Consider the following 65,642-nt stretch of genomic DNA (forward strand, 5'->3'; position numbering starts at 1 on the left):
TTAATTGATAAAGCTTGCATTATTAACATACTTTATTATTTACTATAGCCTAATATTATAGTCAATATCAAAGAACTGGTTCACATGACGCTCGTCTGTCACAAGCGTCATGGCGCAACTTGTTCCTGACTTTCGCTCTTTCTCCATTTACAGCCCGTACATCTACATAAACGTTCAGATTTCAAATATAAAGTACTGACCCCACAGCCATCGATGTAACAAGTTGAAACGGGTGGGTCTAAGTACCCGTATCTTCCGTATTGTTCAATAAAAATCATTTTAATTCGATCGGCGGTCATTTCTTCATATAGTTATTATGTATATGTGCAATACACCTCCCAACCGATAGGGTCGCGTAGTAGAAAGCATGTGAAGGACATTTTGAGAAAATGGCCACCAGTCGGATTAGAATGCTTTTTATTGAACAATACGGAATATAAGGGTATTTAGACCCAAGCGTTTCAACTTGTTACATCCATGGCCGTGGGGTTAGCACTTTATATTCGAGATGTAAACGTTTATGTAGATGTACGGGTTGTAAAATGGAGAAAGTGCAAAAACCAGGAACAAGTAGCGCCATGACAGTCATGTTCAGGGCTATTATATGTGGCTACTTTGATTTATCTAGTAGCATTTAACTATTTAATAGCCCTGTATGTTCAAATCTATTACTAGATTTAAACATCACCACTATACAGGGTTACTATTTCCTAATACAGCTATTACATTATGGCAGCATAATAAGCAAGGCATTCATGATAAACTGCTGCATTTATAATGAAGTTTTTTCAGCCAAATCAGGCTTGATCACTCGATGTTCGTGTCCGATCGAGAATGACGGCGGTCTGGAGATCTATTTAGAATAGATCTAACAGACCAGACACTTTAAAACATAACACAATAACGTATAATAGACAATAAACTTACTTGACTCCGATGTTGTTTCTCTTCAGCATGGGACGGTAACAGGGATGACCCTCCTTATAATACAGCCCAGCGAACACTGAGGAGGTCAGCATACACATGAACAACACGAGAACAACCCGCTCCATGTTGTTGTTGTTGAGTTTAAAAACAAATACTGATACAGATTAAACAGCGATGGTGTTTGTGATCATTACAGGTTCCTTTCCAACATGGATCTGCCTTCAGATAAAGCACCGGTCCGGTATATAAGAGAGAGAGACCGGTTTACTGTGTGTGGTGCATCACGTGCATTATGACGAATATCGACGAGACCTTTGGAATGGGGAGGGCGTTATTATGGCGTTATTACGGTAACCTTCTACCAGAGACCTGCTGGGCACTAGTCTGGGCCCACTTGACAGTGGGCCTAGGCCTACACAGTGGTTCTCAAAGCGGGCTCCTTGTTGAGGAGGGGTTTGAGGAGGGTCCCCTTCAAAAGGACGTACACACACACACACACACACACACACACACACACACACACACACACACACACACACACACACACACACACACATCCTTACAGTCTATGACGCGCGCGCGCGCACACACACACACACACACACACACACACACACACACACACACACACACACACACACACACACACACACACACACACACACACACACACACACACACACACACACAGTTAGACATGACACTCCTGGTCAGCCAAAGCCTAAAACAAAAGGCATGGGTTTCCGAGGCTAGCCAAAGCCTGACTGATCACATTCTCTTGTGCATGGATTAAAGCCAAATAAAAAAAAATAGGCAGCGGTTCCGGTAGGAGACACAAAAGGAGACTATTTGGGTGCGTTCGAAAATACAGCACTGAGCGCACTGGCCAATACAAACTAATAGGCGAATAGGCAAATTATTGGTTTAGGAATGCAACCATTTTTTTTTTTTGGGGGGGGGGGGGGAACTATCCCTTTAACCTTAGCTTTTATGAAATATCTGAAATCATTAGTATTTTCCAGAAGATTGAACAGAGAGCATTCTATTGCTACTGTAGTTTGACCACTTCAAATACTATTTAAATCTTAAAATAGCGAATAACCGAAAATAGAGACATTTAATCCGTTGACTCACCGGTTCTCGGTGTGTATCGTCCCCGTATGTTTGTTTTGCTATAAAACCTGTATATCCAGTCATTTTGCACATAATGATATATACACATGGAAGTTGAAGGGTACATTTAAGTCTGACAATGATGTACCGTGCTGAAACGTCACTAGTAAAGCTCGTATTTCTCCGAACATGTACAAATGCAAACTATAAGGTGCTTGCCAACTAGGTGTCCGAAGTATTTGTGCAATGTATTAGTCCATATCTTTCGATAAAGAAGTGTTTTAATCCCGTCTGTGGCCAAACGGCATTCCCCCCTCTTTTACTTCCTGTTTACATTGAGTGTAATTCCGGCTTTCACCGGATGCGCCCGTCAGTGACGGCCATTGGGAACTTCCGATAGACTCGGCCACAGACGGGATTAAAAACACTTCTTCATTGAAACATATGGACTAATACATTGCACAAACACGCCGGACACCTAGTTAACATTTGGGGCAAGCACGTAAGCACCTTATATTTTGTATTTGTACATGTTCGGAGAAATACAGGCTTTACTAGTAGAATTTCAGGGCAAACTGGGGTTGGTCGCTAAGACTCGTAGATACGAAAGTAAAAGTCAGACTCGATAAAAAAAAAAAAGACTTCATAAGGCTACGAGGCCCACTCTTCCTCAGTGCCCAGTGGCCACTCTCTCTCAAAACAGATTCAGAGATCCAAAGGGGGGGGGAAAGGCTTCATCTTTTGCCGATGGGTTCTAAGATTGTCTTTGGAGTAACACAAGTTAGTGTATACGATTATTCTCCACCAGGGGTGGAGAACATGTTTTAATGTTAAAAATATGTTTAACATTAATCAACATTTTATTGAGTAAAAGTGCAAAAGTATACCTCCAGTTGCAGTCAGGCTGGCTATTTTGGATGACAGGGAGACAGAGGCTTTTAACACCCTGCCATATAGGCATTAACATTCCCTAAAAAGGTTTTATCCCTTCATCTTATTGTAAAGGAAAATAGCTGTGTTGACGCCCTGGACTTAAGACTTTGTTCTACTGTATTCAGGAAGCTATGACAATTTGCAGTTTAAGACCCTTTTGTCGAGACACCCTGAGGGCTACAATTTAATGTCTTCAATGAAGTTCATCGAACCAAAGTCTACAATCACTAATGTATACAGGTTATTGGATTCATTAAAAAGCTAACGACATGTTGAGTAAAAGTTTTCACATACATTTAAATTAAGCACCATATGTTTGAGGACAATGGGTTGTGATTTTTTTTCATGTGGTAAATCTTCTTAAGGTTTGTGTAATGACAAACATCGTCACCTTTCAAGAGAGAGTACAAGGATTTTCATTCGAGCTTTGCTGAGCCCAGCACCCAGTGGCGTCCCCAGGAATTACATTTAGGGCAGGCGAGATTTTGCAAAGCCCCAAAACCATATAAATATTCATAATAGTCCAATTGTTGATTCTGTGAATACCAGACTGGTACATTTTGGACGCTTGATTACAAATCAAATTTATAGCCTCAATTATACAGTTTCCAAACTGTTAGCTGATACATAAAGATGTTCCCTTAATTGTGTCTTGTGTCTCTTTGTGATTACAGTTGGTTGATGACCCCTAATTATTGTATTAGTCATGTTTAATTCTTGGTCATTACTCATTAATCAATCGTTCTGTTTTTGTTGCTTAATCATTTTAAATAACGGTCACCTTATTTTAACTGAAATGTTTGTTGTTCCCTTCAGATTGTTGTGTTGACATCCGTCACATCTTAAATAAACAGCTTTTGAAAATATGTTTCGTGTATGTGTGTTTGGGGTGTGTTTGATTGTTTAACCCTCTTTTTGGACAAAAGACTAAAACCTGCTGTTTGGACGCCATCTAGTGTCCATCAGCAGACACTACATCTGTCTGAGGATATGGGTGTAAAATGTATTTCAGATTTTAAATCATTTTGACACTAGGTTAGGGGTCTTCAACAGGCCTTTTGTAGTCAAATGTATTTACATCAGTGTGTTTATGTAGTTTATCAATGTTTAATAATAATAATAACAGCTAATGTCTGAAAAGATCTTCAACGTTTACTTGGTCTGCTCTTTTTTCCCTCTACACACATACCTCTTTGCCAAAAATAGCCGATCTACAAGCTCACAACGCCTCGCAGCAGGGGAAACCAGCAAAATGAGGAATAATATAATAAAAGACTGTCTTGCTAATAAAGCGTCATGTCTCTCATTTTCTACAATGTATTTGATATTACCTTTATATGATTTAATAAATTATGCATTTCATCCTCTATATATTTTCCAGCAACCTTTATGATGAAGGCGAAAAAAGATAGTAGACCCGTAGGAGCCAGATTGCTCAGATGCCAAGAACCTGTACTGGGTTTCGATCCCATGACCTTGTAGTCTGAAGTCAAGAACTCTTCCAACAGAGCTACCCTTAGCAAAAAATAGTATACTTCAAGTTCATTTTATTAAGTATACTTGAGTATAAGTATAGGTATTGTAAGTATACTGATAACAATGTACTTGTAGTACACTAGAAAGTATACTTTTTTTGGCTAAATTGGAACATGTTTAATTTACAAAAGTATACTTTAAGGTCATATTTTAGTTTACAGAAGTATACTTTCAAGTATACTACAAGTACACTCATATATATACTCCTAGTGTACTAGTTATATACTTCTAGCCCAACTACTAAGATGAACATTTTAAAGTATGAATGAGGTTCCTAGGCGTAAGTATGTAGTTGTAAGCCTGCCTTTAAATGTCCATTGCCGCATTAACAATGCATGGGACGCTTAAAGTTAAATATCTCCAAAACTACAAATGATTTCAAAGAAAAAATCTCAAGCATGCATGTCCACAGTAAGGTGGAATTTTTGAACTGTGAATGGAGTTTCTAGGTGAAAGTGTTTTTTTTAGGTCCCAAAACCTTCCATAAATCTCTGAACTTTTAAAGGAGTAAAATTCTAAAACTATGCAACATTTCAAAGATTAATTTTCAGGCAAACATATCCACAGTAAGATGAACATTTTAAAGTATGAATGAGGTTACTAGGTGTAAGTATGTAGTTGTAAGCCTGCCTTTAAATGTCCATTGCCGCATTAACAATGCATGGGGCGCTTAAAGTTAAATATCTCCAAAACTACAAATGATTTCAAAGAAAAAATCTCAAGCATGCATGTCGGTCAGGGGATCTTAGAATAATCTCACATTCTATTCCAATTCACTTTTTAAACAATTATTTTACTGATTTTCCTTTCAGACCCCAAATTAGATATTGCTCAATTTTTCAAATATTCACTTCCAATTTGAAGCTCAGATTATACTAAGATCCCCCGGGCCTGTGAAGGTATCTTAGTATAATCTGAGATTCAATTCAAATTCACTTCTCAAGTCTATCTTACTGATTTTCGTTTCAGAACCTAAATAAAACATTGCTTGTTTCTGTCTGCTTCTGTGATGTATGTCCTGTAATGTACTTTGTGTAATGTATTGTGTATGTCCTGCCTGTATCTTGAACGGTGACGTCATGGACACAAAGCAAATTTCGGTGAAAGCTGATAATAAAGTTGTATCGTATCATATCGTATCGTATTGCTTCATTTTTTCAATTTTCTATCCCACCAAAAAATCAGGAAAATGCTCCATTGTTCTGATATTCTGCTTAGTATTTTGGCTTCTTTTGATTTGGGACTGACACTGAGAAAAGCTCAAAATAGGTTTTTTTTTCGTCACCAGCATTTTTCGTCATTTTTCGTCACCAGCATTTTTTCGTCACCAGCATTTTTTCGTCACCAGCATTTTTCGTCATTTTTCGTCACCAGCATTTTTCGTCATTTTTCGTCATCAGGATTTTTCGTCACCAGCATTTTTCGTCACCAGCATTTTTCGTCACCAGCATTTTTTCGTCACCAGCATTTTTCGTCACCAGCATTTTTTCGTCACCAGCATTTTTCGTCATTTTTCGTCACCAGCATTTTTCGTCATTTTTCGTCACCAGCATTTTTTCGTCACCAGCATTTTTTCGTCACCAGCATTTTTCGTCATTTTTCGTCACCAGCATTTTTCGTCATTTTTCGTCACCAGCATTTTTTCGTCACCAGCATTTTTCGTCATTTTTCGTCACCAGCATTTTTCGTCATTTTTCGTCACCAGCATTTTTCGTCATTTTTCGTCACCAGCATTTTTTCGTCACCAGCATTTTTTCGTCACCAGCATTTTTCGTCATTTTTCGTCACCAGCATTTTTTCGTCACCAGCATTTTTCGTCATTTTTCGTCACCAGCATTTTTCGTCATTTTTCGTCACCAGCATTTTTTCGTCACCAGCATTTTTCGTCATTTTTCGTCACCAGCATTTTTCGTCATTTTTCGTCACCAGCATTTTTCGTCATTTTTCGTCACCAGCATTTTTTCGTCACCAGCATTTTTCGTCATTTTTTCGTCACCAGCATTTTTCGTCATTTTTCGTCACCAGCATTTTTCGTCATTTTTCGTCACCAGCATTTTTCATCATTTTTCGTCACCAGCATTTTTTCGTCACCAGCATTTTTCGTCACCAGCATTTTTTCGTCACCAGCATTTTTCGTCATTTTTCGTCACCAGCATTTTTCGTCATTTTTCGTCACCAGCATTTTTTCGTCACCAGCATTTTTCGTCATTTTTCGTCACCAGCATTTTTCGTCACTTTTCGTCACCAGCATTTTTTCGTCACCAGCATTTTTCGTCATTTTTCGTCACCAGCATTTTTCGTCATTTTTCGTCACCAGCATTTTTCGTCATTTTTCGTCACCAGCATTTCTTCGTCACCAGCATTTTTCGTCATTTTTCGTCACCAGCATTTTTTCGTCACCAGCATTTTTTGTCATTTTTCGTCACCAGCATTTTTTCGTCATTTTTCGTCACCAGCATTTTTTCGTCACCAGCATTTTTTCGTCATTTTTCGTCACCAGCATTTTTCGTCACCAGCATTTCTTCGTCACCAGCATTTTTCGTCATTTTTCGTCACCAGCATTTTTTCGTCACCAGCATTTTTTCGTCATTTTTCGTCACCATCATTTTTCGTCACCAGCATTTCTTCGTCACCAGCATTTTTCGTCATTTTTCGTCACCAGCATTTTTTCGTCACCAGCATTTTTTGTCATTTTTCGTCACCAGCATTTTTTCGTCACCAGCATTTTTCGTCATTTTTCGTTTCGGTAAAATTTATTTTACCGAAACGAAAATTACCAATCAATTTTGTGTCCCCGAAAATTACCAATCAACTCTAAATTGCCTGAAACGTACTCCTAACAGGTTTTTGGGAGGACGATTTTGGCCTCCACACTTAGTGATTTTTTCGGATTTAACTTTCGTTTCGGTAGTGACAAACTTTCGTTTCGGCAGTGACACAATGGTGAAAAAATAAATGTATTTGTCTTGTTTGTTGTTCAAGTCAAAGCACCAGGAAGGCTGTATTTCTTGGCCAACAGTTAGCTCAATGGGTTGAGACGCAGTATTCATGATCCAGAGGCCATGAGTTCAAATCCCACTGGTGTCTTTACTGTGATGCTTCCCTTTGCAGACTAACTTCTAGAAAAACAAGTTAAAACCACCAGGAAACCTGTAACTCTCAGCCAACAGCTTAGCTCAACTGGTAGAGCGTCTGTCCAATAACATGACTTGACTTGAGTGGGTTCGATTCCCACTCGAGTCAAGTGTCCCCAGTAACTTAGGGCAACGGATAAATTGACTGATATCCTTAGTGATGCTTTCTTTGCAGACTAACTTCTAGAAAAACAAGTTAAGACCACCAGGAAACCTGTAACTCTCAGCCAACAGCATAGCTCAACTGGTAGAGTGTCTGTCCAATAACATGACTTGACTTGACTTGAGTGGGTTCGATTCCCACTCGAGTCAAGTGTCCCCAGTAACTTAGGGCAACGGATACATTTACTGATATCAGTCAATTTATCCGTTGCCCTAAGTTACCGGGGACACTTGACTCAAATGGGAATCGAACCCACTCAAGTCAAGTCAAGTCATGTTATTGGACAGACGCTCTACCAGTTGAGCTATGCTGTTGGCTGAGAGTTACAGGTTTCCTGGTGGTTTTAACTTGTTTTTCTAGAAGTTAGTCTGCAAAGAAAGCATCACTAAGGATATCAGTCAATTTATCCGTTGCCCTAAGTTACCGGGGACACTTGACTCGAGTGGGAATCGAACCCACTCAAGTCAAGTCAAGTCATGTTATTGGAGAGACGCTCTACCAGTTGAGCTATGCTGTTGGCTGAGAATTACAGGTTTCCTGGTGGTTTTAACTTGTTTTTCTAGAAGTTAGTCTGCAAAGAAAGAATCACTAAGGATATCAGTCAATTTATCCGCTGCCCCAAGTTACCGGGGACACTTGACTCGGGTGGGAATCGAACCCACTCAAGTCAAGTCATGTTATTGGACAGACGCTCTACCAGTTGAGCTATGCTGTTGGCTGAGAGTTACAGTTTTCCTTGTGGTTTTAACTTGTTTTTCTAGCAGTTAGTCTGCAAAGAAAGCATCACTAAGGATATCAGTCAATTTATCTTTTGCCCCAAGTTACCGGGGACACTTGACTCGAGTGGGAATCGAACCCACTCAAGTCAAGTCAAGTCATGTTATTGGACAGACGCTCTACCAGTTGAGCTATGCTGTTGGCTGAGAGTTACAGGTTTCTTTGTGGTTTTAACTTTTTTTTCTAGAAGTTAATCTGCAAAGGGAAGCATCACTAAGGATATCAGTCAATTTATCCGTTGCCCCAAGTTACCGGGGACACTTGACTCGAGTGGGAATCGAACCCACTCAATTTAAGTCATGTTATTTGACAGACGCTCTACCAGTTGAGCTAAGCTGTTGGCCGAGAGTTACAGGTTTCCTGGTGGTTTTAACTTGTTTTTCTAGAAGTTAGTCTGCAAAGGGAAGCATCACAGTAAAGACAACAGTGGGATTTGAACTCATGGCCTCTGGATCATGAATACTGCGTCTCAACCCATTGAGCTAACTGTTGGCCAAGAAATACAGCCTTCCTGGTGCTTTGACTTGAACAACAAACAAGACAAATACATTTATTTTTTCACCATTGTGTCACTACCGAAACGAAAGTTTGTCACTACCGAAACGAAAGTTAAAACCGAAAAAATCACTAAGTGTGGAGGCCAAAATCGTCCCCCCAAAAACCTGTTAGGAGTACGTTTCAGGCAATTTAGAGTTGATTGGTAATTTTCGGGGACACAAAATTGATTGGTAATTTTCGTTTCGGTAAAATAAATTTTACCGAAACGAAAATTACCAATCAACTCTAAATTGCCTGAAAAGTACTCCTAACAGGTTTTTGGGGGGACGATTTTGGATTTTTTCGGATTTAACTTTCGTTTCGGTAGTGACAAACTTTCGTTTCGGTAGTGACACAATGGTGAAAAAATAAATGTACTAAGTCCAGAGCTCGATGACTGTTAGGGACCAAAAAAGGTCACTACAAAGGGTCACCAGACATGTCAACCCAAGACAACTCGACCAGCCGCGAATTTGAGACAGCTGGACCCAAATCGACCGGGTCTGGTTGTCTGAAGTAGTAGCTCTGTGTAACCCCTAGAGGGTAGTAGAGTACAAGGTACAAGATGACGGTGAGGGAGGTCCTGAGTATATTTATAGTATATTTAAGAGTAAATATTGTAAGCATGCTCCCCCAGTTGCATACTTTTTTTTAAGAAGTGTTTTTGTAAACCTTCTTTTCTAAATGAAATAATAATGTATGCCTTATTGTGTCTGTTTTGTCCTCCTCTCCTCTAAAATCATTTGAAAGTAGCAGATCTACACTAGTTGCCATCATTAAACACAACACAAGAGGTGAAATGAATTAAAGTAACTGTTATTTTATTTGACAAAACAGGGCAGTGTAAAACAATTTCAATGATTGAAAAAAAGGTCAAAAATAGTAGTATATACAAAAAAATGTGAAATAAAATGTATATTACAAAAAGGCTGAGTCTTTGTGCACTATTTCAGTCATACTATCAAAACAATTTCAATGATTGAAAAAAAGGTCAAAAATAGTAGTATATTACAAAAAGGCTGAGTCTGATCGAATGTGCACTATTTCAGTCATACTATCAAACTGGCAATGGCATTGGTTTGAATTCTATTCAGACATTGTGTCTTGTGAAAAACATCCCACTGTTGTTTGGTGACATTATTCCTGCAGGGAACTGATGTGCCGTGGCTGACCTGTCACTCTTGGTTCAATAAAACCCTAAAGTCCAGTTTATAGACGACATACACAGAAATTACCGTTCACATGCGCAAGGCATCTTTATTGACAAACAAGGGAGATTCCCTTTATACTATGTGAATAAAAGAACAGCAAATTAATGATATTAAAACAATACGACCTGCGGTCCGGGTCGAATTTGGGTCGAGTTGTCGGGTCCTAGCGGGTCGAAAGCGGGTCGACCGGTCCGGGTCGAGTTGTCTTGGGTTGACACGTCTGGTGACCAGACAAGTACTACCAATCAACTAAATTGCCTGAAACGTACTGCTAACAGGTTTTTGGGGGGACGATTTTGGCCTCCACAGTTAGTGATTTTTTCGGATTTAACTTTCGTTTCGGTAAAATAAATTTTACCGAAACGAAAATTACCAATCAACTCTAAATTGCCTGAAACGTACTCCTAACAGGTTTTTGGGGGGACGATTTTGGCCTCCACAATTAGTGATTTTTTCGGATTTAACTTTCTTTTCGGTAGTGACAAACTTTAGTTTCGGCAGTGACACAATGGTGAAAAAATACATTTACTAAGTCCAGAGCTCGATGAATGTTAGGGACCAAAAAAAGTCACTACAAAGTACTACCAATCAACTCTAAATTGCCTGAAACGTACTCCTAACAGGTTTTTGGGGGGACGATTTTGGCCTCCACACTTAGTGATTTTTTCGGATTTAACTTTCGTTTTGGTAAAATAAATTTTACCGAAACGAAAATTACCAATCAACTCTAAATTGCCTGAAACGTACTCCTAACAGGTTTTTGGGGGGACGATTTTGGCCTCCACACTTAGTGATTTTTTCGCATTTAACTTTCGTTTCGGTAAAATAAATTTTACCGAAACGAAAATTACCGATCAACTCTAAATTGCCTGAAACGTACTCCTAACAGGTTTTTGGGAGGACGATTTTGGCCTCCACAATTAGTAATTGGTAATTTATTGGTAATTTAGAGTTGATTAACTTTCGTTTCGGTAGTGACAAACTTTCGTTTCGGTAGTGACACAATGGTGAAAAAATAAATTTACTAAGTCCAGAGCTCGATGAATGTTAGGGACCAAAAAAAGTCACTACAAACAAAGTACTACCAATCAACTCTAAATTGCCTGAAACGTACTCCTAACAGGTTTTTGAGGGGACGATTTTGGCCTCCACACTTAGTGATTTTTTCTGATTTAACTTTCGTTTTTGGTAAAATAAATTTTACCGAAACGAAAATTACCAATCAACTCTAAATTGCCTGAAACGTACTCCTAACAGGTTTTTGGGGGGACGATTTTGGCCTCCACACTTAGTGATTTTTTCGGATTTAACTTTCGTTTCGGTAGTGACAAACTTTCGTTTCGGTAGTGACACAATGGTGAAAAAATAAATTTACTAAGTCCAGAGCTCGATGAATGTTAGGGACCAAAAAAAGTCACTACAAAGTACTACCAATCAACTCTAAATTGCCTGAAACGTACTCCTAAGAGGTTTTTGGGGGGGCGATTTTGGCCTCCACACTTAGTGATTTTTTCGGATTTAACTTTTGTTTCGGTAAAATTAATTTTACCGAAACGAAAATTACCAATCAACTCTAAATTGCCTGGAACGTACTCCTAACAGGTTTTTGGGGGGACGATTCAGGCCTCCACACTTAGTGATTTTTTCGGATTTAACTTTCGTTTCGGTAAAATAAATTTACCAATCAACTCTAAATTGCCTGAAACGTACTCCTAACAGGTTTTTGGGGGGACGATTTTGGCCTCCACACTTAGTGATTTTTTCGGATTTAACTTTCGTTTCGGTAGTGACAAACTTTCGTTTCGGTAGTGACACAATGGTGAAAAAATAAATTTACTAAGTCCAGAGCTCGATGACTGTTAGGGACCAAAAAAAGTCACTACAAAGTACTACCAATCAACTCTAAATTGAAACGTACTCCTAACAGGTTTTTGGGGGGACGATTTTGGCCTCCACAATTAGTGATTTTTTCGGATTTAACTTTCGTTTCGGTAGTGACAAACTTTCGTTTCGGTAGTGACACAATGGTGAAAAAATACATTTACTAAGTCCAGAGCTCGATGAATGTTAGGGACCAAAAAAAGTCACTACAAAGTACTACCAATCAACTCTAAATTGCCTGAAACGTACTCCTAACAGGTTTTTGGGGGGACGATTTTGGCCTCCACACTTAGTGATTTTTTCGGATTTAACTTTCGTTTCGGTAAAATACATTTTACCGAAACGAAAATTACCAATCAACTCTAAATTGCCTGAAACGTACTCCTAACAGGTTTTTGGGGGGACGATTTTGGCCTCCACACTTAGTAAATTTATTTTACCGAAACGAAAGTTAAATCCGAAAAAATCACTAAGTCCAGAGATCGATGAATGTTAGGGACCAAAAAAAGTAGACATCAAATTTCTCTTTTGGGCCTTAAGTCCCAAGACTCAAGGCCCAAAAGAGAAATTTGATGTTCATACTTTCTGTGGTCTCTTGCACGCTCTTCAGTGAAAGATCAGATAAAGGTGCAAGAGTCGGGTAAAAGTTTGAAAAGTGCGCTGATTGGATTTGAACCAGGAACTTTCTGGTTGCAAGTCCAGTATCTAAACCACTGCACCACAGAGGTTTACCTGTTCCACCTTACCTGTTCTGTTGACTTGCGTGGAGTTTTCTCGAAGATTAGATAAAGGTAAAAGCCCCAAGTAAAAGTTAGAAAGATGTCCTTGCGGGATTTGAACTCAGGACCTTGAGAATGCAAGGCCTGAATCTTAACAACTGCTCCACCATGGTACATACTTTCCATGGTCTCTTGCACGCTCTTCAGTGAAAGATCAGATAAGGTGCAAGAGTCAGGTAATAGTTGGAAACCTGTCCTAGTTGGATTTGAACCGGTAACCTTCTGGTTGCAAGTCCTGAATCTAAACCACCACTTAAAAACAATATGTATTAAAAGATTTGCACACATTTTCACGATTTTTCAAAAATAGCAGATCTACAAGCTCATAGCGCGGCACTCGGTGCCGCGCTATGAGCTTGTAGATCTGCTATTTTTGAATAGCCAAAGTGTAAAATAATGCTTTTTAGCTCAAATCAAAAAGTGACCCAGATGCTTCTCCAGGTCTTAAAGGGTTAAGACCGGGAAAGCATCTGTGTCATTTTGAGGTCATTTTATTCTAGACCCCCATTTGAGAAGATATGCCTCAAGGATCCCCATAAGAGAAGATTTTTACGGCTCTAGCAGTGATTTTCAACCATTTAAATTTCAAGGACCGATGCATTAGGCTACGGACCCCCCATTTAATGGCATTTCTATCTCTGGGACCCCAATTTATATTGTAAAATCTATGTTCATTTAACTCTGAGAGTGTACAGTACAAACGGAACCTTCCTCTTCTTTGGCCTTCCTCCGCATTTGTACACTCAAGAGTTACAGAGCCATAAGGATCCATTTGGTTCCTAACTATCCATCATTTACCTGGGGTCCCCGGACCCCACTTTGAGAACCCATGCTGTATACGTTAGGCCTGGAAAACAGTTTTTCTAATTTCAAAATATTTCCAGAAAAAGTTTAAGACATTATCGGGAACAACATTTTTTATTTAATTTTATAATGCAAACCGCAACATATGAATTATATTATTTACCCAAAGGAGCAGAAAAAGGTCATATTTATACCCGTGGCAGTTAAATCACACAGTTTGTGTTATCTCTAAATCCAACACATTTTTATTCTAGACCTCAAAAAGGGGAAATCCACCCTAAAACAGAATTTACATTTCTAAATGTCATTGACAGTGCATTCTTAAAGTTTGCCAACATGAATAACTTTTCCCTCAAAGCCAGAAACGAGGGTTACAAAAAAAGCAACCCACAAACAAGAGCATTTAATAATGTCCACTACAGAGCAGTGACTCCCAAACCTTTTTTAGCTCAAGACCCAAAAGAGAAATAAGATGTTTGCTCGGGACTCAAACCAGTGAAAATGGTAGATCTACAAGCTCACAACGTGTCGCTTCGCGCCACGTTGTGAGCTAGTAGATCTACCATTTTCACCATTTCTTTCTTAAACCTTTGTTTGCCAATTTAGGGAATTTCTTCGGATTCTTTTTTTAATTTCATTTATGACATTTTTGAGAAATGTTTGAATTTGTTTTCAACTCATGACATTTTGTGGAAATTTTGAGAAAATCTTTTAGAATAATAATTAATAACAAGATTTAGGAAACACAAAAAAAAGGGGGATATTCACCCGCTGATCGGGAAACGGTGCACTAGAGAGCAACTCCGGTGACAATAAATGGGAGACCGGTTTAACTGTCCAAAGTTAAATCTACCCACATCATACAGTAGGTTCTAAAGGATTCTGGGGATAGCATTTCCAGTTAATATCTGTTATTAGCACTACAAACAAAAACTTATGAAAAGAGACTATAAACTATATTTCATGTCTCTCAGTTCCAACACCGAAGAGTCATTTGTGTGTTAACAAAATAATAAGATGTGACTGTTCAACAGCATAAAATGAATAATGTAATTTCTGTTTTACGGGAAGACTTGCTTCAAGAAAGCATTTCTATCAAAGAACTTCTAATCACAAATATAAGCTCATGTGAAAAACCGAACTTCAATTAATAAGTTCAGTTATTGCTCAAGATAAATAATATTATTAACTCTACAAGAGAAAAGATATAAGCTTCACATTGTTCAGATACATGTAAAAAACAGGAAGTTCCAAAACTGTTGTGTTGTTGTCGTCAAACTGACTTTTTTTTTTTCTTCTTTTTTTTTGGTTGAAAAATCCCTGCAATGTTGGTTTTCTGAAACATCTGCCATATTATTTTGTACAATCTGCATCAAGAAAAAAAGTGTTGGTTGGAAGGATTAGTTGATTGGCTGATTAAACCCTCAGCCACCATTAACAAAACAGTGACAGAAAAAATCTTGTAACTCTGGAAAAAAGTCTCGAGGAAAAAGTAAGTAGCACCGAAGTCACTAAGGGCAAGCAGGAAGGTTAAAGGAGAATTTTGGACAAAAGTTTTCTTACCTTTTCTATGATGATATGATATCTTAGGATGAATGGTACAGTAGAAAAATGTCATAACTCCACCCCTGGTCCGCCACAGCTTAAAAAGGTGCGCGGATAGGCCTTAGGTTAGATCACATATTTTAGCTTTTTTTTTTTGAGAGAGAGAGATCTGACGTTCATAGTGACAGAACACTGTCCAAAAAAAAAAACAAAGAAAAATAAAAAAACAGAAGTCTCGCTAGACGAGATTTCAATCTCGAGATTTCAATCTCGTCTAGCGAGACTTCTGTTTTTTTTGGTTGCATAGTGTTCTGTCACTATGAACATCAGATCTCACAAAAAAATAAATAAAAGAAAACTATTAAAATATGTGTCTAACCTAAGGCCTATCCGCTTCAACTGTAAGTGAGATTCCCCATTCTAGTGAATGAGGCAGCTTAGAGGGCTTTTAAGCTCTGGCGGACCAGGGGTGGAGTTATGAAATTTTTCTACTGTACCATTCATCCTAAGATATCATAACATCATAGAAAAGGTAATAAAACTTTAGTCCAAAATTCTCCTTTAAGGTGGGAGAGACCACAGGGTAACACAACTACTGAAGCTGTGTGGCCCACAACAACAACGAAGCTGCTGCTGATCCTTCAAAAAAAGTCCACGTTAGTTAGTTAGTTTTTTGGTCTTCATTCATTCTCCCTTGTCGTAGTCCGGCTGTGTGCAGCTTATGCAGATATAGTCGTCCTTCTCGGCCCGATCGGCTGACAGTCCTACACACACCTGGTGGAACCACTGATTGCAGTTGCCGTCGCACTGGACCCAGTCCACCTGAGGAACGGGTAAGACGAGAGAAAAAACACAATTACATTTAGAAGCATGGTCAACTGTGCAGGGACGTGCACAGATAGACTCTAGGTGGTGCTAGAGCACCTGCCCTTTGCCCTCTTGACCAGAAGTGCCCTTTTGAAAAAAAAGGGGGAAGTTTACAGCAGGGGTCTTCAACAGGGGGTACTGGGACCCCTAGGGGGTCCTCAGAGTTACTACAGGGGGTCCGCCAAATCTTTATATGATATGATTTTTCTTTTTACCATAACCACTCGAAACCTAGCATCCCTTTTCTGAGGAGAACTTTAGCCGAAAATAGCAGATCTACAAGCCCACACGCTGCGAGGCGTTGTGGGCTTGTAGATTGGCTATTTTTGGCAGAGAGGTATAGGTGTACAGGGAAAAAAGAGCAGACCAAGTCAACAAAAAAAAGTATAATTTACTTGAGCAACTGCCCCTCAAAATGTCTGTGCACGCCACTGAAGACCGAAAATGTTCGAAAACGAAATAAAAACTAAGGCTAAGCTATGATGACTAAAACTAAGACTAAATATATAGATTTTTATATTGATTTCATCAACAATCAAAAACTAGACTAAACTGTGAAGAGATCCAGTAGAACTAAGACAAGTCATCATGGGTGCGCGCGGGTGTCACAAACTGAAAATAGCCGATCTACAAGCTGACAACGCGTCGCAGCGAGACGCGTTGTGAGCTTGTAGATCTGCTATTTTCGGCATGCAGCGAAGTGAAAATCTGCCATTTCGATGGAATAAAAAAAAAAGAATCAAAAGACTGACTAAAACTAAATCAAAATTGCTGTCAAAATCAACACTGCTATATACCTAGCTCATCCATGCCTAGGCTCATAATGCGCCGCATGGCGAAAACTAGAAGTGCTCCTCGGAGCTACCACATGCCCATAGAGATAGTGTGTACCGATTTGCGTGATGTTTGGACAAAATCTGTAGGATTAATACAAATAAATGTATTTTTGAAAAATTGGCCTCATGGTCAACGGTGCCAGAGATTAGCTCTTCACAGACAGACGGACAGACACACACGGACAGACGGGCAAAACATGGTCTCCACAACCAGTATTGGTTTTGACAGCAAATTTTGATTTAGTTTTAGTGATATTTTAGTCACCTGAAATGTTTACTTTTATACATTTATTTTTTACAAGCTCACAAGCTTGTAGATCAAATATTTTCGGTCTGTGACACCCCGCGCGCACCCATGATGGACTTGTCTTAGTTCTACTGGATCTCTTCTCCACTCCCAAACATTTTAGTCTAGTTTTTATTTGTTGACAAAAATTGTCAGTATATTTAGTCACAGTTTTATCACAGCTTAGTTTTTATTTAGTTTTCGTCAAGTGAAAAAAAGGTATTCGTCATAGTTTTAGTCGACGAAATCAACACTGTCCACTGTCCGCCTTCGGCCTGGCGGAGACAATAACAGGATCCACAAACTCTGGAACGATGTGACACGTAAATAGATTGTCCATTTTCTAGAACAGGGGTCTTCAACGTTTTCAGGCCAAGGACCCCCTAGCTGAGAGAGAGATGAAGCAGGGACCCCCTACTCTATAGTGTATAAAATTGTGTTTCAGATTAAAGTTTTTTTTTTTACTTAGTCTGCTTTTTTTTCCCCTCTACACTTATACCTCTTTGCCAAAAATAGCCGATCTACAAGCTCTCCGAGGCGTTGAGAGCTTGTAGATCTGCTATTTTCGGCTAATGTTCCCCTCAGAAAAGGAATTCTAGGGTTCAAGTGGTTAATGTAAAAAAACGAAATCCTATCACACAAAGATTTGGCGGACCCCCTATAGTAGCTCTGAGGACCCCCTAGGGGTCCCGGACCCCCTGTTGAAGACCCCTGTTCTAGAATGTAAACACGGATAAAACTGAATGGAGTTGACCATTCGCACCTCGTCTCCTTCGGGCTCCCTGCACCACGGTGCGGCACACAGAGAATAATCCTCCTCCTCTGAGTCGGATGGGGCCGACGGAGCAGCAGGGTCCGACACCGTGTTGACCGGAGAGGGGGACCTCTTGGTGTTGTTGGTGGTGGTGGTGTCCTTGTCCTTGTCCTGGTGGTGATGGTGGTGGTGGTGGTGACTCTTCTCCTTGTGCGTCTTGGACCTTTTCTTGCGTGACTTCTTCTCCTTCTTGTCCCTGTGCTGAGAGGAGTCAGAGCTGTCCTTGCGCCGCTTGGTCCTTTTGCTCTGGCCGTTGGCCACGTCCTTTTTGTGACAGGAACCTCCGTTCTGTAACAACACACACGTCGTGTCAATTAAAAAAAAAAAAATATATCGTGACAGCCTTAAGTCCCTTTTACTATCTTAAAGGACAACTTTGTTTTTTTACAACCAAGGTTTAGATTTTAGAATGTAATTAAAGTAAATAAAAGATGAGTGTTATTTTTTTTTCATTTACTGCTTTCTATAGTTTTAGCAATTTTCGCGATATTTTTTACAGTGGGCGGGGGCATTCTGTCGGTGGCTAAATATGCCTTTTTTACACAATAAAAAAGGTCCTGTGGTCTTTGATGGTCAGATGTGAGTTATTGGGGGCTAGAAGAGCTACTGTAAATAATAATAAAGAAAACACTGGGTTATTGTGTAAAAAAAGACATTTAGCCACCGGACAGAATGCCCCCGCCCACTGTAAAGAAGATCGCGACAATTGCTAAAACTATAGAAAGCAGTAAATAATTATTTTTTAACACTCATCTTTTATTTACTTTAATTAAAATCTAAAACATAAACCTTGGTTGTAAAAAAACAAAGTTGTCCTTTAAACCATTCAATCCGGGAACGCATCTGTGTCGTTTAAGATTTTAGCTATGACCATTATTTTTATACTTTGGCTATTTTTCTTCTACCCCTGAGCCCCATCCCAAACTATTAAAGTGTGTTGGCATTAAGGTGGGTTACCTGGGTTGGGTGGGGGCTCCCTTTGTGAGAGTGGTGGTGGTGCTTGTGGTCCTGTTCCGAGGGGCTTTTGGGAGGGGGAAGCAGGCATTGGAGCACGGATCTGTACAACTGCTCCGTCTCCGGTAACGTCACCTGCAGCAGGAACCCCTCCACCATCAGCTCCTCCAGCTCTGGACCCAGAACTAGAACAACAAAACAGGGACGCAGCAACAGTTAACACATTAAACGCCAAGAACGTAGTCCTACGGTCCATTAAATCCAAATGTTAAGCGCCGAGACCGTAGTGCTCCTTTTTTTCGATTCTTCTTTTTTTTTTTTCAATTTTCGACACGGACCATTTTCAGTGTAACACCACCGGAACGGAACTATTTGCGATCCGGTTTTGCGTTTCCCGTCGGCCTCCATTCTAAAGCGCATTTCTCCCTTGTAGTTTTTTCTCCTCGGTCATCACTGTTTAACATAAACCGTTCTAACTACAACATGGATGCCCCGTTTGACACGTGGTCTGCACTGGGAGACACAGGGACATGTGCACGATGTTTACAAACAGTGCATCGCGCATTCTTAAGGATTTTAACGGGGTCTATGGCGACGTGAAAAAAACAAAAAACAACAATAAAACCTTGGCACTGGTGAGTACATTATGAGATTAACCTCTGGCGGTGGATGTGTTAATGAAAGTAAAATATATATCCTGTGTCTTCTTATATACATGGTAAGCGCAGTGGTTTGAAGTAACTAGGTACAATTACTCAAGTACTGTACTTGAGTACAGTTTTGAGGTATTTTTCCTTTACTGGAGTATTTCCAATTTTCAATACTTTTACTTCTACTCCACTACCTCTCTGAGGCAAATATTGTACTTTTACTCCACTGCAATTATTTGGAAAACTTTAGTTACTAGTTACTTTGTAGATTTTTATTATTATTACAAAAGATTTATGACAAAACATACATTAACCACATCAGCCCTATACCGTATACATTTCGGCCATTTGAAAATAATGGGAATCACTTGCATGCAGTGTTGATTTTGACAGCACATTTTGATTTAGTTTTAGTCATAGTCTTTTGAATAAAATTTCATATTTTAGTCATCTGAAATTTTTTAGTTTTAGTCTAGCTTTAGTGAACTAAATATCATAAGATCTTAGTCGACTAAATCTACAGTTGATTTAGTAGACTAAAATGTATTTTGGCGGTGCCTTGAAGGCGTCGTAATGCCAGATTTTACACTTTGTTGCATGCTGAAAAAAGCCGATCTACAAGCTCACAACGCGCCGCAGCGTGGCGCGTTGCAAACTTGTAGATCTGCTATTTTCAGAGCACAACACCCGAGTGCAAAACAAGCATAAAATGACGTGTCTTTTAGTTCTACTGGATCTCTTCTCCACTAGTCCCTCTCCTTAACATTTTAGTCTAGTTTTTATTTGTTGACAAAATTGTTAATATATTTAATCTTAGTTTTAGTCATCATAGCTTAGTTTTTATGTAGTTTTCGTCAGTGAAAAAAGGTAGTCGACGAACATTTTTCGTCATAGTTTTAGTCGACGAAATCAACACTGCTTATTGTGTGTGTGCTATAGACCACCGAAGTCCTGACGTCACTCGTTCATCCCCAGGTTCGTAAAGTAATTTCGCTATGGAGAATAACATTGGGTCACCATAGAATCGTCTCATATAAGAATTGTGGTCCAAAAATAAACAAACTGTCTCGGCAATATTGTCAGGGAGGAGGTTCTGTATCGTTTATGATAGTCAGTCACTTATATTTGATACAGTCTGTTTCTGGCGAAAATGTAACTAATTCGGCGTAACATTATCGTTTTCTCACCGTCAGTTGATGCTTCATATCCATAAGAGTCAAACCGCCGGGGTCACTTGTTTATTTTTGGAACACAGTTCTTATTTGATGCGATATTAAAGACGTCTATGGGATTCAGAATGGGGGTGGAAAACCGCGAAAATGGTAAATGGTAAACTGCGAACCAGGTAGACAAGCCAAGGATGTGTAAATTACGTCAGACTTCGGTGGTCTATAGTCTCAATGTATAGGAATAAATGGTCTATAAAAGGGAATGCAATACAACATAGATTAGATGCACACACACTGCTTAAAGCTCAAGCACTGACCCTGGAGAGGAATGGTGGACTGATGATCTGTGTAGAAATAACCATTTATTTCCTGAGTGGGATGTGAAGAGGTCTTCTGCCAATGTCTCGACTGCAAAAAAAAAAGATGTTGAAAATCAAAACGTGGCCAACAATAACCAGTAAATGTCAAACTAATCAACCATGTACAAACTAACAACAATAACCATTACATAAAACGTTAAGAAAAATATATTTTTAAAAACGGGTCTTGATTATTCGATTAATAAAAAAAAAAGTAATCAACAGAATCATCAAGGAAATTATTGATAGTTGCAGGCCTAAAAAACTACTGCTAAACTGCGGTGTGGTGGTGTGTAGGCCTGTCACAATTATTACATAATCGCAATTATTTGAGATAGTGGCAATTCTTTTTGCATATTTTTGCATAATAGTCATAATCGTTTCCATGTTGAAATATTTTTAACACATTTTCAAATATAAAAAATAGCAGAAATAGCAGACCTACAAGCTTACAACGCATCACTTCGTGACACGTTGTAAGCTTGTAGATCAGCTATTTCAGCTTTTTTTTACATGTATAAAAATATAAATATGTCAATAATTTCTTTGTATATTTCAGTTCTTTGTCATATCTGCCCTGTGCAATTTTTTATTACGAAGCCTAAAAGGCTTCATATGTTCCAGTGTTCAATGGCCAAACACACAATTAAAATCGTTAACCGCAATTGTTTGAGCGACAATTAATCGTCAACTTAACCCATTAAGACCTGAAGCCGATTCTACAAAATGTCTTCTAAATCCCAACAGTTTTCTGAAAAAAACATATGTTTCTATATCAGTGGTGCTCAAACATTTTCATGTCAAGGACCCCCAAAATGATATGTATTTGGCCGCGGACCCCCATCTCAAAACATGTTGTTCCAGGGACCCCCCAGAAGCAAAGATTTGAGTTACTAAATGTTCGCTTTCAAAGAATATAAATCTATTAATTTGCACACATTTTCTCGATTTTTGAAGCGCAAAATAATGCTTTTTAGCTCATATCAAGATGCGTTCCAGGTCTTAAAGGGTTTAAATGTCATAATCGTGACAGCCCTAGTGGTCGTGACGTACTTTTCCGTTCTTGGCCATCTTGGACACCTCCTCCAGCATCCCGTCGGTGCAGCCCTGCTGAACCCTGTGCTGCCAGCGCACCGTTCTCTCGATGAGGAAGCGCAGGGCGTCGCCCTCCGGCAGTCGAACCCGGATCCTCTGCAACGAGGCCAACAGGGGCAGAACCTTGTCCAGGGGGGGTTTCCGCGAGCGCTGACAGAGCGGACACAGCCAGGCCTCCTCCTGGTCGGTGGCGGTGGTCGCCGTGGCGGCGGCGACGACACAGCCGCTGTGGAAAGCTTCTCGACAAAGCTGGCACTGCGCCATGGCGTCCGACGGCGCCCGGTGGCACAGGCACACGCTCAGTTCATCACAATCGTTGTTTTCTGACGGGAGGAGAAGCTTGGATTCGTTGGAAGCCCTCAGAGCCAGCAGGGTCTCCATCTCCTTCTGACGTACCTCGGCGAGCGTGGCCATCTGGGAGAAAATAGGGGGATAACATTATTATAACGCAGTGGTTTTCAACCTTCTTCATGCCAAGGACCCCTAAATTGATATACATTTGGCCGCGGACCCACATCTGAAAATGTTTTGTGCCAGGGACCCCGAGAAGCAAACATTTGAGGTAAAATGTTCACTTAAAAAAAAACATATATTCAAAGCTATGCACACATTTTCAATTTTTTTCAGAAATAGCCAAAGCTAAGTGATTGTGACGCTATGTATGACGACATTCAGCCACTAGAAGTCACACCTCTGTTGCATAAGGTTTGCCATTTCCTCATCACCTCTAGAAAGGCAGAAATCATGTACTCTGCCAACATCATAATGTGATGGCTCACTTACATGGATATATTTAGGGTAAAAAGTACGATATGCAACAAAAACAAAGATAAATAAATCATGAATTTACGGTCCCATCTATCAATTGATAATTTACATGATTACTTCACAATCCTATTTTTTGCTCACATTAGACCCATGGACACTTAGTAAAAATAAGACAAAGACAATATAACTACACGCACAGCAGAAGCGGAGTCCTTGCTTTCCGAAAGTGCTCTTTCCACATCGCTCAGAGAGTCCAGCGTGGCCGAGCTTCTCTTGCTGATCTGCATACTGGCTTCTTTTGCTCTTTTGGATCTGGCTTTGGGTCCTGCCCCGACATCACACGTGGGACACAGTACCTGAAGAAACATGCAAAAACAAACGGATTAACTTCCTGAACTCAACACGGTCACACCACGCCTTGTTTGGCAAACAGCTTTGGACATAATACCTGTGCCTAGCGAGACATGCTTAACTTATACAATTGCTACTATATTATCCTTGCCAATATACTACACTGTATATTATCTTAACATTCTTATACTATACCATTATATACTATCCAACGTTATCGTTATACTATATTATAATATACCATCTTACACGATTATATTTATTGTATCTCTCTCTCGTTTGTTTTATGACCAAAGTATTTTTTATTTAAGTTCATAAAGTTAACATAAGCATAACTAAATGCATTTGAAATTAAATAAAACGAATACTTTTCAGGATTCCAATTCAAAAATAGAAAAAAATAGCCGATCTACAAGCTCAAAACGCGACGCGTTTTGAGCTTGTAGATCGGCTATTTTTTGCTACTTTTGTGTGACATAGAATGGCTAAGTACTTAATGAATCTACGAAAAAAAGTTAAAATACAGAGATAAGAGGTGTCTGCCCGACAGTATATGCAATAGGCGCCTTTACAGACGACGTCACACTGATAAGAACCAGTATGCGTGCGCAGGTCGGCAGCAAAAGAACGCCACCTCTCATAAGATGCAATGGAAAAGTGGTCACAGCCTCACGTGTAAAAATGCATCCCATCAAACTTTCAGATGCTGTTTTTCTCCCAGTGTGGAGGATAGAATGCTTAGGAATTTTAGTGTGATCTCTCGCTTGTGAAATATATAATCCTTGGTTTCTGTTGTGTGTAAACAATAATAACAATTCAAAGCAGTTTTCCCCCAAACCCCACCTCCAGTGGGTGTCATAAGAACGGAGGGAACGCTCTCTCTCTTAACCCATTAAGACCTGGAAATGTGTCATTTTTAGATTTGAGCTAAAAAGCTTTATTTTACACTTTGGCTATTCAAAAATAGCAGATATACAAGCTCATAGCGCGGCACCGAGTGCCGCGCTATGAGCTTGTAGATCTGCTATTTTTGAAAAATCGTGAAAATGTGTGCAAATCTTTGAATATATATTTTTAAAGCGAACATTTTTAACTCAAATCTTTGCTTCTGGGGGGTCCCTGGAACAAAATATTTTGATGGGGGTCCGCGGCCAAATACATATAATTTTGGGGGTCCTTGACATGAAAAAGTTTGAGCACCACTTTTCTGAGAAACATAAGTTTTTCAGAAAACTGTTGAGATTTAGGAGACATGTAGAATCGGCTTCAGGCCTCAATGGGTTAATATAATAATTGGTCTATGTGGCCCTCTGGAGTGAGTGTGGAAATATAGTGGCCCTCTCCATCATCAAAGTTGCATCACGCCTGTACTAGAGCCTTGCTTGTTCAGGATGGGACAATGTCGGGTCTCTGCTCTACATGTAAAGTGTATTGTGACAACTTGTTGTGATTTGACACTTTGATAAAAAATGTAATTGAACTTTGTCACCTACCTCTAGCAGAGAATAAGGAGAGTTTGACACGAGGAACGTCTTGGCTGCACTCTCCTTCCAGGCCTGCACGTCAGAGACCAGGGCTTCCAGTCGAGTCAGAGGGTCTAGCCACACGGGGATGCTCTCTGCTCTGAAGACCAACTCAGAGAGGTTGTCCAGCACAGGGATACGGCCCCCCAACTGCCCCAGAAATAAGAAGAACAGATGAGCACACATGTACACAAATGTTGCAGTGGAGCCACAATCAGAACATTTAAGTTGATAATCATCGATTAACGATGTAATTGTGTTTTTGGAATTGAACATTGGAGAATAAAAATTACATTTCGGTTTGCCTTTTAGGCTTCTTAATCAAAAATTGCACAGGGCAGATATGACAAATAACAAATAGAAGTAAAAGAACTTGATATTGTTTTAATATTTAATAATTTTATGCAAAAAAAAAAGCTTTTGCCATAGATCTGCCATTTCCGCTTTTCACGATTATGCAAAAATAATTGTGATTATGTCAAATAATTGCTATTAGATGTAGGCCTAAGCTATGAATGAACGATAAGTGAGGTGGGTTCTTCTCACCTGGAGCGCCTCGGTTTCTTGAAGCCAGTCCTGGGCCTTGAGGACGACGTCCTTCAGCTGCAGGCAGTTGGGGAGATAAGCAGGGATGTTCTCTACTTCTTGCAGCGCCGCTTCCAGGGTCTCCATGCCATGACACGGCCTGTGAAACAAAACGTTAACAAGCTTTTAGCACGAGCACGGTGACAGTGAAGCAGTGGTGGGAAAAGTACTCAATTTTTGGACTTATGTAAAAGTATCAATACTGCAATGTAGAAGTAAAAGTCTGGAATTATACATTTACTTGAGTAAAAGTACAAAGGTGTTGGCATAAAAATGTACTTAAAGTACCAAAAGTAAAAGCGCTCTTTTTTATTATGCAGAATGTACCGTTTCAAGTTCTCAAATGCATACAAATCTTTTGAAAGTAGCCGATCTACAAGCTCACAATGTGTCGCGATGCGCCGCATTGTGAGCTTGTAGATCTGCTATTTTCAAATGGCCAAAATGTATAGGGTTGAAGTGGTTAATGTATGTTTTGTAATAAAACATCTACATCTACAAAAGTAACAAGTAACCAAAGTTTTCCAAAAAAAATTGTGGCGTAAAAAGTACCAATATTTGGACCCGAGATGTAGTGGAGTAGAAGTAAAAGTACAGAAAACTGGAAATACTCCAGTAAAGTAAAGAAGACCTCAAAATTGTACTTATGTACAGTACTTGAGTAAATGTTACTTTACACCACTATTTCTGACAAATAAATGATTAAATCAATCAATAAAAAATAAATTAAAAAAAACACCACAAGGTGGCGCTTGGCCCTCCTCCTCCTCTCCTCACCTGGCTTCTAACAGGCCGAGCGCCCGCTCCTCCCACTGCTCGGACACGGTCAGCAGCTCCTGCAGCCGGGCCATGGCCCTCTCCACGGAGCCGTGGGGGGCCAGGCCCACGCCCTGGTCTATCAGCCTCCTCATGGTGTCCAGGCACAGGCTGTCGGGCCGGCCGCTGGCCTGCTGCACGGCCTCCATCCAGCGGGCCTGCTCCAGACGCTCCCTCAGCAGGGGCAGCTGGTGCAGCTCCACGTCCAGGCCCAGGCTCACGTCCAGCAGCGCCTGCAGCTGGGCGGGGCTGGGGGGCGACTCCTCGGAGGAGAGCACCTCCTCGCTGCGCCGCTGGAAGTCGTCCACCCGCGTCAGGAGGTCCTGGGGAGAGAGATGAGAGTCCAAACATGCATTTTAGTACAATCACTTCATTTAACACATCATTAAGACCGGGAACGCATCCGTGCCATTTTTTGATTTCTTTGGCCATTCAAAAATAGCAGATATTCGTGAAGATGTGTGGAAATCTTTGAATATATATAATTTTAAAGTGAAAATGTGTAACTCAAATCTTTGCTTCTGGGGATTCTACAAATGTATTATACATCCTACGTTTCTTGAAAAGAAAGTGTGTTGCTATAATATCAGTGGTGCTCAAACTTTTTCATGTCAAGGACCACCCAAAATGATGATGCATTTGGCTGCGGACCCTCATCTGAAAATATTTTGTTCCACGGTCAACCCAGAAGCAAAGATTTGAGTTACAAATGTTCGCTTTAAAAATATATATATATATATTTAAAGGTTTTAACACATTTTCACGCTTAAAAAAAAATAGCAGATCTACAAGCTCGGCACTCGGTGCCGTGCTATGAGCTTGTTTATCTGCTATTTTTGAATAGCCCAAAGAAATAAAAGATACACAGATGCATTCCCGGTCCCAATGGATTAAGTAATGAAATGAAAAAGCACAGTAGTGTTTTCTCAAGATTCCATGTTAGATGTACAGCAACTTTTATGGTGGTTGGAAGGATAAAAAACATTCTTGTAGACTAACCTTTAGTAACGGTCCCTGACGGATGTTGCAAGGCAACTTGTCCAGTTGTCCCACAAACGACCGCAGCTCGTCCACCGTCAACAGGTTTTGACTTTGGGTCTTTCCTCCTCCGTAGCGATACCTTCCATAAAAATGAAAAAGAGTGAATAAAATAGTTTTAAAAAGCTTTAAATTGGCTTTTCAAAACAATAGTCGCTTCGCAAATGGCTCTGTTGTTGGCATTATATGACTGCTGGAATAATTGTTATGTCTTGAAAAAGTAAAAAGAAAAATATCTGATACTATATAAAAACACCAACACGCATTTCAGGGACAGGATAAGCTACACGTCATCTCCGTCGGGTGGAAAACTCCCAAACTGTTACTTTTCAGAATTCCAATTCAAAAGTAGCAGATCGACAAGCTAAGAACACGTCGCTTTGCGGTGCGTTTCGAGCTTGTAGATCTGCTACTTTTGATGCTTTCATGTGACCCTGTAGATCAAGTAGGGCGTTCATTTACGAAAACAACACAAAAAGTTAGAATATGGAGATAGGCGGTTTATACCCGACAACAACGACATGTAAGCATATGAGCATCTATCTATGCACCTGGTCTGTCTCTTTCCGTTCAGGAGTTGCTGTGCCATCACGGCACACTTCTCAGCCTCAGTAGTAACGGTGCGTAGCTGCTGCACCAGGTCCAGCTGTGGGAACACCTTTCCCTCTGCTTGCTCCACCAAGCCGCGAAGTTCTTCCAAACCTGAGACCACAATCAAAGAGAAGCAGCATCCATGGATTAAAGCAAAAATACAAAAGAAGGATTCAAAATGATGTATGAAGGTATCTTCCAATATTTCATGAACTTCACTGATCTGGAATGCAAATATATGTATAGGGAAAAGTGTTCAAATATGGGATATGTATGTGTGTGGGTCTTTGTAATTGGTTATGAATAAAATGCTTTATATTATCGACTCACTTCTTTTCTTCTCGAGTTTATTGTTGTTTCCCAGTATGTCCTGGACGTCAGCCAGCCAGTCTCTGTAGGACTCGTGACGTAGCTTCACCGCTGCCATCATGGTGTGCAATTCAGCCAGCGAAAACCTGTAACTGTAGCAAAAGACATAGAAATGTTATTATAACACAAGCCCATGCATAAGAGGAACTAATATACTGCTACAGTATGCAGACGCTCAGTACCAAACACCTTTGTTTTATTATATTCTCATCCACTATATTTATACACTACAACAGTGGTTCTCAACCAGTGGTCCGGGGACCACCAGTGGTCCTTGAGGGGGTTCCAAATGGACCCTAAAAGCTGGACGCATACTCCACGTTTAGGTGATCACCCTCTCACTGCGGTGGTTGGAAAACTACAACATGATGTCACTGAGCCGCGGTGATAAGCGTCTCACCGCTCACCTCAGCACATCCAGCTGTTTTTACTAACCGAAATCACCCCTGGGGGAGAGACCGCCGTGATAAATTCACCACGGCAGGTCGGAGATTGTTTTCCCCGGAAAAGGAAGTGATGCAGGCGGGAAGTAAGGCTGTAACAACGAATCGATTAATCGATTTAAAATCGATTACTAAATTCATTGCCAACAAATTTGATAATCAATAATAAAAAAAAACAACAACATAGATCTACTTGATTGGCAGTGAACGGTTGTATTTGCATTAACGTAGATCTACGTGATCCCCTGCTTTGAGAACCACTGTCCTAGTTTTAGTTTTAGTTTTTAGTCGACTAAATATCATAAGATTATAGTCTACAGTTGATTTAGTCGACTAAAATGTATTTTGGCGGTACCTTGATGGCGTCGTAATGGCTGATTTTACACTTGGTTGCATGCTGAAAATAGCCGATCTACAAGCTCACAACGCGACGCGTTGTGAGCTTGTAGATCTGCTATTTTCAGAGCGCAACACCCGAGCGCAACCAAACATAAAATGACTTGTCTTTTAGTTCTACTGGATCTCTTCTCCACTAGTCCCTCACTAACATTTTAGTCTAGTTTTTATTTGTTTACGAAATTGTCAATATATTTAGTCTTAGTTTTAGTCATCATAGCTTAGTTTTTATTTAGTTTTAAGTTTGTTTTCGTCAGTGAAAAAAAGGTAGTCGACGAACATTTTTCGTCGTAGTTTTAGTCGACGAAATCAACACTGATGGGTGTGTCTGAATCGGTATCGGGAAGGAAATAAAATGGTTATTATGGGTAACATCTCTACTCACTGGAGTGTGTAGTTGCCCGGAGGACAGGGACACAGGTCCCACGGGTGGTGCAGACACACCACTTTGTCGGGGCTGCAGGGACAGGTGATGCCAGACAGGTAGCAGGTGGTCCGACACTTGTGGCACTGCCGCTCTTCGTCTGGCATGAGCTCATAGTTCACCCGCTGAGACCGCACCACACCCTGTGGGAACGATGCAAATAACACACATTACAGTCATTATTACAGCTCAGCTGGTAGAGAGAGGAGGAGGAAGAGGAAACGAGCTGTGAACGTAGCAGAATAGATCATTCATTTCACCCATCAACTCATTTTCTGACAAAAACGTTTATAAACGTTTTTGGCAAAAAAAAACATCTAAAATCATTTTTGGGTTTTTTCCGTTTTTCCGTTCGTCACAAAGAACCAGGAGATAACATTTTCCAAAAAGTTGCTGCTCCATTCACTTCAATGTTAAAAAATAAACGGACAAAAAAATAACATTTTTTCTAAGTACTAGCTTAGAAAAGACTGGCAGAGGCTACAGACTCTTCTAGAGAAACTCTAGAAACGCAATCTAAGAGTTCAGACCGGGAACGCATCTGTGTGTCATTTTAAGATTTCTTTGGCTATTCAAAAATAGTAGATATACAAGCTCATAGCGCAGTGCTGGTGTAGCTTTAAGATCTGTATTTTTTAGATAAATTGTGGGGAAATTGTGCAAATCTTTGAATATATATGTATGTTTTAACATTTTTAACTCAGTGTGCTTCTGGAACAACATATTTTGAGATGGGGTCCACGGCCAAATAAATATAATTTTGGGGGTCCTTGACATGGAATAAGTTGGAGCACCACTGATATAGCAACATACTGTTAGGATTTAGAAAACATTTTTAGATATGTATTTAGCCGCAGACCTCCCCATCTCAAAATATTTTTAAAAATCGTTTTAAAAAATATGTATTCAAAGATTTGCCCAAATTTTCAAGATTTTTCAAAAATAGCAGATCTACAAGCTCATGAGCTATGAGCTTGTAGATCTGCTATTTTTGAATAGCCAAATGAATCTTAAAATGACACAGACGCGTTCCTGGATAGAATGGGTTAACGTCTGTATTTTCAAGCTTGGTTTTACGTCATGATAAGCCATCATCTTCAAAAGGAAAAGAAAACACATTGTAGACGGAGAACACTGTAATTGTGCATTGGAATTATACATTTTGGGAGCGAAAATACTCTGAAATCACATGATTCTTGCAATTAGACCCTTTAGAAGACTGTGTTTTAGCGGGGAAAATGCCCTGAAATTGTGGTTAAGAACGTTAAGGCAGTGGCACCTGCTACTACACGTATAATAAAAAAACAAGGGTTTGGTTCAGGGGTGTACTGGAGGTGGGGCGAGGTGGATCGCCACTAGTTGTTTGCACGGCACGCCCGCACACGCATGGACGTGCACATTCACACCTCTTACCAAAGTGGACAAAAGCTGCCCGAGTGACAACAGCGTATGCATATGCATATCAACGGTCCATTGTGTGACCTGCTAAGTACTGTAGGAGTACGCATTCCGTCAGATGTTCTGTAGCAGTCCAAAGAGAACGTTTGGATAACAGTGGCTGTTGGATTCATGAACTAAATTACAGAGTTACCTTACAGCGTGCAAGCCAGGTAAATGCATATAACAACACTACAGTATCCCTAAAGTATCCCCATTATGCAAGTAATTAGAATACAATTTGATATATATATTGTGGGTTGATAAATAGGCCTACATATTAAAGAGGTTATTTCAATAGGCGATCGCTCGCGTGCGTGGCCTAGTGCTCCACTAGTTGAAATCTCCACAGTGCAGCCCTGGTTTGGACGCATCCTGTAGTCCCCAGCCGCATCATCCCAAAGCCTATACGGCTTGTGCAAGGACGCGCTGTGGCCAGTAGCCACTTTGAGAGGCAGTTGGGGGCAAACACGCATCCCAAAACAAGAGTTACGATTCCGTCCCCATCGATACATAACTCGAACGTCGCTGAGTCGGCTCAAGCTCAAGTTCGGCACGTGGCTCAAGTTCGCTCGAGACGGCACACCTCCGTCACGGGCCAAAAACTATACTTTATCGGCCAAAATAGTCCGCAGTTGTTGTAGGCGAGAGGCAGTTCCGCGTGCGTCACAGAAGCGGGGCATGGTTACAGCACAAGCGGTATAGGCTTTTTGGTATGTCGCGTCCCAGCAGCCACATAATAATGGAACCTTTTGCTTTGAACTCACCATTTTGTCCACTTCCTCCCTCAACTGCTCCTCCTCCAGGATCATGACGGCCATGTCTTTGTGCACCCTCTTGGCCAGCTCCATGTCCATGTTGTCCGCCTTGGGGGCCATGTTGCACACCATCTCGTCGTGGGAGAAGACGCAGTACCTGCTCAGCTGGCGGTAGTGTGCCACGCAGTCACGTCCTTGAGGCATCTGGGCAGAGAGAGAAAACAAAAGAGTTTGGGGGGCGGGGGGGAGAGAGAGATCAAAATGTTACTATAAATTCAATGATTAACCCTTTAAGACCTGAAGCCGATTCTACATGTCTCCTAAATCTCAACAGTATTCTGAAAAAACGTATGTTTCTATATCAGTGGTGCTCAATCTTTTTCATGTCAAGGACCCCCAGAATTATATGTATTTGGCCGCGGACCCCCATCAAAATATTTTGTTCCAGGGACCCCCAGAAGCAAAGATTTGAGATAAAAACGTTCGCTTTAAAAATATATATATATTCAAAGATTTGCACACATTTTCACGATTTAAAAAAAATATCAGATCTACAAGCTCATAGCGCGGCACTCGGTGCCGCGCTATGAGCTTGTAGATCTGCTATTTTTGAATAGCCCAAAGTGTAAAATAATGCTTTCTTAGCTCAAATCTAAAAATGACACAGTTCCAGGTCTTAATGGGTTAAATGTGTTGTTATGATTGAAAACGTTGGGACACACAGGGCACGGAATTTCACGGAGGCCTTGAGTTTGGCCTTGATGTCCCTCGAAACGTTAGAACGCTGCCGTCGGGGAGACAGAAACCCCTTATCTCCATGAATGAATGCCCTACTTTATCATACTAAATGCGTCACACAAAAGTAGCAAAAGTAGCAGATCTACAAGCTAGAGCGTTTTGAGCTTGTAGATCTGCTACTTTTGCTATTTTTTAATTTGAATCCTGAAAAGTACGTTTAGGACAGTTTGCACCCGACAGACGATATGCCCTGTGGTCTCAGTGACCTTGATAGCCAGACAGAATACAGAACAAACACCCCCCTCCCCCCCCCCCCCCCCCCCATATCTTCAAACCAGTGCAGTGACTCTGATGGAGTCTATGTATTAGTGATGTGCGGGTCGGGTTTTTTCATGACCCTAACACTAACCCTTATAAAGTATCAAAACTGTATGTCTGTGTGGTGTTTACATAGATATACTGCCTTTCCCCCCCCCATAAGTGTAAAACTGCCAAAAACAAACTCAAAGTCTCAAATGATTTTAGCTACAATAGCTATGATGATCCTGGCTGGTACAGCTGGGGGTTTACAAAATAACAAACAAAAAGAACAGAAATTACCTCAAGGTTTTTTTGCAGGCAGGTTTTTGTGTACATGCTTTCAATTATGTGGAAAAAGAGATCAAATAATGGTTTTGTTTGCTGTGTGTTCCCTAAACTATTTATACCATAGTCTGAAGTGTCCTTTTGCCTCCATTCCAGGCCTGCTGGGACGGCTCACCTCTAAGTATTGGTATCCAAGTCACCTCTGACACTTAACCCATTAAAACCAGAGGCTGATTCTACAAATGCCTTCTAAATCGGTAGTTCTCAAACTTCCATGTCTGTGAGCTTGTATATCTGCTATTTTTGAGAACCATTGTTCTAAACCAGTGGTTTTCAACCTTTTTTTGCGTCAAGGACCCCCAAATTAACACACATTAGCCCAGGGACCAGGGGTCCCAATCTACACTGTATCATCATCATTAGTGTTCATTTAACTCTGAGAGTGTACCAAATGGAACCAAATGGACCCGTTAGGGTCCATTTGGTTCCATTTGTACACTCTCAGAGTTACAGACACACAAGGTTCAATTTGGTTCCTAACTATTCATTTGTTTGGGGACCCCCTGGAATCCCCTCAAGGACCACTGGTGGTCCCCGGACCACTGGTTGAAAACCACTGTTCTAAACCACTGTTCTAGTTTTCTGAAAAACGTATATGCTATATATAGCTAAAATGACAGGGATGCATTCTGGGTTTTAATGCACTGCTCCCTCATTCATTGCAGGCAGAACATATACATATATTATATAAATAAATGACACCACACTTTCATTCTCCACCATGAAATAAGACTGCAAACACATCCGTCTTGGAGCATAAGAAAGAAAGAAAGAATCCTCAGGGAATTCTGTGATTTAAAATCAGGTTGGAAGACCGCCATTTGCATACTGAACACCCTAGTGCCCAATTATGATGTTTTACTCTGTGTGAACAAGATAGACGATGACGATGCAGAATTCTAAAATTCACAAACCAACGTCCCACTTTTCAAAACCTGTGCAATGTGGCCTAAATAAGGAAACGGCTGTATGGGTGATGTTCAAATGGATAATAGGGCTGTGAATCTTCTGCTATATCACGATTCGATTCCGATTCTTTTTCGATTCAAAAACTTTTTTTCCGATTGAAAATGATTCTCCATTCAAAACGATTCTCCATTCAAAACATAGGATTTCAGGATCTACTCCAGTCTGCTGGCATGAGAGTACATTTTTTACGTAGCTTTTATAATTGCAAAGGTTTTATCAACTAAACAAACAAAGGTCAATTCAGGATCCAAAAAGGAATTGTTAAAAAAAGGAAAAAAAGAAGATTTTTTGAAGAATTTTCATGAGAATGGATTCTGAAACGTCCAACAGTAGAATCGCGATTCGAATCGATTTTTTTCTGACAGCCCTAATGGATAAGACTGCATGAACATGTTCTTTTCTTACCCAGTCCATGGTACAGAAGTTGACGGCCTCGGCGAAGTTGAAACCCTGGTTGAAGCCACTGTGGTAGGCTCTGGGGAATGTGATGACAAACTCACCAGCACACTGGTTGGTGCGAAAGATCTAGAAAAAGAGATTACAAGTTTAATTTTACTACAGTTTGTATTTTTAAATAGACATTATTATTATAGACATCATTATTATTAGACATTACAATAAAAGTGCTAATTGATCATAAATTAGCCCATTAAAACTGGGAAAGCACCCGTGTCATTTTTTATTTTAGCCATATATATAGCAACATAAGTTTTTCAGAAAACACGATTTTTCTAGATATACAAGCTCACTGCGAGTCACTTTGTGTTTACATTTACTTTTATTAAGTTTTAATTTTTAACACAAATTCTCTCTTCTGGGGGTCCCTGGCACAAAACATTTTCAGATGGGGGGGTCCGCAGCCAAATACATATCTTTTTGGCGGTCCTTGACACGAAAAGGTTTGAGAACTACTGATGTATAAGGCATTTGTAGAAGGTATTATTAGACATTACAGTAAAAGTGCTTAACGGTGATAAATGAAGAGTGTGTTTACCGGGACTCCGTTGTTCATCAGCGTGTTGGGGTTCATGATGGTCACCAGCTGGTGCAGGAGGTCAGGCTGCGACTCAAACAGCTCCGGGGCCAGTTTCTTCATGACCCCTTCCAGGTGCTCGGCGGCATAGCTCGGGGCGCCGTACCACGTCTTTGGCTCCCCCCTGGGCAGGTGGTAAACAACAACACCTTGGTTAATGAATGGCACTCGCAACAACTGGGGTGAATATGATCAAAACGGCATAAAGCTAAACAGCACTGAATGGCGTGTTGTCGAGTTCTCAAATTCTGCCCGAGACCGACCCTACCCTGGCCCAAAATCTATGCTAATTAGTCGGGTCGGGCCGAGCCTCGGGTTCCGTGAAGAAGAAAAAAATAAAGAAATAAAAAAATAATAATAAAGAAAAGTCCGACCTTCCTAGCCCGTGTTATTGAAGACAAATGGACGACAATCGAAAATCTGCGAAAGTGGTCGTTTTCAAGATGTTTTGGTCATTAACCTTTTCGGGTTTTCGGGCCTAAAAGTAAGGTAATTGGTCAGGCCAGGCTGGGCCGAGCCTTAATTTTCAGGCCTGTTGAGAATTCTAGCGTGTTGTAGAGCTGCACGATTATGGCCAAAAGGATTTTCACGATTATTCATACATTCATATAAAAATAAATTGACACAAGCATATCACCGCTTTCACATTCATGTTGTGCTACTGTAAATGCTAATGTAGGTTTGAATGAAAATAAAACGGGTCCTCCATAATAAATACCAAAACTTAACACTAAATGAAATCAACAGAGCTTTCATCTTTACATATTCCTGCAAATAAACACATCTTTGCAGACTTAAAATACGGTTTTATTCACTCCAGTTTGTACCTGCATGATGGATGTGAATAACAATGCTGAATCTCACCGGTTGACATACATTGTAACTGATACTTTGCCGTACGAAAGTTTTGCGTGCCGAAAATAGACGATCTACAAGCTCATAATGCGTCACACATCATGTTAATTTAATTGTGTCAAGCCAAATAACAATGTGAGCGTGTTGTGCCCATCACCATCATAACTGATTTAACATGTCTAGTATTAAGTTTCTTCTTTTTTTTACCCCTAGGGCAAACATTACCACAACCACAAAACCAGTGATGTTCAGTTTCCTGTTCAAAAAATCTTGATTTAGTTACTAAAGACAAAAATAATGCTAATACAATTATGATTTTTTTCTTCTTTTTTAGCGGCGCTAGCCGCTCTATACCTTTAGGTATAGAGCGGATATTAGCCCTCTATGCCTGGCTTTTGCGTCAACGTTCTGATTGGTCAGGTGCGCCAACGTTCTGATTGGTCAGGTGCGTCAACGTTCTGATTGGTCAGGTGCGTCAACGTTCTGATTGGTCAGGTGCGCCAAAGTTGTGATTGGTCACTATTCATGACATCACTATGATGTCATGAATATAGAATTCGATGTCTATATAAACGATGACAATGACTTCATCTTATTATTCATTTGGCTAAAGTCTCCGTCTAGGTAAGTTATTTAAAGTTAATATGACGAATAGAAAGAGAAAGATACAAGAACAGATGAAGGGTGAATGTATAGAAAGTCTGAGTTCGGGACCCAGTCATCCGTTATGACAGAATGGTTTGATAGAGACGATCGAGAATCCAAGAGTCCGTTAAGGTTCTGATTGGTCAGGCCCGTCAAGGTTCTGATTGGTCAGGCCCGTCAAGGTTGTGATTTGTCAGGCAAGGGGACTATTCATGACATCACTATGATGTCAAGGTTTATTTTTTATTTCCTCATGTTTTTTTTTGTATATATTTTTATTTGGCTAAAGTCTCCTTCTAGGTAAGTTATTTAAAGTTAGATCCTCAATTTAACTTTATCTGTCGTCGACGCTCTGATTGGTCAGACCCGTCAACAAAGTGATTGGTCAAGCTTCACATGACACATGGCTATAAACACATTATAAACACATATCGATGACATAATGTATTCAAAGGCGCCGCTACCTTCACACAGGGTGTGATTTTTTTTATCATCAGTGGTTTACTAATAGATTTTGCAGACTTAAGATAGAATCAATTGTGTGTGCTTCCTTGATGGAATACAGAAATACATCATTGATGCAAGCTAAGCATAGAAATGCATTAACGTCCCAATTTGGTTTGAACAATTGTGTGCAGGAAAAGAATCCTGAATTCAGATAGATGGTAGAATTTGTGATTTGTTTATTTTCAAGCAAGCTGTGTTCAACTGCTGTGTTCCAATGTTATGACATTGATTTGTGGCAAAATCTAAAGCAGGAGACCGTCAGCGACCCAAATAAAAGGCCTGATTTATATTTAGTTGTGCACGGGTGTCACAACACGGTATGAGCTTGTAGATCAGCTGTATCTGCGGTGTGCGGCACCAGCTGGCAACTAAGTATAAATTAAGCCTAAGCTTAATTTATACATAGTCTAACCATGTACTGCCATCCACCATCAGTACTTCTACATCAGTGGTTCTCAAAGTGGGCTCCGGGGACCCCCAGGGGTCCTTGAGGGAGGTTCCAGGGGGCCCCCAGCACAATTTGTTAATACAGCATCACGATCATTTTAGCCCCTTTATCCCTAATTTATACGTTGGCTATTAAAAAATAGCAGACATACAAGCTTGTACATCTGGTATTTCTTTTTATTTTGAAGTGTTTGAAATATTTTGAATAATTTAAAAACATTCCATGCTCGGGGTCCGCGGCCAAATACACATCAATTTGGGGGTCCTTGACACTAAAAAGTTTGAGAACCACTGTTCTACATGAATGGTTCTCCATCTGTGGGTCGGGAACGCCAGGGGGGTCCCCACATGATTTTGGGGGGTCACCCGATGACAGTGAAGTGACAATTTAAGGACTTTTAATGCCTTTTTAAAACCTCAAAAATTGAAAATGTGTCAAATAATATAAGAAAGAGGCAACATTTTTGAAAATAGCCGATCTACAAGCTCACAACGCCTCACAACTGCTATTTTCACAATATTTATCTGTGGAACCGAGTCAAACCGAATGAAATGCCTCAACTCCTACAATTCCAAGTGCTTGTCAGGGCGGGGGGTCCAGAGTTCAAATTATGATTATTTTGGGGGGTCCCCAGTTCAAATATGATTACTTTGGGGGGTCGTGTCCTGAAAAGGTTGAGAACCACTGTTCTACATCATTGGTTCTCAAAGTGGGGTACAGGGACCACCAGGGGTCCTTGAGGGAGTTCCAGGGGGTCCCCAGCTAAATGATAGATTAGGAACCAAATTGACGGGTCCATTTGGTTACATTTGTACACTCTCAGAGTTACATTAACATAGATTTTACAATATAAATTGGGGTCCCAGAGAAAGAAATGCCATTAAACGGGGTCCGTAGCCTAATGCATTTGAAACTGGGGGTCCTTGAAATTAAAATGTTTGAGAATCACTGCTGGAGCCATAAAAAAATCTTCTCTTATGAGGGTCCCTGTCATATCTTTTCAAATGGGGGTCCACGGGCTAATAAGTGTCAATTTGGGGGTCCTTGACATGAAAAAGGGTTGAGAACCACTGACTGTTCTACATGATGGTGGATGGTGTAATTCTGCCCTCTTCTTCTTACCAGTGCAGGTAGTTGATGGAGTAGCTCCAGTGTGTGTGTGTGTGTGTGTGTGTGTGTGTGTGTGTGTGTGTGTGTGTGTGTGTGTGTGTGTGTGTGTTGTTGTACCAGTGCAGGTAGTTGATGGAGTAGCTCCAGTGGTCCTCAATGTGCCAGCAGAAGGAGGAGAAGCACATGCCCACGTAGAGCCAGGGCAGCTTCATCCCACAGATGTCGGCCGTCACGTGCGTCAGCACCGAGGCGTCCAGCACGGGCATGTTGTTGAGGTTCCAGCCACTGTTGAGGTAACTCTGCAGAGACAGAGAAGAAAGGCCACAACACTTCCTTTAACCACTTATAAGGCATCTATTTTTAGATCCGGCCAAATACATAACCATTTGGGGGTCCTTGACATGAAAAAGGTTTGAGAAGCACTGCTCTAGATCCCTCACAGGCAGGCTGCTATATAGCCGTGAACAGATGGCATTACTACTATCACTATAAGAAAACATCTGTGAATTTCACCTACAACAGGAATGTCACTAATTTGCAGAATGACCAGGCAAATTGTCTAGTTGCTGTGTTTTAGACCGAGAGCCCCATTATCCCATTCAACCCGGGAATGCATCTCTGTAGTTTTTAGATTTCTTTGGCTATATAAAAATAGCAGATCTACAAGCTCATACGAGCTTGTAGATCTGCTATTTTTTAGACAAATCGTGAAAATGTGTGCAAATCTTTAGTTTGAATATATATATACTTTTTTAAAGCGAAAGTTTTTAACTCAAATCTTTGCTTCTGGGGATTTTACAATTATCTTCTAAATCTTAACAGTTTTTTTCCCTAAAGTAAAAAAAAAAAAAAGTTTTACTTATGTTGCTATATTATCAATGATTTTCAAACTTTTTTCATGTCAAGGACCCCCACAATAATATGTATTTGTCCGCGGACCCCCTCCCATCTACAAATATTTTGTTCCAGGGACCCCCAGAACCAAAGATTTGTGTTAAAAATTTATATGAAAGATTTGCACAAATGTTCACGATTTTTCTAAAAATAGCAGATCTGCAAGCTCATAGCGAGGCACTTGGGGGCGCGCTATGAGCTTGTATATCTGCTATTTTTTGAATAGCCAAAGAAATCAAATAAAATTACACAGATGCATTCCCGGTCTTAATGGGTTAACCCATTTAGACCTGAGGCCGATTCTAAAAAACGGCTTCTAAATCCTGACCTAAGTTTTCTGAAAAACTCCAAATATTTATACAAAAATTACAAAAACAATTATGTTGCTATATATACTGTACGTAACAACAACAACAACAACCCCAAAAGGGGTTCCCGGATTGAAAGGTAGTTACGTATAGGGGTTCCCCGTCTAAATGGGTTAACCACATGAACCCTGCTTTTTCCGATACTGGTATCGGTACAACTCAAACTACAACTACAAAAAAGTTAGAAATCAAAACAACACTGTACCTCGTCATCAGGGGAGATTTGGACTTGACCGTTTTTAACGGGAAAGCCACTTCCAAAATCTTTTGAGGCGATGTCTGCCCCGTACTCCACGGTGACGTCCTCCTCGATGGTGCTGACCAGTCGCCAGAACTCCTTCTCCACCAGCTCAGTAGGAACCATCTATAAGCACACAAATACAAAAAGGATATTAGGTCCGACGATTCGGCACATTCAGACAAGACCCCCTGATTTAGACTAAAAACTAACGACCCACCCAAGTCCTTATTATTATTATCTTGCTTATTAACTCTTTGACTGCCATGGACGCGTTTTCGAGTCAATTGCTACTTGGTCCACTTGGCCATGGACGCGTTAGACACGCGTTTTAAATTGTTGTTGTTTTTATATAGGATCGCGCTCTGATCTTGAATCTGGAGTGAAATGTAAAACTGTAGCACACGCGGACAGGGCCGTGGGAAGACGTTATAGGTTACGGGTGTTGTATGCGCATGTATGCACGCGCGTGCGTGCATTTGTGCCTAGCGTGTATGCGTGCGCGAAGATTTGCGGGGTTTGGGCGTTTTTTTTTGTTTTTTTTTTACTTTAATTTGGTTAATTCGGTTCAAGAACACATATTGCATTAAATCCCCCCCAAATAACGTCCAAAAACAACAGGCACATTATGCAACAAAAAAAATAAGATTTTTTCTTATTAATGTTTTTTCAGGGGGTGCTGCAGCCCCCTCAGCACCCCTACTTCCCACGGCTATGCACGCGGATACGGAAATAACGTAATTTTCGTCTCCATTCACTCTCTGTCTGTTGGTTTCCTGCAATTGCCTTGAACAAGTTTTTTTTTGTTGCCCTCGTTTCGACGAGGCACGCGTTTTCAACAGTTTTCAAACCGGAGCGATAGCTCCGGTTTGATTATTGTTTTCTCTCGGTGGCGATCAGTGGTCTCCTTTGCGTTTACCAACCATCTTACAAGCGATCATAATGTATATAAATGTTCTGTGGCCAGTTGGGGAGGTGGGAAATACGCTGATTTTTAATGAAATACGGTATTTTCAGCGTGGTTGTGGCAAAAAAATGTTACCTCACCGGTGGAATGTTTTTCCACTCGGCAGCAGTCAGAGACCCTCTCTGGGTCTACACACACAGTGGATCGATCGGTCAATATGGATCTAAATCTTCTGTGACCACTTAAAACACCACATTCTCTGGCACTGGTGAGTTCATTAATGTACATACTCTGGCAGTCAAAGAGTTAAGATATAACGCAGATTAGCTTGATCCGCTTATCAACTAGTGTTGATTTCCTTCGACTAAAACGATGACGAAAAATGTTTGTCGACTAGCTTTTTTTACTGGCGAAAACTAGATAAAAACTAAGCTACGATGACTAAGACTAAATATATTGACAATTTCATCAACAGATAAAAACTAGACTAAAATGTTAGTGAGGGACTATAGTGGAGAAGAGATCCAGTAGAACTAAAAGTCATTTTATGTTTGATTGTGCTCGGCTGTTGAGCTCTGAAAATAGCAGATCTACAAGCTTGTGGATCGGCTATTTTCAGCATGCAACCAAGTGTAAAATCAGCCATTTCTACACCATCAAGGCACCGCCAAAATACATTTCAGTTGACTAAATCAACTGTAGATTTAGTTATATATCTTATGATATTTAGTCTACTAAAACTAGACAAAAACTAAAACATTTCAGATGACTAAAATATGACTAAAACTAAAGACTCTGACAAAAACGAATTCAAAATCTGCTGTCAAAATCAATGCCGTTATCAACAATATCAAAGAACAGAGGAAACCGTGACCATACTCACATGGACCGGCATGTTGAAATAATCCGACTTGAAGGAATCGGCCATGTCTCCAAAGGCTCGGAGGTTGTACTTCCTGCTGGCTTGCTCGAAGCCGAACGCGACAGCAGGTTTGCCACATTCCTGTGTGGAAAGATGTGAATAATAAGAAGGAAAAAATTATAAATAAACCCCACAGAAAGTGTTAACTAATTGTGACCGTCGTCAGTCATTAAACTGTAACTCCCTATTATACGATGTGCCTGCCATTCCTAATCAGGAAGTGGTGGTTCGTTCCCGCAGAGAGTATCTCATTAAGACCAGATGCTGCGCGCGTGTGTGTGTGTGTGTACTTTAACGAACAACATAAACAATGCTTTTTTCTACTGAGAAGTGTTGACGTGAAACGTGTCGACACTTTGTGACAGGCAGCCACTGGTTCTCTGCAGTTGATGTTGAACCGTTTTCATTGTAATGGTGGTCCCTGGACCCATGGGGCGGTCATTCAAGTGGGTCCTCACTAATAACTACCCTAAACCTAACCACGTTCCGTGGACGCATCGATAGAGAGTTGAATGCGTCCTTTTGCAACAATATACATCAGAGACACATGACGCCTAGTGGTTCTACATCTCCGTCTCTCTCTGTCAGAGCTGGGTGTGTGTCGTCTCTTTCAAGGTTGTGCTGGTTAATTGAGATGGAGGCTATCAGGGGGATTGGAGGAACCTAGCCAATGCCTTCAGGGCATTGTGTGGTTCCCTCTTATCCCATGGTTTGTGTGTTTGAGCTCCTTAGCTAAATCTCTATAGAGCACCGACTGACATCGCTAGAGGGTCGCAGCGTTATTTTTTGTGTTGAAATCCCCATAGGGGGAAATCTTAGATCACGTCATATAAGAACTGCGTTCTAAAAATAATAAACAAATACCCCCGATTTCTGCCTCCTTCGCTTCCTCCGTCCTCCAGCGTGACCTGGAATTCCTTTGACTAAGGCGCGAGGAAACAACGCAAGTGGAGGACGTGAGGATGGAATTATTGGGATTCCGTTTATTCGTGTTATTTGCTATCGTTTTAGTCAGTTTGGCAGCAGGTCTCCCTGGCAGTGTGTTTTTTGGGTAGCTGCAACAAATACACAAAAGATTCTGCCATCTACTGTTAACCATGTCTCCATTATGACCATGGATATGGTCTAAAACAGGGGTCTTCCAACATTTTCAGGCCAAGGACCCCCTAGCTGAGAGAGAGATGAAGCAGGGACCCCCCCTCTATATTTGTATAAAATTGTGTTTCAGATTAAACTATTTTTGTTTACTTGGTCTGCTCTTTTCTCCCCTCCTCACCTATTCCTCTCTGCCAAAAAATAGCCGATCTACAAGCTCACAACGCCTCGCAGCGCGAGGCGTTGTGAGCTTGTAGATCTGCTATTTTTGGTTAAAGTTCTCCTCAGAAAAAGGGATGCTAGGGTTCAAGTGATTTTAAGGTATAAAAAAAAATGTATATGTAACAACATGTAGCAACTCTGAGGACCCCCGGGCCCCCTGTTGAAGACCCCTGGTCTAAAAAAAAGTGTGAAAAACATATTTTTCTTTTTTCAGCTGATTGTTATGGTCCCCAGGAAGTGGTTCTATTTCAGATGATTGTTTGTTGTTGTTGTTCTAAATAAGAAATCAACTCTTAAGGGAGAGAGAGAGAGTTGGGAGGGCGGGCATCAGTCTCACCTGCGCCAGGCACTTGGGGCACCTCCAGTCCCCTTTGGGGACGTCGTGGAGGGGAGGGATCAGACAGAAGGTGTGGTAGCTGTCGTCGCAGCCGTCGCACAGCAGCAGGCGGTCCTCGGCGGTCCCACAGCCGCACATCAGACACATGTACTGCTCCACCTGGAGGACAAAGACAGTGGATTGTTGTGTAAGCAACACACCACACTAGGGACGGAAATTGGTAGGTACCTGACGATTCAATTCGATTCCAATTCTGAGGGGTACGATTCAATTAAATTGCGATTATTGCTATTATTGCGATTAGCGATTAATTTACTTCCATTATCTTTTATTGATAATAAAAACTAATGGGAGAGATGTGTCACTGTCAGCTGGAAGGTTATATTTGCCAACATCAACAATTGCAGAAAACCAACAAGAAAATAGTTATTTTTTGTAAAATAATACTGACTTATAAAAAAGGCTTCTCAATATTCTGATAACCAACCATTTTTTTAATAATCGATTTTTTTTTAATCGATTCTATAATCGTCCATGTCCGAATCGCGATTGATTGCTGAATCGATTATATTTTCCACCCCTACACCACACTATGCAACCATGTAAAAAGACAACGGAATGCACGCCCATTTTTGCACCATCTCAGAATCATAGTGATACGGCTGGGACATTTCTATGGGGGTGCATGCCCAATACAGCCTCTTTGAATTGAAAAATGGAATTGAATAAAAGGGAAAGGTGACCAAAGGGTTAAACGAGTGCCACAGAGCATTGCAATAACATGGAAGTCTGACTCCCCCCTCGGCACAGCGAGATGGTTCTCAGAAATGAACAGTTGTGTCCCTCTTGAGAAGATTACTTATAGTTTAAGAAATGTGTTTGACACTTTTCTCAAGATCTGGCAACCTTATTTGGACAACAAGGAAACGTTGTCCCTACCTGTATCAGAGATGTTATAGGTTGTTATCTACAGCTATCTCGGTCTAGATCTATCATTTCTCGAAGCTACTTAATGTCTTTACAGCAGATTTGTCTCTTCTTGTTGCTCCTTTTCTTTACCTTTATTTTTTATTATGTTTTGATATTTTTTTTATCTGTGCTGTCCTTTATGTATGTGGGGAGGGGGGCGGGATTTGGGGGGGGTTGTATGTATACTTTTGTGAAAAATTAAAAATTAAAAAATATATAAAACAAAATAAATAAAAAAAAGAGTGCCACAGAGCAGTAACTGCATTCGAGGTCAAATCGCTACACACGTTATGTTTAGAGTTTTTCCGATACAAGTATCGGAAAAGCTGTGATATTAGCGTGTTTAGGAACTGATAAGCAGAACCAGAAATTCAAGAATTTCAGTACCCAACCCTATGGGGGTGCATGCGTCATATCTGTTAAAATACAAAAGAACAGCCTTCCTTCACTCACTCCAGTATCGTTCTTTTTGAGCTGCAACATTTCTTTGTCATCGATTGGATCTTCGATCTTCAGAGGTTCCTGTTTCACCTCCATAATGTCTGTTCTCACTGAAAAAGAGACAGATATGATGTCAACACGGACGTTATGAACGTGATGATCCAACATTGTAGGTATCCACTATCCAGACAGAGTCCAACCGATCGGTATCTGCAATTATGCAGGCAATGTGTCCAAAAGTGTAACCACTTTCAATCTGCCATCCCTATTTTTGGCATGCCATTAAAGAAGGATTTAACGCCGTGATGCGACGCATTGTGAGCTGGTCGATCGACTTTTTTAGATTTTTTTAATAGGGTTTAAGTGGTTAAATAAAATCAAGTTCAGTTTATGAGAAAATACAAAATATTGGTCAAACATCGTTAAAGGGATAGTTCACCCAAAAGATTACTTATTTTCTATCAATTACACTCCCCATGAAGCCTTGAAATTCAGGGAGATTTTTTTCTTTTTGTTGCATTCCTAAGCCAAAAATCTGATTTTTATTTAACCTTTATTTAACCAGTAAAATCACATTGAGACCATAGTCTCTTTTACGAGTGTGCACTTGCCAAGAGAAAAGGCAAATAAATGTTACAAAGCTCTGCCAGTAACAACAAATACAGGACATGACAAAGACAAACATATAACATCGGTAATACCAAAAACCTACTACCAGGGAGGCTCAGAGAGAGTCTAAATAGCTAACCAATGACCGACTAAAAGAATGACTAATAAGAACAATATATCATGAAACTACTAAACTAATATAAAACTAAGATCTCAGCATTTGCTACTCATCAAAGCAGGAGCAATGGCTATAGAGTGTGCCCATGGTAATCCTCTTAAAAGTCACTAGAGGGATCAAAGAAGCCAGGTCTGTAAATCATTCCACAACCAGGGCCCAAAAAACACAAGGCTTTTTTTCCCTGCCTCAGATTTGGTATTGAGTACGACGTAGCGCATCCAAGCATTTGATCGGAGATTAAAATGATGACTGGCAGAAAGATGCCAATGTCTCCAGTAGGAGACTCAAAGTTGACACTTTGAGTCTCCTACCGCAGACGCCGCAGGTCATCAAATTATTGGTTTAGGAATGCGACAAAACTAAACAATCTCCATGAATTCAAGTCTCAATGGGGTGACTAATCCATAGAAAAAAAATGTTTGGGGGGGTAAACTATCCTTTTCAACAGTGATCTAGGACTCTCCAAATACAGAATTGGCATCAAACCCAAAAAATCTGGCATCAGAAAAACACTACGCTACAGGACTCAACTCTCTGCTTACCAGGTTCTGGCTTGGCCACGTATATTCCCATCCTCCTCCTGAGATTGGGACGATTCTCACAGTCTTCGTCATCCGGCTCAGTTTTAACACAGCCGCCCATCTGCTAGAGAGAGACAGTGAAGGATTAATACTGTACATCCATAAGAAGTTCATGTTTCATAGCGTCCTTCAACAAGATATTAACCGAGAACGCATCTGTGTCATTTTAGATTTATTTATTTTATTATTCAAAAATAGCAGATCTACAAGCTCATGGTGCCACGCTATGAGCTTGTAGATCTGCAATTTTTTGAAAAAAATCTTTAAAATATATATATTCAAAGTGAAATGTTTTAACTTCAATATTTGCTTCTGGGGGTCCCTGGAACAACATATTTTGAGATTGGGGTCCACGGCCAAATACATAATTATGGGGGTCCTTGACATGAAAAAGCACCACTGATATAACAACATACTGTTAGGATTTAGAAAACATTTTTAGATATGTATTTGGCCAAAGACCCCCCCCCCCCCCACCATCTCTAAATATGTTGTTCCAGGGACCCCCAGAAGCACAGATCGGAGTTAAAAATGTTCGCTTTAAAACATAAATATATATATATATATTCAAAGATTTGCTCAAATCTTCCACGATTTAAAAAAAATAGCAGATCTACAAACTCATAGCGCGGCACCGAGTGCCGCGCTATGAGCTTGTAGATCTGCTATTTTTGAATAGCCAAAGAAACCTTAAAATGACACAGATGCGATCCCGTTCTTAACGGATTAAAGGAATGGGAGTATTTCCTTAAATGGCTCAAACGTTTGTGCAAAATTAACATACACAAGGGCCGTTCAAAAGAATTGCAGAACGGTTGTATCCATAGAACAGAACTCACCTCTGATCTCATCCGCTTGGCACGGCGGGCGATGCTACACGTCTCCACCGGCTGCACAGACTGGCGCTGTGGAAGGTCGTGCGGTTTGTACACTTTATCTTTCTTGTCGTTGGTCAAGGTCGCCTTCTGTAGAGGAAAAAAAACACACACAAAGAGCAATGTAACTCTGGTGCTGTACTTCAGTGGTTCTCAAACGTTTTCATGTCAAGGACCTCCAAATTGACACTTATTAACCCGCGGACCCCCATTTGAAAAGATATGCCAGGGACCCCTAGAAGAGAAGATTTTTTACGGCTCTAGCAGTGATTCTCAACCATTTTAATTTCAAGGACCCCCCAGTTTAACATGCATTAGGCTACGGACCCCAATTTAATGGCATTTCTATCTCTGGGACCCCAATTTATATTGTAAAATCTATGTTAATTTAACTCTGAGAGTGTACAAATGGAACCAAATGGACCCGTTAGGGTCCATTTGGTTCCCTTTGTATACTCTCAGAGTTACAGACTCATAAGGGTCCATTTGGTTAACTATCCATCATTTAGCTGGGGACCCCCTGGAACTCCCCCAAGGACCCTGGGGGTCCCCAGACCCCACTTTGAGAACCAATGTTGTACTCAATCTCAGGGAAGATTAAAAAGCTTAAATTGGCCATGTTTATATTTGCATATTATCATGTTAAATGTATAGAGAAAAAAGATACGCGTTTGTCTTCTCCTCGTCTGAGACTGAAGGTCAAGGTTGTGCTTTATTATTACATCTTGTGTACAGATACATAAAGAGTAAAACGTATTTTTGTTCGGCTTCCTTCAGGCAATGCAGCAGCATAGGCCACTTCAAACACTCTTTGATCTTAAAGTAGATCCGAAAATAGCTGATCTACAAGCTCACAACATGACATGTTGCGAGCTTGTAGATCGGCTATTTTCGGTGCATTACATGCTTCCCATAGAAGACATGGTGGCTTCTATGGAATCCACATGACTGAGATCAGCCGTGGCGACTGAGAACTTTAATCCATGAAGTTGGCTTCATCTACTCAGAATCAAGTTGGCCTTGAGTATGGTCTTATACTCAAACTTGCTTCAGATGTGGTCATGATGACCCGGTCACCCTTTGTCATAATGTTCTGCGGCTGCCAATCACCCACATTTTGGTCAGCAATATTTCATACTCTCTCATATATGCTGGCATGGATGGCCAATCCCCCTGAGACAGCGTTATTTGCTGTGGTTCCATTGGATAAACTAGTGGTGCCGCCAGGTCAATCAAAGGCCATAACGTCCTCTTCATCATCCCATTAAAACCGGCAACGCATCTGTGTAACCACTTTAACCATCATTCTACTACTTTGGCTATTCAAAAATAGCAGATCTACAAGCTCATAGCGCGGCACCGAGTGCCACGCTATGAGCTTGTATATCTGCTATTTTTGAAAAATCGTGAAAATGTGTGCACATCTTTGAATATATATATATTTTTTAAGCGAACATTTTTAACTCAAATCTTTGCTTCTGGGGGGGTCCCTGGAACAACATATTTTGAGATGGGGGTCCGCGGCCAAATACATATCTTCGTGGGGGTCCTTGACATGAAAAGGTTTGAGAACCACTGATTATAGCAATATAGGTTCTTTGCTTCTCCAGAAGCAAAGATTTGGGTTACAAATGTTCACTTTAAAACAATATATATTTTGCACAAATCTTCATGATTTTTCAAAAAATAGCAGATCTACACGCTCATAGCGCGGCACTCGTGGCGCGCTATGAGCTTGTATATCTGCTATTTTTGAATAGCCAAAGTATAAGATGATGGTTCAAATCTAAAATGACAGATGCTTTCCCAGTCTTAATGGGTTATTATTAGGCAGTAAACTGATCCTGATATGCTGGAGGGTTTTGCCACCCACTCTGGGTGGAGGTGATGATGGCATAATTAAAAAAGATTGAACATCTAAGATTTACCATTCAGGGAAAGAAAGGCGTTCCTAAAGGTTTGGCAGCCGCAGCCCCTTCTTTCTTATATTGAACTCGAGTCCAACCCCCCCCCCCTCAAATGTCAAATGCATGATCTCTAGTTAGATTGTAATTATTATTCTATTTTCCCATTTACTTTATTGTATTCCATGTTCTACCCTCCCCTTTATGCCTGTGGGTATACGTGGGTGGTTGGGAAAGTAAAATAAATATAAAAAAATATTTGACTAAAGAGACTGAAGCCTGAATTATCCCATTAAGACCTGGAACGCATCTGTGTCACTTTTTCATTTGAGCTAAAAAGCATTATTTTACACTTTGGCTAGATCTACAGCAGATCTATAAGCTCATAGCGCGGCACCGAGTGCCGCGCTACGAGCTTGTAGATCTGCTATTTTTGAAAAATTTGGATTTTTTTTTTGTGCAAATCTTTGAATATATATTCTTTTAAAGAGAACATTTTTAACTCAAATCTTTACTTCTGGGGGGTCCCTGGAACAAAATATTTTGAGATGGGGGTCGGCGGCCAAATACATATAATGTTGGGGGTCCTTGACATGAAAAGGTTTGAGAACCACTGATACAGAAACATACGTTTTTCAGAAAACTGTTGGGATTTAGAAGACATTTGTAGAATTGGCTTTCGGTCTTAATGGGTTATACATAACCGAGCGTGGGTGGCGCCAACTGAAAATAGCCTATAGTATCTACAAACTCACACATAACGTGTGGCGAGAATCAACTATTTGGGGTCCATGCCACCCGTGCGGAACCGTGTATAAATCAAGGCTTAGCTCTGAGTTTGGTGTTTAGTAGTCTGTCATAGTCTACACAACGCATTCTTCCAATGTCAATGGAGGCCTTGCTCCTGAATTGTCATTGTGCATAACAATGCACAATTTGGCTGAGTTGCATAGGCAAAATGTCAAGGGCAATGCGTTCAACTTGTTGTGGTTGAGAGACACACTAGAACAAGGGAAGTAGCCACGGGGAGCACATATAATTAGGGTGTACGATCATGCCAAGTGAGAACTGGTGAGATTCCGGCTTCCGAAATCGGAAGAATTCACATGAACAGTACTCTGTCCTCCCAACTCACAAAACAAAACTTTTTAGCTCAAGACCCAAAAGAGAAATTTCATGTCTACCTTGGCACCAAAACTAGTGAAAATAGCCGATCTACAAGCTCACAAAGTGTCGCATCGCGACACGTTGTGAGCTTGTAGATCGGCTATTTTCACTAGTTCTTAAAGGAGAATTTCGCTCGACGTTTTTCTTACCTTTTTTATGATGTTATTATGATATCCTAGGACGAGTGATAGAGTAGAAAACTGTCATAACTCCATGTCGGAGTTCGCCTCAGCTAAAAACCCGCACTGCATGGGACTTGCTCTAAATCGCGTATTTTAATAGCTTGATTTTTGTTTGTTTTTGCTGAGATCTGATGTTCATAGTGAGAGAAACACTATGCAACCTGATTGCCTTGACTTCTCGCTACAGCGAGATGTCGGGCGAAATTATCCTTTAAGTTTTTTGTGTTCATTTTTTATTCTTTTAAATTCATGAAATTTCCTTGATTTTTTTTTGAAGATTTCTCTTAATTTCTACTTTTTGAAGTTTTGTTTTGTAGTAAATTAAATTAAAAACGTGACCCACAAAAATGGTCCCGACCCACTGTTTGGGAAACAGCGCCTTGAATCACCTGAGATTTTCTGAGATATTTGTTAAGGCTCTGGAAATCAACTATCAAATCCTCCCTAAACTGATCACCAAAAAATTGTGATCTCTGAATGGAGAAGAAAGAAAGAGAGACATGTGACAGAGATGAGACATACCGGTAGATTGGCTCCTTTCCGGAAGAGATTGTACGGGTAGAGGATGCGTTCGTAGTGTGCCCGCAGGTGAGAGCCGATAGCCTTGCCTGAAGCAAAGCCCATCTTCACGGAGATCTTGCTCCAGCGCCGGTCTCTGCAGACCATTTCAAACCCTCCTTCTTCCTCCACCAACTTGAAAAGAAAGACATAATGCAGTCCAGTATTACAGAGTTGTATTATATATGGTTTTCCAACTTTAGTAACATGTTACTTTTTTGTTTTTGATTATTATTACAAAACCTACATTAACCACTTCAGCCCTATATACATTTCGGCCATTTGAAAATAGCCGATCTACAAGCTCACAATGCGTCGCGATGCGACGCATTGTGAGCTTGTAGATCTGCTATTTTCAAAAGAGTTTTATACATTTGAAAACTTGTGAAATGGTACATTTTGAATTCCGCACTATTACTTGTACTACATAGCAGTATTGATACTTTTACTTAACTCACTGAGTGCCAGAATTATTTCTGGCTATGTTGTCCCAGTGCCAGAGAATTTTTCAAAGTAAAAAAAAAGTGCTTAGGAAGCGAGATACAGCCTTTTTCAGTTATAAGTTAAACAAGGAGTGGATAGAGCTGCAAATCTTCAGATAATGATATCTATAAAAATATATTTTTTGAGTTTTTTACTATTGGCACGTTGCACCATAGTGGTAAAACACGTGAAACACGTCAATAGCACTCAATGAGTTAACTCATTGAGTGCTATTGACGTGTTTCATGTGTTTTACCGAAAAAGAAAAGAGTACTTTTGGTACCACTGGTCTGGGTTGATCTAGGAGGAATACAATGTGTACGTACCTTGTTCAGTTGGTACAGATCCAGGATCTTTCTTTCTGCGTGGGGGATCTTCAGAGTGCATCCTTGAAGCTCCCAAAACTTTGCTATTTGATCCAGAAAGTTGAGCTTAACTCTAGTCTGAGCCTAAAAACACAGGAGGGGGGGGGGGGGGGGGGGGAGAGAGTGTTATTTCATCTAAAACAAAAGAAAAGGAAGCGCTGCCTAGGTTCAATCACAGTGGTTCAAAACAGGTGCTCTTCAGTGGAACAGGTATATAGGAATAGAAGCAAAGAAAACCCAAAGTTCTGCTTGTGGTGAGGCAGACTATAGGGATACAATACTGAGGCACTCTGTCTTCAGGTGAAAAAATATATTAATTTATTTAGCAGATGATGGTCAGCTGTTGCCTTGCTCATCTGCTAAATACATGTATATATTTTTTCACCTGAAGACAGAGTGCCTCAGTATTTTTTCCCTATAGTCTTGCTCACCACAAGCAGAACTTAGGTTTCCTTTGCTGTCATTTCATCTAATTAGATCAGGTCTTCAACAGGGGGGGGTCCTCAGAGCTACTATAGGGGGTCCGCCAAATCTTTGTGTGAGAGGATGTTTATTTTTTACATTAACCACTTGAACCCTAGCATCCCTATTCTGAGGGGGAACATTAGCCGAAAATAGCTGATCTACAAGCTTACAACGCCTCACAGCGCGAGGCGTTGTGAGCTTATAGATCTGCTATTTTTGGCGAAGAAAGAGGTATAGAGGGGAAAAAGAGAAAACAAAGTTTAATCTGAAACACAATTTTCTACAATGTAGAGGGGGGTCCCTGCTTCATCTCTCTCTCAGCTAGGGGGTCCTTGGTCTGAAAAGGTTGAAGACCCCAGAATTAGATAATTCAGAAGGCAATTCAAAGACTGTCAGGGAGGTCTGACTGCCAGTGACCTTTGCCTAGATGACCTTTGCACTGATGACATATTTAATGTCATCAACTTCCTAGATAAGGCCAAATTTCAAATGAACTGCAGTAGCCTGAAGTTGGGAGGCATTTGATGTGGCATCCTGATTATTAAAAAAACACTCCTTCAAAGAACCAATCCATTTCAATTGCAGGCTTTTGGCAACCGAGTTAATTTGACGTGACAAGAATGTGGCAGAATAAATGTGCTGATTGTAGTCGCGTGGCAGAATGACTGGCAGAATGTGACCACATCAGTTTAAAAAGGGGCCATTTGTATAGTTTATATACACGGGAGCAAAATGGGACTTTTATTTTTAGTTACAGTGTGAACTGAGAGTTCTATTCTCATCAGTTCATTGCATCCATAACTGATGTATTCCAATCTCAGACTTGAACACAGAATTAGATTAATATACACAGTAAAACACTATTTTACTGTGTAAATACTGTACAGCAATAATAATACAAATGCATCGAAAGTACCTCCAACTCATTGAGCCTTTGTATGCGTGGAGTGAATTGCAGTCTGTCCACATCGCAAGCAAATGGTGGCTGCCATTCCTGTCAGGGGAAACAAAACCACATTGTTAATCCAGAGAATACAAATATCTTTGCTAAAAAATAAAAAAAATAAAAGAGAAATTAGTCTAGAATAGACTAAATAGATTCATAGATGTGACAAAAACGACTTTGTTTCAAATCAGTTTTTGTATCACCCGATCGTGCCTGAACATAATAACTAGCATGTCTCTGGATGCCTAGAAATCAGAATTTATGCCTGACCACACATTTAGTCCAACCGACGGACAATGAATAAACACTAGTATTAGTAGTTCCATTATGAGAACACACTGAAGCGCAGACCTGATTGTAAGTCATTGTGTGTGAATTTACTGTACAATGCTGTTATGGACCAGAACGTTCTCCGCTATTTATCGTAGACTCAAAAACAGGACAAGACCCGGGACAGTTTGTCAAGTCTGACAAATCTTGAGTTTATCAAACAACGTCGATTCAACTCACTGTTTTTGATCCAACTAAAGGGAAATATTTTCCTTTCTACACCATAAAGCAGTGGTTCTCAAACTTTTTTTCATGTCAATGACCCTTAAATTGACACTCATTAGCCCGCGCAGACCCCCATGCCTGGGACCCCCATAAGAGACGATATTTACGGCTCTAGCAGTGAAGGACGCTTCAGTTTGACATGCATTAGGCTAAGGACCCCCATTTAATGGCATTTCTAATCTCTGGGACCCCAATTTCTATTGTAATTGAACTCTGAGAGTGTACAAATGGAACCAAATGGACCCTAACGGGTGCATTTGGTTCCATTTGTACCCTCTCAGAGTTACAGACCCATAACCTAACCTTCCAGCATTTAGCTGGGGAACCCCTGGAACTCCCTCAAGGACCCCTGGGGGTTCCCGGACCCCACTTTGAGAACCAATGCCATAAAGAATGTAACATCCGTCCAATATAGTAGATTTATCTTCACAGATCTTTAAGCTAACTTACTGCTTGGATCTTAGAACAGACTTAACAAATGAAAAACGTAGATATAACACTGTTGTATCATTGCCACGTTAATTGTTATTAATTGGACCCCTCTTTGTTTTCTTAATTTTACTGGCACTGCATGGAGAATGAGATGACCAAAGCGTCCATATCTACTGTAGAACAGTGTTGATTTTGTTGACTAAAACTATGACGAAAACTAAACAAAAACTAAGCTACGATGACTAAAACTATGAGTAAATATATTGACAATTTCGTCAACACATAGAAATTAGTCGAAATATTAGGGAGGGACTAGTGGTGAAGAGATGCAGTAGAACTAAAAAGACAAGTCATTTTATGTTTGGTTTTGTATGTGTGGTCTGAAAATAGCAGATCTACAAGCTTGCGACGCGTTGTGAGCTTGTAGATCAGCTATTTTCAGCATGCAAAAGTGTAAAATCAGCCATTACGACGCCATCAAGTCATCGCCAAAATACATTTTAGTCAACTAAATCAACTGTAGATTTAGTCGACTATAATCTTATATTATTTTCTTATATATATTTAAATGGAATTTTATTCCAAAGACTACGTCCAAATTTGCTCTCAAAATCAACACTGATGTAGAAAAACAGTAAGCAAAAAAAACAAGGTAGTGAAAATAACTGGATATAGTCTCTGTCGGGTGGAAAAACTAGCAAAAAGTAGCAGATCTACAAGCTCGTATGATCAAATAGGGCATTAACTTGTTATGATAAAACACAAAAAGTTAAAATATGGAGGTTTCTACCCTTCAGCAACGATATGCAATTGTGTCCACATACTGTTGTATGCTACTGTATGTGTTGATATATACTGTAATAAATATACTTAAATCATATATCAACCAATACAACATTATTTAAATGACACATGCAAACTTTTAGGCATTTCAGACGGTTATTCATAACTCAACTGAAAAATGAATAGAGACGTTAAGCTCCTTCTTTACACAAACTGAGCTGGTTAAAAATGTTGGCACACACCAGGGATAAGACAGAAAAGCTACATTTCCACTGGCGTTTTGTCAAATCACCTTTTACCCAGCCAGCAAAATGATTAGTGGCTTGAGCAAAAAACATAACTTGTGTTTGTTCACAATATGTTACGAATTATGCGGTTAACCCATTAAGATCTGGGATGCATCTGTGTCATTTTTAGATTTGAGCTATTAAGCATTATTTTACACTTTTGGCTATTCAAAAATAGCAGATATACAAGCTTGCCGCGCTACGAGCTTGTAGATCTGCTATTTTTGAAAAATTGTGAAAATGTGTGCAAATCTTTTAATATATATATTTTTAGAGCGAGCATTTTTAACTCAAATCTTTGCTTCTGGGGGTCCCTGGAACAAAATATTTTGTTCCAGGGACCATATCATATAATTTTGGGGGTCCTTGACATGAAAAAGATTGAGAACCACTGATATAGAAACATACTTATTTTCAGAAAACTGTTAGGATTTAGGAGACATGTAGAATCGGCTTCAGGTCTTAATGGGTTAAGTCGGTCCATCCTGGAATATTTGCTAAATACTTTTTTTTATTACTTTTTTTTATTACTAAAAAAAAAGGGTGGGACAGAGAAGGCAATATCTTTCTCTTCATTTTAGCATAGATTGTTTGAGCTCTGATAAGAATAGCTGGTATATGTACGGTACAATCCTGGCACAATAGCTCAAAGTAAGGGCACTGATATGGAGCTACTACTTACTGCATTTTTAAGCATTTGTGACAGCTTCCATGTTTCCTGTCTATCTTGAATCTATGTGTGTGACCACTTGTGGAAAACACTTGAGGCCAATTCTAAACAGACTAGACCACCGCTACTGAAGAAGAGATGGCCATGAGATAACTAGCCAACACTGTCGCCATATTTTGCGAGAGAAATAAGCAACCAGGTCTATGAAAATGAGATAGAGAAAGGGAGTCCAAAATAAGCGAATAAAGGCAATTTAAACCCGTATGCATCGGATATGTGAAAATATCCGAACTACAAGGTCACAACGCGCCGCGACACGTTGTGCGCTTGTAGATCGGCTATTTTCAAAGGAATCCTGGACAAAAGTTAAACATTTTAACAACACAGAACATATTTTTAGATGGGGGGGTCCGTGAACAAATAATTTGGGGGTCCTTGACATGAAAACGTTTGAGAGCCACTGGTTTAAACATTAGGAAACAAGCAAACAACAGAAGGCAACTACACTTTAGAAACAAGCCCAAATAAGCAACTACACTTTAGAAACAAGCCCAAATAAGCAACTACACTTTAGAAACACCCCCAAATAAGCAACTACACTTTAGAAACAAGCCCAAATAAACAACTACACTTTAGAAACAAGCCCAAATAAACAACTACACTTTAGAAACAAGCCAAAATAAGCAACTACTTTAAAAACAAGCCCAAATAAGCAACTACACTTTAGAAACAAGCCCAAATAAGCAACTACACCATAGCAACAAGCCCAAATAAGCAACTACACCATAGCAACAAGCCCAAATAAGCAACCACACTTTAGAAACAAGCCCAAATAAGCAACTACACTTTAGAAACAAGCCCAAACACGCAACACACAACTACCAATAATTTACAATCAACTTAACAGATAAACAAGCCCAAAGTCGCTTTTAATAAGCAGACATGGCAACACTGGACTAGACCCTGCTAAAGGAGGGATGGTTTATGAGATAATAACTAGCCTAGTCTTGGCTCTGGCCTTCCTCTAGTCTAGGACCTCCTTTGTTTACATGTACTATGCATATTCAGCCACGCTTATGTTGTGTTTGTTGTTGTGCAGGTGGTCATGATGGGCAGTGTTGCCAGATTCTGTGAGAGAAACAGGCAACCAGGTCTAGGAAAACAAGCCCAAAATAAGCAACTATGGGCCACAAGAACACTTTAAACATATACATCCGCCATTTGAAAATAGCAGATCTACAAGCTCACAACGCGTCGCGATGCGACGCGTTGTGAGCTTGTAGATCGGCTATTTTCAAATAAAATCTTGCGGGAAAATTATAATAAGCAGACTTGGCAACCCTGGTCATGGGTGCAATCATTTTCAGAAACTCACACTTGGTCCCTTCCAGTCATGACACACAAAAATAGATTATCACACAAGTTGCCAAGTCTTGTGTTTACAGAATTGATAAAGTTATTCAACATCATAGATATAATCCAGGATGTTTTTTGCACCCTAAATGTTTATAAACAGACAGTCCCTAAAACAGAGGGTACTTTGCCAGTGCCATCTCTGCTTAACAGAATACTCATTGTCGTATTTGCATAGTCACCCAGGACACACCCTTACTGCATGCATAACCGAATTCTATCTGCCCTCTCTGCAATAATAAACCCAAAAGAGAGGGGGGATGGGGGGGCAGGTGACATCTAGAGAATTTAATTTAACAGTGTGGATAAAACCCAATCACAATCTGACAAGATTGACAAAAAAAATGATCTAAAAATATGTCAACAAGCCTACATGTAATGTAGGTAAACAAACAAGTGCATAATTATATTCACTATTTTAGGGTTTCTTCTTCAATCAACCCCAAACCACCAAAAAGAGAAGGAAAAAAAGGAAATTCGACTAGTTTATATACTGAAAGGCTATATAATACCAAAGACACAGTACACATAATTAATCAGATTACAGGGTAAACGAGGAAAAACTAAACAAAAACACAACACACTTGTCCGACAAACTGCTAAGTCAATTGTATAATCTAACAGGACAGGAGAGAAGGGAGGCCTAGGAGGCTAAACATAACGTCACCCCTTGGTTTAAAAAAAACAAAAAAACACACGTCGATGCAAAAATGCAAATCTTGAGTCTTTTTTTTAAGACAGAAATGCAACGTTTTACCAAACGTGTCATTCATTGTCCATCCATCCATCCATCTCTCCATAAACAGATGGCCACGAAGCACGTAGGTGACGATTAACTGTCACAACGAACGGCCTCAGAAATTGGGCCTAGTTGTTGGTCCCACTAACTTATCGTTAGAAAAACCCAAACACCCAAAATGCAGCCTTATTCTTTCTACTTAGAAAGGTATTCTAAATGGATTTTAACTACGGTTTACAGGGGGCTATAACATCTTCAAATGGTCAAAGAATTTTATATTTATTAATTCCCTTCCGTGCCTAAAATCATCCAGGAAGCAACAGCCAACCAAACCAACCATTCTTTATGCAACGTTTAATAATAGAACCAAAACATTCAACCTTTTTTTTAGCATACTGGACAAACTTTGGGTCGATTTTTTGGGGGGAGATTGTGCCACATAGGCCTATAACAATGAATGTGGTTGTATTATAAAAAATATAAACTTTATATTATCTTATCTCAGTGTAAAATGACAGATGGACATCAGGACAGAACAGAACAGTCAAAAGACAAAACAGTACAGAGCTTCGATCAACTCCAATGTTTTTAGGTTATTATTTTTTATTCATTTGACATCATTATGCACTCTAATGTTAATATTTTTCAGTTTTATATGAACTTATCTATTTTAAAAAATATTGTATTTTTTGATGTGTTTATTTTGTTTTGCTTTTTATTGTGCTTAATCTTCTACGTATGAAGAAACACTTTGAAATGAATTGCCTTGTTGCTGGGAAAAAAAATGTTGAAATGCAAATAAACTTAAGAGAAAAAAAAGCAGATCTACAAACTACCAACCCCTCGCGAAAGCAAGTAGTTCTACAAACGGGTAGCTTGTAAATCTGCTTTTCTTTTTTAGCTCGAGCGATACAAACACAGTAGAGTAGATAGGCTCGAGCTCTCTGGCCGAAGCAGCAGCTCGAGCCTCCAGCCTCAGCCAGGCCGCCATGTTGGATCAGTCTCTCTCTCTCTCCCCAAAACAACACAACTTTTACTGCTAAACCCCGGCAGAAGAGACACTCAGAAACACCAAGTCCACCCAGAAAACGAACACTTTAAAGGGTGATAGAACAAACTAAACTTCTGTCCTTTACCTTGGGCGGGCGGATCTTGCAGATGCCCGTCCTCTCGGCGATGGGTCGGATCTTGTTGATGTAGCTGAACGGGTCTCTGAATTCCTCCCAGCTGGGCTCGAACACCGGACACTCCGGAGGGGCCACGAACTCTGCGAGCAGCGGCAGACTCATGGTCGCATCTTACGGTGGTTAATGTCCCCCTGCTAACCCTCTGAAAGATGAGGCTTTTGACTGTCCAAACCGTCGGTGTATTAGTAGTAGAATTTAATAATAACAGCCCATGTTCCAGACAGACAGTACTGTGTGTATTATCTCTGAACTCAACTAACACTCTGGAACGAATGATCCAGTTGGGGGCGGGGCGTCTCGAGCCGAGGTGGTGATGTGGGAGAGAGAGTGGAGTAATAATATATGCATCCGCCTGAGGAAATAGACACCCCCCTCCGCCCCGTGTGGAGTTATCTAATAATAATCATATAAATCATATACATCAAGCTGAATTTAATTATTGCTCATCTTGTGTGAAGCTGTGTTTGTTGACTATTAAGATACATCTATATTGTCAGAGCTTTACCTCTCTCTCTCTCTCTCTCTCTCTCTCTCTCTCTCTCTCTCTCTCTCTCTCTCTCTCTCTCTCTCTCTCTCTCTCTCTCTCTCTCCCCTCTCTCTCTCTCTCTCTCTCTCTCTCTCTCTCTCTCCCTCTCTCTTTATTTTACGTATACTTTTTATACCAGTCATTTTGGGGCATAAACAAGAAGTTGAAGGATAAAATGAAGTCTGATATTAAATGATGTAGCACGTCATGTATACTTTACATTACTTAAGTGCATTGTCCAAGTATCTTATTTTGGACATTTTGGACAAAATAGCCAATTTTACATAGAGGTGCCCAGATGTCCCTAGTGCCCACCTATCCTTTTATATATCCAATACTGTAGGCTATATAATATTCAAACAGTGGCCTCATTAAAATGTCACACATTTAATAATTGAATGGTTAAATACCCTAAACAACAATTATATGCACACACTAATTTAAATACAGTTCAGTGTCTTATTTTTTTAATTCAGTGTTGCACTAATCGGAATGGGCCATTTCAACAGAGGAACACAGAAATCCAGTTTAGTGAAAATCGTGTAGTATGCAGTAGTTCCAGCACTACTGGCTGTGTGTGTGTGTGTGTGTGTGTGTGTGTGTGTGTGTGTGTGTGTGTGTGTGTGTGTGTGTGTGTGTGTGTGTGTGTGTGTGTGTGTGTGTGTGTGTGTGTGTGTGTGTGTGTGTGTGTGTGTGTGTGTGTGTGTGTTGTGTGTCTGTGTGAATGGCTGCTGTGCATACAAAGGGATGTACATAGCACAATAGAATAGTGGAACTCATAGCAAAGGACTCATCAAAGTATCATGCATCTACAGTGAGAATGTACAAACATTCCTGTGTCATTTCACCCTTGTTCCATCTCTGTGATAACCCAGACATCTTGACAGTCATACAGTCAGTCAGACAGACAGACAGACAGACAGACAGACAGACAGACAGACAGACAGACAGACAGACAGACAGACAGACAGACAGACAGACAGACAGACAGACAGACAGCTAATACACCAGATGCTGTTGTGGTTGATGAGGAGTCCAGGGAAGTGTCATAGAGTGTATAATAGGTGGCATGCACCTTGACCTTAGCCTAGAGGAAGCCTTTATGACCTAGGTCATTAAATACCAACCGCTTCTACATACCATCTCAGAGCTGGGCTGTAGGTGCAGTATTTGTTTTTATATTTGGCAGCCTGGGACTAGTTGTTAGAGAACTTCAACAACTTGGGATATGCCCAAAAAGGCTGGCAAAGTACTGTGCTGTCTCTGCTATAATTGGCAGCCGACCATATATGGCAGAGACGCTGTTGCTTATACCCTTGGTTCTCAAAGTGGGGTCCGGGGACCCCCAGGGGTACTTGAGGGGGTTCCAGGGGGTACCCAGCAAAATGTGTAAATATAGCATCAGAATAATTTTAACCTTTTATACTTTGGCTATTCAAAAATCTTGAAAATTTGTGCAAATCTTTGAATATTTGTTTTTTAGAGCAAACATTTGTAACTCAAATCTTTGCTTCTGGGGGGTCCCTGGAACAAAATATTTTTAGATGGGGGTCCGCGACCAAATACATATCATTTTAGGGGTCCTTGACATGAAAAAGTTTGAGAACCACTGGCTTATACCCATAGAGTACTGAGTGACATGCTTATTGTATCATGAAAACATATGCCATGATTTTGTGAATGTAACCTTACTGCACCTATAATATGTGTGTCCCTGTATGTATTCTCCTTTATGTGGACATAAATAAATGGTTAAAATGTGTGTGTCAGTGGTGGAAAAAGTATACTCACATTTATTACTTATTAAGTAAAAGTATCAATACTGCAATGTAGAATTCAAAATTACAATACAAAAGTATTGGCATCAAAATGCACTTGAAGTAACACAAGTAGAAAGTACTCATTGTGCAGAATGTCCCATTTCACAAGTTTTCAAATATATGTATACAAATCTTTTTAAAATAGCCGATCTACAAGCTCACAAGATCGGCTATTTTCAAATGGCCAAAGTTTAAATTGGTTTAACTCTACAACAATATTTGCCTCTGAGATGTAGTGGAGTAGAAGTAAAAGTACTGACATTTGGAAAAACTCAAGATAAGTAAACAAATACCAAAAAAATTGTACTTAAGTACAGTACTTGAGTAAATGGTGTGTGTGTGTGTGTGTGTGTGTGTGTGTGTGTGTGTGTGTGTGTGTGTGTGTGTGTGTGTGTGTGTGTGTGTGTGTGTGTGTGTGTGTGTGTGTGTGTGTGTGTGTGTGTGTGTGTGTGTGTGTGTGTGTGTGTGTGTGTACACAAGTGAACACTGGCACAGAGAGGTTGGATTATAGTAGTTTGCTCAGGGTGCGTTCGGTTAATTTACAGGCTGACACCGTTACTATGGTGAATGTGACAGAAGGAGTGGAGAAACGTCTAACTCCGCCCGGGCATTGAGTAACAACCACCCTCTGTTCATGTAAAACGAGCACACTCCTACAATATCCTTGCGCGGTTAACCGGGACTTGCTTTTTAAATGGCCCGAATGAGCTCGTTGATTGGCTGTCAGCAGAAGAGAGCAGCAGTAGTGAAAAAAAAGTACTCACATTTTTTACTTAAGTAAAAGTACTGCAATGTAGAAATACTCTGTTACAGGTGAAAGGCCGGAATTAAAAATGTACTTGAGTAAAAAGTACTAGTATCAAAATGTTTTAGTACCAAAAGTAGAAAGTACTCATTATGCAGAATGTCCCATTTCACAAGTTTTCAAAAGTATACACATCTTTTGAGAATAGCAGATCTACAGGGACGCATTGTGAGCTTGTAGATCGGCTATTTTCAAATGGCCATAATGTAAATAGGGCTGATGTGGTTAATGCATGTTTTGTAATAATAATCTAAATCTACCAAGTAACTAACAAGTAACGAATGTTTTCAAATAATTGTAATGGAGTAAAAGTATAATATTTGCCTCTGAGATGTAGTGGAGTAGAAGTAAAAGCACAGAAAATTGGACATAATCAAGTAAGTAAAAAATACCTCAAAATTGTACTTATGTACAGTACTTGAGTAAATGTACTTAGTTACTTTCCACCACTGGAGAGCAGAGTCAAACATTGATGACCAAGTTTGACCATGGACGTTTTTATCATCAACTTCATCTACAATCAACTACAATATCATATTTTAGATTCAGTGCATGCCTGATTGTTGTGAAACCCCTGGGCATTTGAGGGGTTCAAGGTCCAGTTTTGATTGATTGATTGATTGATTGATTGAACACTTTATTTGAGGGGTCTTCAACGTTTTCAGGCCAAGGACCCCTTGGCTGAGAGAGCGATAAAGCAGGGACCCCCATGATTATGTTTATTTATATTTCATAGACAGCTTCATGGACTTGTTTGACAGACACTGTCATCAGTGTTGGATTCATGTTAACGTGTGTTTTCAGACTTTTAACCACATACCCCGTCCCTACTAAGTAAACGTGACCCACTCCGTACTTGGTCTGCTCTTTTTTACCCCTACACCAAAACGTATTTAGCCGGAAATAGCAGATCTACAAGGACACAACGCCTCACCGCGCGAGGCGTTGTGTGCTTGTAGATCTGCTATTTTCAGCTAAAGTTCTCCTCAGAATAGGGATGCTTGGCTGAAGTGGTTAATGTAAAAAATCACAAAGATTTGGCGGCCCCACTGTAGTAACTCTGAGGACCCCCTAGGGGTCCCGGACCCCCTGTTGAAGACCCCTACTTTATTTAGAAGTTTGCAAAGAAATGCAACAGTGCAGTTCACAAAAACAAGGTCAACTAAATAGGATTGAAAAGCCCAGAAAAGCCGCACTGGCTCGTTTCAAATGGGGTCCTCATGTACTCAATTCATGGAGTATTAATTTCTTCATTAGCCTTGTCCAATGATGACTTTTTTCTATTTAAACTGATCCTATTTGATCACAATAGACTCATTTTCACAGCAGACATGTTGACATGTCAGATGGATAAACACAGCTGAAGGTATAATTGTGTGTTTAGGTGTTATTGTGTACTGTCTACTACCTACCAGCATGGACAACACCTGTACAGTTAACCCAATGCTGGCACACAGAAGCACAATCATAAATAAAACACACCCACAGTTAATGTTAATAACATTATGTTTTTATGTCTGCTGTGAAAAAGGTCCATTATTTAAGTCTTTTTATTCAACCTAATATGTGCCCACATACAGTAACATTACATTACAGTCATTTAGCAGACGCTTTTATCCTAAGAGACTTACAATAAGTGCATTCAACATACGGTAGGTAGGGAAACAAAACTACTAATCACCAGAAGTCTTAAGTGCATTTTCTGCTAAAACAAGCAACTGAAGAGTATACCTATAGCGCTAAGGTAAAAGTGCAATATATCAGCTACCTACTTTCTTAAACAGATGAGACACATAGCAAAATCAAATGAGCAAGAGCTAAAACAAATAAGTGTATCGACTAAACAAGATCCAATAAAACAATACAACAATAAAGAAAGAATTTGTACAACTAGTTAACAACAAGTAGGCTTTCCTGATGTTTCCTGATTGCCACACAGGTCAAGGTGACTGGTGCACACTGACTTGACTGACTGTACACTCTCATTAGGTTTTCCCAACGTGAAGAAGCTGGACACTGCCCTCAACGACGCCTTACGGATTGTCTCTGGATGCCTACGAGCCACTCCAATTCACCAACTACCTGTCCTAGCTGGTATCGCCCCAGCAGAGGTCAGACGGGAAGGAGCCATGCTGGCCCTTGCTCGGAAGGCACAGATGAGTGAATCCCACTTCCTCCACAAGACAATCACGGAGAGACCGCAGCGCAAGCGTCTCAAGTCCCGGCGTCCCTTTGCGATACAGGCCCAGGAATTGCTCAGTACAACACCAGCTGACATCAGCAAGGCATCCTGGGTCAAGGGAAAGTGGAGGGAACAGTGGAAAGCAGCAAAACCATCTAGGCTTCGCAACTACATCGAGGATCCCACAGATGTCCCTGGCCAGCACCTGCCCCGTAAGCAGTGGACAACCCTCAACCGCCTGAGGACAGGCGTGGGACGCTTCGGTGAAGCAATGCAACGGTGGGGCCTCTCGGACAGTGCCCACTGTGAATGTGGAGACCCCCTACAGACTGTGGAACACATCATGTCCAGCTGCCCGAAACACCGCCCACCACATGGCGACCTAGGCCTGATGAACCTGGATGACGAAACGCTGGACTGGCTTGCTGCAACGGAGCTGAGGATCTGATGACATACGCAAGAAGAAGAGAAGAAGGTTTTCCCACAATGTTTTCCATATTTTATCCTTCTCAGGGACTCCACTGCAGATCAAATAGTGTCAAATGGGTCAGATTTGACACAACTGTCCATTGTCTGTGTCACTTTCATCATTCTTCAGGTATCACCTGAAGTTTCTTGACTAAAGGCTGGCATCTATTCATACATTTTGTTAATAAAATAATGTATTGACATTCAGCAACCTTTATTCCTTAAATGTCTGAGTGAAATGATTGTGTTT

At 40.3% G+C, this 65,642-nt stretch overlaps 2 protein-coding genes across 4 annotated transcripts in view; both read right to left on the bottom strand.

Annotated features, from left to right (window-relative positions):
* ctsz (cathepsin Z) overlaps window positions 1-1,208 on the bottom strand; it is a 13,883-nt gene extending 12,675 nt beyond the window's left edge. For both annotated transcript variants that reach the window (XR_014601177.1, XM_084062714.1), the window contains exon 1: window positions 928-1,208. Coding sequence is in view for 1 of the 2 variants with exons in the window: in XM_084062714.1 (XP_083918840.1) it covers window positions 928-1,052 (125 nt within the window). In the remaining variant the exon portion in view is untranslated. The remainder of the gene's footprint in view (window positions 1-927) is intronic.
* A 14,442-nt stretch (window positions 1,209-15,650) lies between these two features.
* kdm5ba (lysine demethylase 5Ba) lies at window positions 15,651-59,855 on the bottom strand. Of its 2 annotated transcripts, none has more exons than XM_084062654.1 (27): window positions 59,541-59,855; window positions 53,496-53,573; window positions 52,076-52,198; window positions 51,231-51,401; window positions 47,420-47,545; window positions 46,542-46,641; window positions 45,225-45,322; window positions 43,803-43,961; window positions 42,110-42,229; window positions 40,287-40,445; window positions 38,937-39,118; window positions 35,216-35,378; window positions 34,627-34,746; window positions 31,879-32,073; window positions 29,636-29,817; window positions 28,373-28,503; window positions 28,003-28,153; window positions 27,413-27,533; window positions 26,375-26,736; window positions 25,559-25,697; window positions 24,983-25,162; window positions 23,336-23,494; window positions 22,329-22,784; window positions 21,234-21,324; window positions 19,101-19,282; window positions 18,093-18,431; window positions 15,651-16,162 (listed from the first exon to the last, which is right to left on the bottom strand). In XM_084062654.1, the coding sequence occupies exons 1-27, from the start codon at window positions 59,691-59,693 to the stop codon at window positions 16,025-16,027; spliced, it is 4,578 nt and encodes a 1,525-aa protein (XP_083918780.1). In that variant the 5' UTR covers window positions 59,694-59,855; the 3' UTR covers window positions 15,651-16,024. The 2 variants fall into 2 exon arrangements, with proteins under 2 accessions (XP_083918780.1, XP_083918779.1); XM_084062653.1 differs by having other exon boundaries at window positions 46,542-46,644.
* Window positions 59,856-65,642: the final 5,787 nt, after the last annotated feature.

This window comes from Gymnoscopelus microlampas (genome assembly GCF_963454915.1).
Source record: "Gymnoscopelus microlampas genome assembly, chromosome: 7".
In the NCBI taxonomy this organism is placed as follows: domain Eukaryota; kingdom Metazoa; phylum Chordata; class Actinopteri; order Myctophiformes; family Myctophidae; genus Gymnoscopelus; species Gymnoscopelus microlampas.

Bases quoted from the DNA above. Each gene is read 5' to 3' on its own strand.
- kdm5ba (XM_084062653.1), bottom strand. From the start codon at position 59,693: ATGAGTCTGCCGCTGCTCGCAGAGTTCGTGGCCCCTCCGGAGTGTCCG. The intron at 35,379-38,936 runs GTACAACAACAC...CCACCTGCCCAG, and splicing joins TCCATCAACTACCTGCACTG to GGGGGAGCCAAAGACGTGGT. The intron at 27,534-28,002 runs GTGCATAGATAG...TTTTTATGGAAG, and splicing joins AACGGAAAGAGACAGACCAG to GTATCGCTACGGAGGAGGAA.